Consider the following 69,618-nt stretch of genomic DNA (forward strand, 5'->3'; position numbering starts at 1 on the left):
GAGCTTCCAGCTCAACTCTCTCAGGCTGCCTCAACTCTGACCAGGCAGTGGTTGGGGGCCCAGATGGGGCTGGCGGCAGGCGCTAGGGGCCCGGGGCCCAGAGAGGAGACCCCTCCCCAGATCCTAGACTCCACTCTCCCTTTTCTTTCTCTCTCTCTCGTTCTATCTCTTTTCATGTTCTTATTCTCTCTCATGAGATACTTCTCTCTCACCTGTATCTCTCATTGTCTCTTTCTCTTCTTTCTCTCATTCTCTCTCTCTCATGTTTTCTTTCATTTCCTCTCATTCTTTCCTGTTCTCTGTCATGTTCTTTCTCTTTCTAAATTAAATCTCTCTCTCTCCCCTCCTTTATCCCTCTCTTGCTGTGCTTCTCCAGCAAATTACCCCGGGTTCAAATCCAGCCTACATCACACACTATTTTTGGAACCTTGGGCAAGTGACTGCACCCCGGTGAGCCTGTTTTCCAACCATAAAACTAGAGTGACCATTATGCCCCATTTCCCAGGTGGATTCAAAGAGGTCATTCAGGGAAAGGCACAGGGCACCAGGTGCATCGTAGGCTTGCGGTGAGTGGGAGAAGTAAAAAGCCTGGCTCAGTGAAAAGCAGCTGAGCGCCTACCACACTCCCAGCTCTGCAGCAGGTGCTGGGGCCACAGGAGGAACCATCAAAGCCCTCATCACTGGGGATCGCGTCCTACCAGGGGGCACAGATAATAAAGGAAAACTGCAGACCAGCATATGAGGTGGTGAGTCTTTGTGCTGTGTTGGGGAGTCTCAGAGAAGGGGAACATTTAAGCTGAGAACCCAGTGGAGAGGAGGAGGAGGGTCCACGCAGCAGGGGAGGTTGTGGGGTGCAGGGAAGAACTTGACTCCAGCCGGAGGAGGGCGGGGCGGGCAGGAGGGCAGACCAGGAACCCAGTCGGCCTGCAGGCCTCTGTCTCTCTGTCTGTCTCTGTCTCTCTGTCTGTGGCCCTGTTTACGTACCAGGGTTAAGGAATTTGGGTTTTACTTAAGTGCAATGGATTTTAAGCACGAGGATGGAGTGACATCATCTTATTTACTTTTTAAAAACTTCCAGGGTGGAGAGTGATGGTGGGGGTGGGGCGGGGGGCGGTGGCAACGGCCCAGGTGGGAGGCGACCCGGTCAAGGGAGAAGAGAGGTGAATGGACCCGGGGTCCCCTCTGCATGTGGAGTCAAGTTACTGCCCGATGGATGAAAAGTGGGGGGTCGGGAGCAGAGGAGCCAAGGACGGCGTGGAGGCTTGGTCCCTTGGCTTGCGCTCTACGGATCTTGTGGAGACGCACAGGTGCGGGAAGGGGTAGGGCGCGCGAGGGTGCGGTAGACCGCGGAGGGTGCCCAGAGGGGCAGACCGAGGTCAGGACTGCCGAGAAACAGTGGGGACTCATTAGGGGAGAGGTGGCGTTTACAGCCACGAGGCCGGATGAGATCACCCAAGGAGTGGGTGGGTGTAGACCGCAGCGCCGGCACGAGTGAGGGGCGGTGCCCGCAGATGACCGCGATGAGACAGAAATGTCTCTGTGTCTCTCCGTCTCTCCTAGGTCTCGTCTCTGTCTCTCTGACATTCATTCTTTCTCCTTCCTTCCTTCCTTCCCCCACACCCCACCGCGCGTCTCTGTCTCTCTTTCTCTCGGGCTCTCTTTTCCTCTGTCTCTCTGGTCCCATCTCTGTCTCTCTCCCCACCTTGTCTCTGTTCCTCTCACCTGCCAGGCTGGAAACTTCCCAAGTGAGACCCTCCCCCAACTCTGTCCTGGACCTGTGCGCCCCCAAATAACTCTGGGCAGGACAGGACATAGGCTGGGGCCACAGAATAGGAAGCCCTGGTTGGTCTCTGTCTCTCTTTTCCCCTGTCCCTGTCCCTTTCTCTCTCTGACCCCGTCTCTCTTGCTCTCCCTCTGACCTCTGTCTGTGACCCTCAATCTCTGTCTGTGTCTCTCCGCCCCTGTGTGTCTCTCTCTCCTCCTGTCTCTGTCTCACCTCGCCTTCTGTCTCTGTCTGTGGCTCCACACCTGCGTGTCTGTCCATCTTTCTCTGTGTCTCTCTCTCCTCCCGTCTCTGTCTCTCCTTGGCTGTCTCTGTCTCTCTGTCTGTGGCTCTGCACCTGTGTCTCTGTCCAACTTTCTGTCTCCCCTTTCGTCCTGTCTTCTCTCATGTCGCTCCGTCTTTGTTTTCCATGCGCGTCCAACACTTTTCCCTTCGCTGTCTTCATTCTGTCTCAACTCAGATGTTATTTCTTCAGAGGCCTTCCCTGAGCCCTTCCCCAGTCTGATTCAGGGTCTTCACTCCCCTGTTTGTTTTTTCGTCTTATAGCATCCTACACGCTCCTTTACAGCATTTGGTACAATGTATACACGTATCATTGTGTGTTTTTTTTTCTTGTTTGTTTGTTTGTTTGAGATGGAGTCTCACTGTGTTACCCAGGCTGGAGTACAGTGGTGTGTGCGATCTCAGCTCACTGCAACCTCCGCCCCCCGGGTTCAAGCGATTCTCCTGCCTCAGCCTCCTGAGTAACTGGGATTATAGGTGCCCGTCACCAGGTCTGGCTAATTTCTGTGTTTTTAGTAGAGATGGGATTTCACCGTGTTGGCCAGGCTGGTCTCAAACGCCTGATTTCAGGTGATCCACCCACCTTGGCCTCCCAAAGTGCTGGGATTACAGGTGTGAGCCACCGCACCCGGCTTGTGCGTTTTGTTTTTCTAGTAGCTGTTTCTTTCACTAGTGTGGGAGCCCCTTGGGGACAGGGCTGGTGTCTGCTGTGTTCACTGATGAGAGCTATTCACTGCAGATGTGTTGAGTGGATGGCTAAAGGGAGATACAAAGACAGAGAGACAGACAGGAGAGGGAGAGACAAAGGCTGATATATAGAGAGAAAATAACAACAGACAGTAATGGTAGCTTACTATTAATTAACCTTTAGAATATGTTAAATTAATTGTAAGGAGGTCAAGGACTTACCATATGTCTGGCCCTCTTTTAAGTATTTTAAATGCAATAACACATGTATTCCTCAAAAAAATATAAGTAGATGCTGCTATGAGCGTTGTTTGACAGATGAGGAAACTGAGGCACAGAGAGGGTAAGTAGTTTACCTCAGTCACAGAAAGACTGAGGCCAAAAGAGAAGAACAGACAGAGGCGGGTAGATGGAGAATAGGAGAGAGCTGGGAACACATTGAGAGATGTGGCCGAAAAGAGAGGAAGACACTGAAAGAGAGACACATTTCAGGAACTAGGAATAATCATCACTTTAAAAATAATAAAATATCGGGATGGGCGCAGTGGCTCACGCCTGCAATCCCAGCACTTTGGGAGGTCGAGGCGGGTGGATCACCTGAGATCAGGAGTTTGAGACCAGCCTGGCCAACATGGCAAAACCCCGTCTCTACTAAAAATACGAAAATTACCTGGGTGTGGTGGCGGGCCCTTGTAATCCCAGCTACTTTGGAGGCTGAGGCAGGAGAATTAATTGAACCTGGGAGGCAGAGGTTGCAGTGAGCAGAGATCGTGCCATTGCACTCCAGCCTAGGCAACAAGAGTGACACTCCAGCTCAGAAAACAAACAAATAATAATAATAATGATAAAATATCTAACATTTATATATCACCTATCTTCTAGTTGTCATGGTAATAGTTTTATACAAGTTAACTCATTTTAATTTTCATAACTCCCTGAAGTACTCATCTTTATTCCCAATGTGATGAAAGAGGAAATGAAGGCACAGAGAAGTCAAGCTACTTATTGGAGGTCACACAGCAAAGCAGCCATGTACCTGGGCTGCCTGATCCCAGAGCCCATATCTTGAACTCTCAGTATGCCACCTCTCTCTGTAAGTCAGGAAACAGAAGCTGAGGCCGAAGGACAGGTGGGCCTTCCTGAAGATACACAGGTCATGGGGGCCCACCCTGGCCCACTGTTTGTCACCTGAGTCATCTGAGTTCACCCCCACCTGCAGATGAGATGCAGTCTCAGCCAGAGAAGCCAGGGAGAATTGCTGGGGAGGGGAGGGAATGTGGCAGCAGACAGGGCCACCGGCCCTCCCAGAGAGCCCACTCTTACTGTGTAACTGGAAGAACAAGCCCCTTCTGCCTCCCATCCCCCTGAGGGCTGGCTGAGCCAGAAGAGGCATGAATCTCTGGCTGCAGTGGAGTTGCTGCACTAAGGCCCCAAGGCAGCCCCGGCCATCTCTGCTGGGGTGCCCAGTGCAGCCCTTAGGGACCTGACCCCTGAGTTTTCCTCGGTAACCTCAGGGAACTCCTGTAGGCTGGATCTGAACAAACCTCAAGGGTGGAAGGAAGGCATCACCCTTGCTTTTTTTTTTTTTTTTTTTTTTTGAGATGGGGTCTCGCTCTGTCACCCAGGCTGGAGTGCAGTGGCGTGACCTCGGCTCACTGCAACCTCCACCTCCTTGGTTCAAGCAATTCCCCTGCCTCAACCTCCCGAATAGTGGGGATTACAGGCACACGCCACCACGCCCGGCCCATCCTTGCCTTTTATTCAATAACATAAGGCTACCTTGGGGTAGATTATATTACACAAGAAAAGTCTTTTCTTTCCTTAGTATGGACAATGGGACATTCAGTAGGAAGAGAACTCACAGGTCCTGGTGTGAGTGACTCCTTTTCCTGCTCCTGTTTCGGAAGAGAGAGGTTGGGACTGAGTGGTGCAATCCTGGGGTCCCCTCCAGAAGTGGGGAGGATGGAGAGAGGGACTTTGGGAGAAGGAGAGATGGAGCTCACTCCAGCGTGAGGGAGGTGTGGGAAGACAGAGAGAACACAGCCTGTTTGCCAGCAAGATGGGAGGATGGCTGTGGGCTGGGGGGACCACTCTGGGGAGGATCTCCCAGCCTCTCTGCAGCAGAAAGTAGAAGAACCCCAGTAAATAATAAAGGAGGGCTGGGCACAGTGGTTCACGCCGGTAATCCCAGCACTTTGGGAGGCTGAAGCAGACGGATCACTTGAGCTCAGGAGTTCAAGGCCAGCCTAGGCAACATAGCAAGACCCCGTCACTACTAAAAATAAAAAAAAAATTAGCCAGGCATAGCGCGACACACCTGTAGTACCAGCAACTCGAGAGGTTAAGCCAGGAGGGGGATCACTTGAGCCTAGGAGTTCAAGGCTGCAGTGAGCCAAGATCACACCACTACACTCCAGCCTATGAGACCAAAAACAGACAAACAAGGCTGGGCGTAGTGGCTCACGCCTGTAACCCCAGCACTTTGGGAGGCCGAGGCAGATGGATCACCTGAGGTCAGGAGTTCGAGACCAGCCTGGTCAACATGTCAAAACCCCGTCTCTATTAAAAACACAAAAAATTAGCCAGGCGTGGTGGCGCACACCTGTAATCTCAGCTACTTGGGAGGCTGAGGCAGGGGAATCACTTGATCCTGGGAGGTGGAGATTGCAGTGAGCCGAGATCGTGCCACTGCACTCCAGCCTGGCGACAGAGTGAGACTCTGTCTCTCATATACACACTCACAAAAAAAAAAAAAAAAAAAAAAAAAATCTGCCCAAAACCCCACGAAAGCCAAAGGAGCAGAAGTTATTATAGTGACCTCATTGACCAAAGACCTGGGCATCCCCCATCTTTCTAGCACCAACCAAGCTGAGTCATCAGACGTCACTCTGTGGAGGATGGAGGATGGTGGGACCCCAAAGTAGCTGTGACATTTCTTGCCAGGCAGGTGGGGACGGGGCAGTGGACCTGGAGCAGACTGAAATCAATTAAGATCTGATTGTGCAGGCCATAGTGGGCAGGTGTCGTCAAAGGACTGGCTTTTAAATTTTATTGAGGTTTTTTTTTGTTTTTTTTTTTTTTGAGATGGAGTCTTCCTCTGTCGCCCAGGTTAGAGTGCAGTGGTGTGATCTCGGCTCACTGCAACCTCCACCTGCTGGATTCAAGAGATTCTCCTACCTCAGCCTCCCGAGTAGCTAGGAATACAGGCACACGCCAACCACGCCCGGCTAATTTTTTTTGTACTTTTAGTAGAGACAGGGTTTCGCCATGTTGGCCAGGCTGATCTCGAACTCCTGACCTCAAATGATCTGCCCACCTTGGCCTCCCACAGTGCTGGGATTACAGGCATGAGCCACCGTGCCTGGCCTTATTTAGTTTTAATTAATTTAAATGTAAACACCGACACTTGTTGCAGTTACTGGGAGAGTTTTAACTAAGTACGTTTGGAACAACCTGGGTGCGCGAATCATCTTTTTCAACTCTAAACTTTCTGAGCTCTGAATGCAGATCAAATATTTCTGAAAAAAACTTAGCATCCAAATTGCGGTGTGCTGTGTGCGTAAATATATACCCTGGATTTCGAAGAACTGGTGTGGAATAAATAATGTAAATTCTCTTACTGATTTTTTTACATTGGCGACGTGGAAATGACAAGTTTGGATATATCAAGTTTAATATGTTACTACGATTAATTTTACCTGTTTCTTTTTCCTTTTTAATTAATTTATTTTTTATTATTCTTACTTATTTATTTATTTATTTATTTATTTTATTTTTTGAGGCGGAGTCATCTGTATGAGGGTACGTGGCGGATAAGCTCACTGCAAGCTCCGCCTCCGGGTTCATGTTCTCACCACTCCAGCCTCCCGGTGGCGCGGGACCTGGGTGCCCATACCTCGCTGGCTAGGTGCACATGTTTTAATTGGTAGGGTTTCACCGTGTGGCAGGATGGTCTCGATCTCCTGACTTCGTGATCCACCCGTCTCGGCCTCCCAAAGTGCTGGGATTACAGGCTTGAGCCACCGCGCCCGGCCTATTCTTATTTATTTTTATAGAAACAGGGTCTCACTAGTTGCTTAGGTTGGTCTTGAACTCCTGAGCTTAAGTGATGTGGCTGCCTCAGCCTCCCAAAGTGCTGGGATTACAGGCATGAAGCACTGCACCTGGTCCAGGTTTCTTCTTAAATGTTCCCTCCTGACCCCCTGTCTAGAATGGCTCCGCCTTTTTACCCTGATTTTGTTGTTATCAAGTATATAAGTCTGTATTCATTTCCCATTACTGCTGTAGTAATTGTCACACACTTAGTGGCTTAAAACAAAAGTGATGCGTTCTCTTACAATTCCAGAGGTCATAAGTCCAAAGTGTCTAAAGTGGGCTAAAGTCAAAGTGTCAGTAGAACTGATTCCTTCTGGAGGCTTCAGAGGAGGCTCTGTTTCCCCCTTGTTTCCAGCTTTAAGATGTCACCTGCATGCCTTGGCTGGCGGCCGCATCCTCCATCTTCAAAGCCAACGGTCACATGCATCATCCTGACCTCCGCTTCGTGTACTCACCCTCCTTCTCTGACTGACTCTTCTGTCTCCCTTGTATGGGTGATCAAGGTGATCTTTGTGATCACCTGGAGCCCCCTCAGGTCACCCAGGATCATCTCTCCATCTCCAGATCCTCCACTTAATCACATCTGCAAAGTCTCTTCTGCCACGTGAGGTCACATATGCACGGGTTCTGGGGATTGGGACATGGACATCCTTGGAGAGGGGGCATTATTCTGTGTACTCAAAAATTGCGGCATATTCAGTGATTTGCTCGTTTATTGTGCCTGCCTCTCCTAGACAATAAGCTCCATGAGGAACAAAACATGACCCTCTCAGGGTCACCATTGTATCCCCAATGCCAAGGACGATGCCTGGCACATAGTAGTTGATCAGTAAACATTCACTGAGGACTGGTCAGGCACGGTGGCTCACGCCTGTAATCCCAGCACTTTGGGAAGCCGAGTCGGGCAGATCACGAGGTCAGGAGATCGAGACCAGCCTGGCTGACACGGTGAAACCCCATCTCTACTAAAAATACAAAAAATTAGTTGGGTGTGGTGGCGGGCACCTGTAGTCCCAGCTACTTGGGAGGCTGAGGCAGGAGAATGACATGAACCCAGGAGGTGGAGCTTGCAGTGAGCCGAGATCATGCCACGGCACTCTAGCCTGGGCAACAGAGTGAGACTCTGTCTCAAAAAACAAAACAAAACAAAACAAAACCATTTACTGAGGACAAATGTTCCAAGGACAGAAAAATTCATGCTCTTAATGAACAACTTATTTACAGTAACAGAAACCGTTTTGAAACCGCCATTGTGTTTTACACTGATTAGGAGACAGACTCTGGAAGGCACACCGTCATAGTTCAAATCTCTGCTCTGCCATTCACGAGCCGGGCAGCCTTAGGCAAATTGTACTGTCTGTGTGCCTCAATTTCTCATCTGTGAAATGGGGATAGTTACAGTACTTGTCTCATAGAATGTTAGAAGGATTAAATGAATTAGTACGTACAAGGCAGTTGGAACTCTGCCAGGTGCATAGGAAGTGCTTCAGAAGTGTTAGCTTTCATTGTCGTTATTAATATTATTCTGCAAATATCTGAAGTGATATTTAACAACACGTGATGCAAACCCAAGCACAGGAGATGCGTATGTAGTTCCAAAGAGATTAAACATCTCAGCAACACTTTGGAAGATTCTTATCGTCTCCACCTCGAGCCCAGCACGAACTCAAGCAGTGAGAAAATACAGTCCAGAGAACTTGTGAATCCTGAAACGATGAGACAGGTCTCGGATTTTTTAGAAAGTTTATTTTGGCAAGGTTGATGACGTGCGCCCATGACACAGACTCAGGAGGTTCTGACAACGTGTTCCCAAGGTCAGCAGAGCACAGTTCGGTTTTGTACATTTTAGGAAGACACGAGACATCAATCAACATATGTAAAATGAACATCGGTTTGGTCTGGAAAGGTGGGACAACTCGAGTGGGGAGGGGGCTTCCAGGTCAAAGGTAGATAAGAGACAAACGGTTACATTCTTTTGAGTTTCTGATTAGCCTCTCCAAAGGAGGCAGTCAGATATGCATTTATTTATTATTATTATTATTTGAGATGGAAACTTGCTCTGTCACCCAGGCTGGAGTGCAGGGGCGCGATCTCGGCTCACGGCAACCTCCACCTCCCGGGTTCAATCGATTCTCCTGCCTCAGCCTCCCGAGTAGCTGGGACTACAGGCGCCTGCCACCACGCCCGGCTAATTTTTTTTTGTATTTTTAGTAGAGACAGGGTTTCACCATGTTAGCCAGGATGGTCTCGATCTCCTGACCTCATGATCCGCCTGCCTCAGCCTCCCAAAGTGCTGGGATTACAGGCGTCAGCTACTGCACCCCGGCCAGATATGCATTTATCTCAGTGAGTAGAGAGTGGATTTGAATAGAATGGGAATCTGGCTGGCTCTAAGCAGTTCCCAGTTGGACTTTTCCCTTTAGCTTAGTCATTTTGGGGGCCCCAAGATTTATTTTTCTTTCAAAACTCATTTCAAAACTGAGTCTGGACTTCATTCTCCTAGCTTGACAAATTCAGCTGCATAATTGCTGATTAAAAGCAGATTTCCTTCTTAAAGAGGAAAGCTGTGGTTTCTTTCTGAAAGGAGAGGAAAGAGCCTTCTCATTTCTGTTTCATAAAAGGAGACTTTCATTAACTGCTTCCTGGCTCCTCTGGTTACGGAGTGAAATTCATAGCAGTTTCTTAGGATCTCTGCCCTGGCCACCCATAGAGGGTTCTTGAACAACGTGCAGGCTGCAGACACATCTGGCCTGTCTCGTAGAATTTGGACTTTTTTGTTTGCTTGTTTGTTTGTTTGAATGGATTACGAGCATTAAAAGGTCAGGAGATTGCAAGTTTCTCTGGAAAAGGCCACAGTATCAGTCAACATCACGCCTGCATTCCCATGTGGCCATAAGCCAGCATCAGCAGGTGCTGAGTGGCCACCCCAGGGGCACCCTGCGGGTTTCCTTGGCCCACACACAGTCAGCTTCCCTCATTCATACTTCCTGCCTGGCCCCAGGTGGTGGCTGAGTTTGTGACCTCGGTGGAGAAAAAAGTGGAGGCAGGGATACACAGAGACATGGATATAAAGAGATCAGAGGGAAAGAAAGTCACAAATAACAAAACACCACAACAAAAGGAGTCATCCATCATCCCCCGATCATCAACGTCATCATCATCACAGCCACTCTTGTAACGTACTCTTATCTTGTGCCAGCCATTACTCTGGGCTCTTTATACATGTGAACTCATTTAATCTCCTCAACATCCTATGAGGTAGGAACTATTAACTCTGCCAGGTGCAAAGCAAGTGCTTCAGAAGCATTAGCTTTCATTGGCATTATTAATATTATTCTGCAAATATCGGAAATGGTATTTAACAAAACGTGATGCAAACCCAAGCATAGGAGATTCGTATGTAGTTCCAAAGAGATTAAAAACCTCAGCAACACTTTGGAAGATTCCTATTGTGTCCACCTTGAGCTCAGCACAAACTCAAGGAGCGAGAAAATACGGTCCAGAGAACTTGTGAATCCTGAAACGATGAGACAGGTCTCGGATCTTTTAGAAAGTTTATTTTTTATAGATTCTTTATAGATTTAAAGAAAGAGTCACAGAGAAGCTCCGGGGTTGTTTGCAGAAAACTGAGGGGACAGGTGAGAGCGCTGGGCTCTGCAGTCCCCAAGCGCGGAGCAAGTGCGCCTACCACTGTGCAATACCGCCACCTAGTGGAGCCAGACAGACATACCGGGGAAGGACTAAAGGTTGTGGGTCCAGCGTTCTCTTGCGCCAGTCACCCTGGGCCACTGCATCCGGCTCTGGCTCCAGAAATCGGAGCAGAGGTGGCAGGAAGCAGGGCTGGCCGCCACCAGAGCTTTCCATCTGGGGACACCAAGTCCTGGTCCTGACTTTGGGTCTCTCAGATGTAAAGGGAGGGGCTCAAGCGTGACATCAGGCAAGGGTTATGTGTGTCTGGCCTCCGGGTCGGCCTTCCTCAGCTGAGGATAGCGACATCGCGTGGGTTTATGTGAAGTTTCAATGCGGACGTCCACACAACATGTTGGACACACAAGAGCCCAGCAAATGGTATCTTCAATTATTGCTATGAGTATGATGAAGTCACATGGTGACCTTGGATGTCCTTCGCCATCTCCTGCTCCTTTGTGCGCCCATATACTCAAATAACGACCATGCAGATAGTAATAATAATTAACCACTCACATATATTGAGTGGCTATAGTCATTTTAAAAAAATAGAGACAGGGTCTCACTACGTTGCCCAGGCTGGTCTTGAACTCCAGGCCTCGAGCAATTCTCCCACCTCCGCCTCCCAAAGTGCTGGGATCACAGGCGTGAGTCACTGCACCCAGCAGATTCTTTAACTTGAGTTATTGTACTTAATCTTATAGGGTAAAATCATAAGCCTGTCTTTAAACAAAGCAAAACAAAACAACAAAAGCCCAGCACGCTCACCTGCCACACGGTTGTCTGCAAACAGTTTCTGAATTGATTTCTTTCCCCATTTGAAAAGGAAATCAGCTTTTCTCAGTAAAATTCTCAGTGGCTGGATTTGTTAGGTTGGGGAAAGGTGAGAAGAAAGCAAATCTTTCTTTGGTTCCACACTGACTCAAGGGGGAGAACACTGCCTCTAATCGCTAACGCATGCTAAGTGTGTGCTCTGTAAAACAGTTGTAAGGGATTTGCAGGAATTAACTTGTTTATATTCCCTGCCATGCTGGGAGGTTGCTACTGTTTCTATCGCCACTATAAATAGGGGTAAATGGAGGCAAAGGGAGATTAAAGTCATTTTCTAAGCCAAGGTGCCATGGCTCACACCTTTAATCCCACCTTTAATCCTGGGAGGCCGAGGAGGGAGGTTTGCTTTAGTCCAGGAGTTCGAGGCCAGCTTGGGCAATATAGTGAGATTACTTCTCTATTTAAAAAAAATTGTTTAGGCCGGGCATGGTGGCTCACACCTGTAATCCCAGCACTTTGGGAGGCCAAGTCGGGCGGATCACAAGGTCAGGAGATCGAGACCAGCCTGGCAAACATGGTGAAACCCCGTCTCTACTAAAAATACAAAAAATTAGCCAGGCGTGGTGGCAGGTGCCTGTAGTCCCAGCTACTGGGGAGGCTGAGGCAGGAGAATGGCGTGAACCCGGGAGGCGGAGCTTGCAGTGAGCCGAGATGGCGGCACTGCACTCCAGCCTGGGCGACAGAGTGAGACACCGTCTCAAAAAAAAAAAAAAAAAAAAGTTTAAATCATTTTCCAAGGTCACACAGTAAGAAGCAACCAGGTTTGGGACTCCGGCACGTGTGTGTGTGTGTGTGTGTGTGTGTGTGTGTGTGTGTAACATCATTTCTATTTAATTTTTTGAATAGAAAATATTTTTGGCTGGGCGTGGCGGCTCACACCTGTAATCCCAGCAATTTGGGAGGCCGAGGTAGGCGGATCACTTGAGGCCAGGAGTTTGAAACCAGCCTGGCCAACATGGCAAAACCCTATGTCTACTAAAAATGCAAAAGTTAGCTAGGCATGGTGGTGCATGCCTGTAATCCCAGCTACTTGGGAGGCTGAGGCAAGAGAATTACTTGAACCTGGGAGGCGGAGGTTGCAGTGAGCTGAGATCGCGCTGTTGCACTCCAGCCTGGGCAACAAGAGCGAAACTCCATCTCAAAAAAAAAGAAAAAAATTTTTACGTGGAAAAAAACCAAAATATGTTTATAAAAAATACAGAGTGAAAAACCTCCATCTTTTGTTCCCTACCTATCCTGTCTTTACCCCTCTTCAAAACACAAAAACTAGAATATGTTTTTTTGGGTCATCTCCCAGGGTTTTGTGGCACATGTACAAACGCACACAAAGATGTGTTGTTGTTTTTTTTTTTTCTCTTGCCTTTAGCCACTTGGCTGGGTTCGGCACCAAGAAAGGCGTCTCCCAGAGCTTAGATCACTTGGTGAATTCTCTTTCCTGTTACGAGCACTGAAGACCTGTAATGCCTGGTTAGTGTCAAGGTTTGTGAAACACTGTTTGGATAACTACACAAGTTATAAAACAATAGCTGGTGTGAAAATTACAGATGATTCATAATTATACATATGGCTGTCAAGCTTTCTGCTAGAGAGTCTTTCAGCCTGGGAGCACTCAGTGGGAGGGACTTTTCTTTTTTCTTTTTTTTTTTTTTGAGATGGAGTCTCGCTCTGTCACCCAGGCTGGAGTGCAGCGGCCGGATCTCAGCTCACTGCAAGCTCCGCCTTCCGGGTTTACGCCATTCTCCTGCCTCAGCCTCCCGAGTAGCTGGGACTACAGGCGCCCGCCACCTCACCCAGCTAGTTTTTTGTATTTTTTTAGTAGAGATGGGGTTTCACCGTGTTAGCCAGGATGGTCTAGATCTCCTGACCTCGGGATCTGCCCGTCTCAGCCTCTCAAAGTGCTGGGATTACAGGCTTGAGCCACCGCCCCCGGCCAGGACTTTTCTTTTTTAAAGGGATCTCATTGCTTATTCTGCAATGATTAGAGCTGGCCATAAAATAGACACTGGCAATAAAGCAAATAAAATAGAAGGGAAAATGCAGTCAGAGAGATCTAGGGGGATGATAACATTTTTTACTGAGCACTTCCGATATGCCAGACACATTTTTATTATGACATTTTATTTTGAAATAGTTCAAAACACAAAAAGTTGCAAAAGACTGTGGAGAATGCCGGTGTACCCATCATCCAGATTCTCCCACTGGTAACACTTTTTATAAGGATCGTACACTGTCAAAACTAGGAAAATGACGTTGATACCATGCTGTTAACTCACATAGAGACCTTATTTGGATTTCATCATTTTTTACATCTCTCTCTGTCTCTCTGTCTCTCTCTCCACCCCTATCCCCACTGTCTGTTGGTCTCTGTTTATCTCTGTCTCTTTTTTCATGTATATAGTTCTCGTAGCTCTATAGATGAAGGTAACCATCACCACAGTTGGGATACAGAACTATTTCATCACCATAAAGAAATTTTCAGGCTGGGTGTGGTGGCTCACGCCTGTAATCCCAGCACTTTGGGAGGCTGAGGTGGGTGGATCACTTGAGGTCAGGAGTTCAAGACCAGCCTGGCCAGCATGGTGAAATCCCTTCTCTATTAAAAATACAAAAAATAGCTGGGTGTGGTGGCACACACCAGTAATCCCAGCTACTTGGGAGGCTGAAGCACAAGAATTATATGAGGTACCTAAAATAATCAAGTTCATAGAGACAGAAAGTAGAATGGTGGTTGCCAGGGGCTGCTGGGAGAAGAAAACGGGGAATTATTGAGTGAATACAGATTTTTCAGTTTTGCAAGATGAAAAGGTCCTGGAGATTGGTTGCATAACAATGTGAATACACTTAACAATACTGAAGTATACGCTTAAAAATGAATAAGGCTGGTGTGGTAGCTCACGCCTGTAATCCCAGCACTTTGGGAGGCCGAGGCGGGCAGATCATCTGAGGTCAGGAGTTCGAGACCAACCTGGCCAACATGGTGAAACCCCGTCTCTACTAAAAATACAAAAATTAGCCGGGCGTGGTGGCACACACCTGTGATCCCAGCTACTCAGGAGGCTGAGGCAGGAGAATTGCTTGAACCCGGGAGGTAGAGGTTGCAGTGAGCTGAGGTCATGTCACTGTAGTCCAGCCTGGGCAACAGAGCAAGACTCCATCCCTAAAAAATAAAATAAAATAAAATAAGAGAAATGTTTTTAAATTACAATTTTAAAGATATTTTAAGTTATGTGGACTCTATGGTTTCTGTTATCAACCAGTCAACTCTGCTTCATTGAACAACTCATACTCAATACGTAAATGAATAAGCATGACTATGTTCCAATAAAACTTTATCTACAAAAGCAAAACAAAACAAAAGACCGCCTCTGAGTTGGTTACAAACTTTGCGAAACATCATTTAGTCAGTTACGTAAGTTATACAACAGTGACTAAGTGTGAAAACTAGTGATGACTCCCTTAATTGTTATCAGTGGAGATAAATGATGCAGCCCTGGCTTATTTCTTAAGGTGCACGGTTTTAAAAAGCTACAAAAACTCAGGACAGTTTCCTAATTGTGAGGATGAACAATTTCACTCATCTTCGTCCACTGCCTTGCAGGGGTGTTTTGGTAGAGCGGTTTCTCGACAGTCTTTCTTGAAACCCAAATCCAAATCCAAAGCTTTGCTGAGTAACCCATTATCCTTGAAACAGCTCTGTGAGGTTGTACTATTATTCTTGCATTTTGGCTTGGAAGGCTGTGTGCCTAGCCGCTCTGCTATCCTGTCTCTGTGCAGCACGCGTACACACACACACACACACAAAACACACACACACACAAACACACACACACAAACACACACACACATACTGGCTAAACACACTCCACATTAAATATTAATAATAATACTAAACACATACTATATATATAATATATACATACATATACATATACACACATATACACACATACATATACATTACAGATACACACAAACACACGTGACACACAAAATATACACACAAATACACACACATACACACATACACAAACACACACATATACACACATATACACACACAAACACACACACACAAACATACACACACAAATACACACACAAACACACACACAAACACACACATATACACACATACACACACATAAAACATGCTATTACACATACTACACATAAAAATATTAATACATAAATACACATATATACATACATAAATATACATATACATTAATATAAAGCATACATAAATATTATTACATAAATATATTAAACACACACACACATACACACAAACACACCACACACACACACCACAAACACACACAGCACACACATATACACACACATACACACACACACACATGTACACACACATACACACACACACACACAAACACACACACACACAAATGTCAACATTGGTTTCCTTTGGTTGGTGACACCATGGGGTGTTTTTTCATTTTTGTTTTTTGAGACAGAGTCTCGCTCTGTCGCTCAGGCTGGAGTGCAGTGATGCGATCTTGGCTCACTGCAAACTTCGCCTCCCGAGTTCAAGTGATTGTCCTGCCTCAGCCTCCCCAGGAGCTGGAATTACAGTCTCCCGCCACCACACCTGGCTAATTTTTGCATTTTTGGTAGAGACAGGGTTTCACCGTGTTGGCCAGGCTGGTTTCGAACTCCCGGCCTCAAGAGATCCACCCGCCTCGGCCTCCCAAAGTGCTGGGATCAGCCCAGGCTGGGGTTTTTATTATCAGAAATGCTTTCCTGGAATTTAAACCCAGCTTTTACATGTAGAGGGAAGCGGGACGGGCGGTCGGCTACCCCATAAAGGGGAGGCCCCTGTCCAGGCTAGAATTCAGCCTCTGACCATGGTGCTGAGTGTGGGGCTTCTCTAACACAAGCTCACACACACACACACACACACAAGCACACGCTTACGTACTCCACCATGCTCACTCATGCACGTCTCACGCTCACATACAAAATCACAGACCTACATAAAACACACGCCTACAAGCCCACACTCACACTGTCACAGCACACTCACACGACCTCACACTCATACCCACGTACACACGTTCACACTACGTCACCGTGAAGACCCACGGCTTTCGGGGCCAAGATCAGAATCAACCTGCCTCTCTCTTCTGTACTATTTCCAGAGGTTCCTGGATGATCCCTGGGCTGAACTTTCTATTTTATTTTGGTCCTGAGGAAATGCAACGCTATAAGATCTAACTGCTACTTTAATCCAGGCTTAGTTGCAATGAAAGCAAACCTCAGGCCACATGCTAGGATGGGACATAATGAGGATGTTTAGGAGGGAAAAGGTCGATTAAGCGCCTTGGGAATATGGAGCTTGGGCGTCCTCCTTTGTTGAAAAGATAAGGTAGATGGTTGAAAAGTATATTCAAACCACTTATTAAGATTCAAAGAGAAACAACAGCAATAATAAAACAATTTCACCAGGTGGGATGAAGATCTTGGTTAGGCTGGATGTATTTATATTCAATGTTTTGCCATCACAAAATTAACTCCTGGATCGTTCATTTGTTTGAAGCTCCCTGGTGAGCGTAGGTTTATTATTATCTGCGAAATGTGAATGATCAATAATGATGGGGCCTGGCGTGCTGGCTCACCTCTGTAATCCCAGCACTTTGGGAGGCCGAAGCAGGCAGATCACTTGAGGCCAGGAGTTCAAGACCAGCCTGGCCAACATGGCAAACCCCATCTATACTAAAAGTACAAAAATTAGCCAGGTGTAGTGGCACACGCCTGTAATCTGAGCTACTTGGGAGGCTGAGGCAGGAGAATTGCTTGAACGTGGGAGGCGGAGGTTGCAGTGAGCCAAGATTGCGCCACTGCACTCTAGCCTGGGTGACAAGAGTGAAACTCCATCTAAAAAAAAAAAAAAGAACTTCAACATATCTTTTTGCGGGGGAAACACTTCGGGGGAAACCTATAACATTATGGATTCAGTAATTCAGTAGCCTGCCCTTTAAATAATATCCAGGCTCTAGGCTACATCTCAGATGCATCGGTGATGCTTCCCAAAAGTGGTAGTGTTACCATGCAACCAGTGGGCTCACAGCCCCATGTGCATAGAGGCCAACACCATGGCACCAGCTTTTGAGAAAAGAAAAGCTTAATTGCAAGTTGACCAGCAAAAGGCCACAGGAGGAAACACTTGAATCTCTCTCCCTGAGCTGGGGCTGGAGCAGGTTTTATAAGCATGGAGTAAGGAAGTGTGATCTGATTGGATCTTGCAATAAGGTGATGCTTGAGAAGCACAATCTGACTGGATCCTGCCATGGTGGGGTGACACCAAGACTCAAATCTGATTGGATCTTCGATCCTGCCGTACAGTGTCCGCTTCTTAATTCAGTCCCTGCTCCTCCATCTGAGCGCTTTGGTTCCCCCTATGGTTGCATGCATGGTTCATCTGGGTGTGCTCAGGTTATATGACCTGAAATACCATGGCAACTGAAAAACAACTCACAACTTTGTTACATAAAAGTGGAACCAGGCTGGGCATGGTGTCTTACGCCTATAATCCCAGCACTTTGGGAGGCCAAGGCAGGTGGATCACCTGAGGTGAGGAGTTTGAGACCAGCCTGGCCAACATGGTGAAACCCCTGTCTCACCAAAATATACAAAACTAGTCGGGAAGGTACGTCGTGTCCGGCACTTGGGAGGTGTCGAGACACGCAGGTCGAGATCGCGACCATCCTGGTTAACATGGTGAAACCCTCGTTTCATTAAAAATACAAATTGGCGTAGGCGGCTTCAGTCCCAGCTACCGGGAGGCTGAGGTAAGGAGAAGTGAACTCCGAGGAGCTTGCAGTGAGCCTGACGCCATCCCGCACCCAGCCTGTTACAGCGACTCGCTCAAAAAAAAAAATACAAAACTTATTAAGTATCACAGACCTGTAACCCCAGTTACTCAGGAGGCGGAGGCAGGAGAATCACTTAAACCTGGGAGGTGGAGGTTACAGTGAGCTGAGATCGTGCCACTGCACTCCAGCCTGGGCGACAAAAGCCGGGGCCTTGTCTGGGAAAAAAAAAAAAAAAGCTAAAACCAGATTGGTTCAGACAAGTCGGGGCAGGCACTGTGCTGAGGTGGCCATTCAGGTTACAGGTGAAGAATGTGACCTATGCACCATGGCTCAGAGAGGTCAAGGAACTTGCCCAAAACTCTACAGCCGGGAATGGCTCGCAGGATTGTAGGACTCCAAATTTCTTTTTCTTTCTTTTTTTCTTTTCTTTTTCTTTTTTTTTTTTTTTTTTTTTAATTTGAGACGGAGTCTCGCTCTGTCACCCAGGCTAGAGTGCAGCAGTGTGATCCTGGCTCACTGCAACCTCTGTCTGCCAGGTTCAAGTGATTCTCCTGCCTCAGCCTCACAAGTCACTGGGATTACAGGCGCCCACCACCACGCCCGGCTAATTTTTTGTATTTTTAATAAAGACAGGGTTTCGCCATGTTGGCCAGGCTGGTCTTGAACTCCTGACCTCAAGTGATCCACCGGCCTTGACCTCCCAAAATTCTGGGATTACAGGCGTGAGCCACCGCGCCCCGCCCTGGACTCCAAATTTCATGCCCTTCCCACAACTTTCCTCTGTCCCAGCTCAGTTCTTTCAAAGGCCTCCAGGTGGCGCGATAGAGCAAATGGTGGATTCCGCTAACTTGGGTTTGCAATTTCTTCCCGGGACTCTTGCAGGGTGGGGCCCTTGAACGTGCGCACGAAACACCAGAGGATCTTATGGAAATGCCTCTTCTGGTTCAGCTGGTCTGGTTCAGTTGGTCTGGAGTGGAACTGTGTTTTTTAATACGCTCCCAGGGCATGTTGCTTCAGCTTTGAGCAGCAAGAGCTTCATTCAGTGGGATCCACAGCCCTCGCCACACCTGTGCAGGCAGCCAACTCCAGAACAGTAACAATGATGTTCATCACAGGCACAGAAACAACCATTTCCACATGTCTATTCTGTGCCGGCCTCTGTGTTCTTGTCTTTGCCTTCCTGTGCATTCTCTCCTTTAATGCTCAAGGCAGTGTTAGGAAGTAGCATCATTTTACAGAATAGGAAACAGGTAGAATTGAACCAGTCTGTGTCAGTTGCACCCCTTCCCTTTTTCCTACAGAATAGATGCCATCCCTGGGGGACTCAGCCCAAGGCATGGGGGAAGAGAGGCCTGGGCTCTGGGGGATTGGCTGCAAGGCCAAGTGGTGGGACGAGGCCCCTTAGGCAGCGGGATTGTAGGGATTAGGAGGAAGGGTGAGATCAAGAATATGCAAAGGGCCGGGCGCAGTGGCTCACGCCTGTAATCCCAGCACTTTGGGAGGCCGAGGTGGGCAGATTGCTTGAGGTCAGGAGTTCGAGACCAGCCTGGCCAACATGGTGAAACCCCGTCTCTACTAAAAATACAAAAAAATTAGCTGGGCGTGGTGGTGAGCACCTGTAATCCCAGCTACTGGTTGCCGGGGGGGGGGGGGGGGGTAGTGCTGAGGCAGGAGAATTGATTGAACCCGGGAGGCGCAGGTTGCAGTGAGCTGGGATCGCGTCGCTGCACTCCAGCCTGGGCAACAGAGCCAGACTCCTCTCAAATAATAATAATAATAATAATAATAATAATAATAATAATAAATCTGCAAAGGAAGCCCAGATCCTGTACTACCTCCCTTACAACTCTCACCAAAAGAATCCCCTCTCTCTCTCTCTCTCTCTCTCATTTCTCCCTCTCTGTTTGCCCTTCTCTTTCCAGGTCTGTCTCTGGGTCTCTTTCTCTTCATCTCCCCTCCTCTCTCCCACCTTTCCTTCCTCAATCCCTCTTACTCTCCCTATGTCTTTCTTTCTTTACTTTCTGTATGATCAGTGTTTAGTTTCTCTCTGTCTCTTTGAATGTCTCCAAAGCTAGCTCTTCCTCTCTTTCTGAGTCTTTCTGTCCCCTCCCCGCCCCCAGTCTCTTTAAACTTGAGTCTTGCTAGTGCGGTGGTGTGAGCCTACAGTTCCAGCTACTCCAGAGGCTGGGGTGGGAGGATCCCTTGAGTCCAGGAGTTTGAGTCCAGCCTGGGCAACATAGCAAGATTCTTTCTCAAAAAAAAAAAAAATCTGAGTCTGTTTGTCTCTGTCTCCCCAAATTGCTCTCTTTAAGTCTCTCTGAGTCCATCTGCCTTAAATCTATTCCAGTATATCTCTGTGTTCCTCTCTTTCTTCCTTGTCCTCCCTTCCTCTCTCCCTCCTTCCTCTCCCCTCCAAATCTGTCTCTCTCCATCTCTCTCTGAGTCTGTCTTTACATCTCTTTGAGCCTTTCTTTCTTTCTCTCTCTCTTTCTCTCCTTCCTTCCTCCCTTCCTTCCTTCCTTCTTTCCTTCCTCCCTTCCTCCCTCCCTTCTTTCCTTCCTTCCTTCCTTCCTTCCTTCCTTCCTTCCTTCCTTCCGTCTTGCTCTGTTGCCTAGGCTGGAGTGCAATGGTGCAGTCTCAGCTCACTGTAACCTCTGCCTCCCAGATTCAAGTGATTCTCTGGCCTCAGCCCCCTGAGCAACTGGGATTACAGACACCCACCAACATGCTCGGCTAATTTTTGTATTTTTAGTAGAGACAGGGTTTCACCATGTTGGCCAGGCTGGTCTTGAACTCCTGATCTTAGGTGATCAGCTTGCCTCAGCCTCCCAAAGTGCTGGGATTACGGACATGAGTCACCGCACCTGGCGGAGTCTTTCTTTCTTTAAAGTTCTCAGAGTCTCCCTCCTTCCCCGCTTCCTACCCCTTCACCTCACATCCTTATGGCTTTGGCCCTATGTATCTATGTTTGCTTTCGCTGGCTCAATCTAGTGTTGTGGTTATGGGCACGGGCTCAGGACTCCTACACCCTTGACTCAGATTCCAGCTCTGCCAAGTACTAGCTGCAGAAATTGAGCCAAATTCACCAAACCTCCCTGCTCCTCAGCCTCCTGGCTGGCTGAGAGCCTCGCGCCTAAGGTTTCTGTCAGGACCAGGAGGAATAAGCATGCGATGAATGCAGTGAGGTGTCTGGCACTGGATGAATGGTAGCTGTTGTCATCATCCTCATTATTATTATTACTAATAAAAGGTAACCCACAGCCAGCCTCTCTGTAGCCAACAATTAGATGCTTATCTGGCATGTGGAATGCATGGGGGGAGGGCCCTCCCACCAATAAAATTGGGGCCACTCCCTGACCTCGGTTTCTCGCCAGGATCAACCACCCCAAGAGCGAGGACCGGGTGGAGAATGTGCCAGCTTTCTGAGCCACACCCGCTGACACTTTTCGCCCTCAGTCAAAGCCTCTCTGAGAACCTCAGCCAATTCTGTGCATTTCATTTTTTTTCTTTTTACAAAAGTTATTTATATCTCTTTTTATTTTAGAGAAAGGTCTTACTATGTTGCCCAGGTTGGCCTTAACTACTGGGCTCAAACGATCCTGCTGCCTTGACTTCCCAAAATGCTGGGATTACAGGTGTGAGCCACAGTTCTGTGCATTTCAGACACATATGTATTCAAGTGGGAATCAGCTACCGCTGGGTTACATTAAGTGTCTGGTTTAACAAGGCAGGGACATAAAACAGCATCCGAAGGTGGCCACAGTGAGCAGGAACCACAACACACACACACACACACACACACACACACACACACACACACACACTCTCTCTCTCTCTCTCTCTAGTCTCACAGGGGGCTCAGCCCCAGGTCAACATCCATGCAAGCTATGGCTTGACAATTTGACAAGCTACCTTTTACTCCCTTTATAGGTTAAGTGAAGAGGTTGAGTATTAAATGCATTATTATCATCACTGGTTCACATAGATTCCTTTCTTCATTTTCTTTCTTTTCCTTTTTTCCTTTTTTTTTTTTTTGAGATGGAGTTTTGCTCTTGTTGTCCAGGCTGGAGTGCAGTGGTGCAATCTCGGCTCACTGCAACCTCCGCCTCATGGGTTCAAGCGATTCTCCTACTCAGCCTTCCCGAGTAGCTGAGATTACAGGCATGCGTCACCACGCCTGGCTAATTTTTTGTGTTTTTAGTAAAGGGTGGGTTTCTCCATGTTGGTCATGCTGGTCTCGAACTCCCGATCTCAGGTGATCTGCCCACCTCGGCCTCCCAAAGTGCTGGAATTACAGGCGTGCCACCGCGCCCGGTCCCTTTCTTCATGTTCTCTCTCCCTTTCCCTGCCTTCTTTTCCTCCCTCCTACTCTCCCTCAGTCTTACAAAATGTGCAGTGTGGTTCTTATGTGTGTGTGGACTTTAATTTACGTCATTGGCATTGGATGATATTCTTACTCTATCCTAAGCCACTCTGCAAATCACGCTATGTTTTTAAGACCCACCTGTGTTGTTACATGTTCATACATGTGTTTGTTGCATCTGACTGTTGCATCGGAACTTCATGGTGGGGCGTCCACCATGTTTACACAATTCCCCTACTGATGGGTACTTGGTGACTTCCAGTTTCTGGCCACTGCAAAGAACACTGCAAAGCACAAGCTTGTACGTGTCCCCTTGTGGGTGTGTAAGAATTGCTTTGGGATGTATAGCCAGGAGAGAAATCGCTGAGTCATTGGGTGTGTGTATACTTGTTTGATGAAATAACGTCAGCTCCGTTTTCATAATTGGAGACACCACACTCAACCCAGTTGTACTTGAACATTCTAATGTCTGCACATCCCTGACAGCCCTTGACCTTGTCCGCCCTTTTCGTTTTCTCCAGACTACTTGATGGAAAGTCACATCACACTGTTGTTTCAGTATCTAAAAAGTTTGAACATCTCCCTCTCTCTCTCTCTTTGGAGACCAGGTCTCACTCTGCGATCACGGTTCACGGCAGCCTTCCAGGCTCAGGTGATCCTCCCACCTCAGCCTCAAAAGTAGCTGGGACCACAGGCTGACACCACCATACCTGGCTAACTTTTAATATTTTAGAGGCCGTGTTTCGCCCTGTTGCCCAGGGTGGTCTCAACCGGCTGAGCTCAAGTGATCCACTCGCCTCGGCCTCCCAAAGTGCGGGGATTACAGGCATGAGCCACCGTGCCCGGCCTTGAACATCTCTTTAAGCATGTTAGCTTTTGGAGTTCTGCTTCTGCAAATCACCTGTTTGTAGCTTTTATCCGTTTACCTATAAGGATATCCATCTTTTTTCTCATTAATTCACAGGTACTTCTTGCCTATTATAGGTTCTAGTTCTTTGTCCATTTTGAATATTACAAATAACTTCTCCCATTCTGATAAATGTTTACCAATGGTCCTTACCTTCCCTTAAACCAAAATGTTTAATTTTTAATTAATCAAACTAATCAATGTTTTGTCATACGATGTGTGTTTTTGTAGGTCTTAAGGAGTCATCCCCTATCACAGAGATTCAAAAATAGGCTGGGTGTGGTGGCTCATGCCTGTAATCCCAGCACTTCGGGACGCCAAAGTAGGCGGATCACTTAAGGTCAGTAGTTCGAGATCAGCTTCTGGCCAACATAGCAAAAACCCCATCTCTACCAAAAAATAGAAAAAGCAGCTGGACATGGTTGCATGTGCCTGTAGTTACAGCTACTTGGGAGGCTGAGGCATGAGAATCACTTGAACCTGGGAGGCAGAGGTTGCAGTGAGCCCAGATCATGCCACTGCACTGCAGCTTGGATGATAGAGTGAGACTGTCTTCAAACAAGATAAAATAAAATAAAATAAATATATATTCACCATGATTTTTTCTATTAATTTTATAATATTATCTTTCACACAGTGGTCTTTAACACAGCTGGAATGCACTTTCTTTTTTTTTTTTTTTTGAGACGGAGTCTTGCTCTGTCGCCCAGGCTGGAGTGCAGTGGCCGGATCTCAGTTCACTGCAAGCTCCTCCTCCCGAGTTTACGCCATTCTCCTGCCTAAGCCTCCCGAGTAGCTGGGACTACAGGCGCCCGCCACCTCGCCCGGCTAGTTTTTTGTATTTTTTAGTAGAGACGGGATTTCACCGGGTTAGCCAGGATGGTCTCGATCTCCTGACCTTGTGATCTGCCCGTCTCGGCCTCCCAAAGTGCTGGGATTACAGGCTTGAGCCACCGCGCCCGGCCTGGAATGCACTTTCATGTGTAGTAGTAGAAATCTAGATTTCTTTTTCTCTGCACAGCACACCAGCTTTTCTAATGCCGCTTACGAAATAAATATACCATCATTCTCCCATTAATTTGTGTTGCTATTTTATCTTATATTAACTCCCTAATATATGATATGATGATACATCAATTTCCTGTGATTCTCTCTCTGGGACCTCTCTCCTGCCTCTCTGGTCTACTTGTCTGTTCTTGCACTGATCCCACCCTTTTTAAAAAACATTAATTTTGTTTTGTAGCATGTCTTAATATCTAGTAGGGCAAGGAGTTTATTTCTTGCACCACAGCAGCCCTATTTTTCTCACCACTTACATCACCATGCAGGAAATACACTGATCTCCTCCACCCTTAATGGGAATGATTTACAGACATCTGTCCCCTCCTGGTTCTGGATCCAGCCTCCGTGTTAAAAAAAAAAAAGGCATCCTCATCCAGGAAAAGAAAATCAAGGCTGCCCAGGAAAATCTGCACAATGTCTTAGCTCATCTTTCAGTTTCTAGAAGCTTCATTTCCCATACCATCCTCTCTATGTTGGCACATAGAAAACCAACTACGGTAGCTCAGACACCCGAGATTGTATTCTGCCTGTTCCAAGCCCAGATGTAGGAAGTCCATGCATGGAGCTCTTAAGGAAATAATCAGAAATGTGAGCTGCTTTTTGTAATCCCGTCTTTATCCTGCGGCTCTTATTCTCATCATGCAAGGTGGCTGGTCTGCCTCCAGGCACCCATATTCCAGGTGAGAAGAGGTGGAAGGTCCAAAGGTCCAAACATTACTCTCTCTCTCTCTGTTATTTATTTATTTATGTAATTATTTTTATTTTTTATTTTTTTGAGACAGAGTCCTGCTCTGTTGCCCAGGCTGGAGTGCAGTGGTGTGATCTCGGCTCACTGCAACCTCTGCCTCCCGGGTTCAAGCAATTCTCCTGCCTCAGTCTCCCAAGTAGCTGGGATTACAGGCGCCCGCCACCACACCTGGCTAATTTTTGTATTTCTAGTAGAGATGGGATTTCATCATGTTGGCCAGGCTGGTCTCGAACTCCTGACCTCATGATCCGCCCACCTCAGCCTCCTAAAGAGCTGGGATTACAGGCGTGAGCCACTGTGCCCGGCCTTCTCTCTCTCTTTTATCAGCAAAACAAAAACTTCCCCAGAAACTCCAGCTTTGTTTTATTGCTTAGAACTGGATCACATAGCCACCCGGATGTATCCAGGTCATGTGCCAACCTGAGCAATACTTGGGCTTGCCGGCAAGGCAGTGGGAAGAATGATAAGTAGATCTCAGTTGCACCCAGCTTGCCCTGTGCCAAGTCAGACAAGTCACAAAACACCAACCTCTGCCTCTTAGTCCACACACGTCTCCCCTCTGTTCACTTGTTTGCCCTTGAGCCAGAACCTGATGGGAAAATGCATTCAGGCTCTGCCATTAGCAACAATCAGCGTGCGTAGGGATAGTGCTCGCATCTTTGGTGGGCAGAGAACGAAGCACACTGCTTCTCCTAAACTCTTTGTTTATTTTTCTTGAGACAGGGTCTGGCCATATTGCCCAGGCTGGTCTCAAGCTCCTGGGCTCAAGCAATACTCCTGCCTCAGCCTCTGAAGTAGTTGGGATTAGAGGTGTGAGCCACCATGCCCGGCCTCTCTTCTTTTCATCACGGTTTTAGCAATTGTTCCACCAGTGTATTACCTTTACAACTGTTAAAGAAACTAGAAACTACCCAAATGTCTCCTCACAGTTAAAAAAATGGATCAATAAACCAGAGTACGTTTACACAATGGTATACTGCGCAATGAGAATAAAATAATCGGGAATAAAACATTTACAACCATAAACAAAAACCTGGGTGAACCACACAATATGTAATATTGAGAAAAAGAAAAAAAGAAAAAAAAAAAAGGCCAAACGCAAAATAATATAGTGAGTTCTCACAAGATCTGATTATTTTTTATTTATATAAACATATTATATTTCTATCTATATAAATACACTTATATTTATATGTTGTTCATAAATGGGCAAAATTAATTTATGGTGATAGAAGTTACAAAAGTTGCTACACTCGGGGAGAAGTCATGAAAGTCGCTACCCTTGCAGGCGAGGGAGTTAGGTAGTAGTGGAACTGGCTACACTTGGCGGGGGAGGTAGTGACTGCAAGGACGACCCCACTGGTTTTTCTGGGGAGCTGCTTATGTTCCATGGCTCCTTCTGAATGCTGGTTACAAGGGTGTGCTCTGTTTTGTGAAAATTCACTGGCATTTATGATACTTCTGTGCTTGTTTCTTTTTTTTTTTTTTTGAAACAGTCTCATTCTGTCGTCTAGGCTGGAGTGCAATGGCAGGATCTTGGCTCACTGCAAGCTCCGCCTCCCAGGTTCAAGTGATTCTCTTGCCTCAGCCTCCCGAGTAGCTGGGATTATAGGCGCCCACCACCGAGCCCGGCTAATTTTTGTATTTTTGTTAGAGACAGGGTTTTGCTGCATTGGCCACACTAGTTTCGAACTCCTGACCTCAGGTAATCCGCCCGCCTCGGCCTCCCAAAGTGATGGGATTACAGGCGTGAGTCACTGTGCCTGGCCCTGTGCACGTTTCTGTATGCTCATTGTCTTTCAATAAAAGTTAATTTAAAACATTACTGCAAGGGCATCCATGGGGCAGACATCATTGGTTGCTCCTCCTCTCCTTTGATGACAGAATCCTGATTTCTCTCAAGGAGCAGCTCTACATGCTTTAGGGGAGGTCCTCCACTCCCCTGAAAAGAATAATCCTGTTTGGTTCAAATCAACCATGTTAACCTCTCCACCTCCCTCCCCGCCCTGTCCCACCAGTCTGTGACTGGTTTAGCAAAGGACATGTGACCCAATTCTGGCCAGTAAGAATAAGATAAAATTCTGCTGGGGTGGTTTCTGGAAAAGCATCATCCTTCTCAAAGACAGACCCACTACAGATGTTGATCTTAAGGATGATGACCCCCCACCGAGGAGAACCAAGAGAAGCAGAGAGAAACAGAGACACAGGGAGCCCTGACGCCCTGTGTCTGGAGCTGCCCTTACCTGGATTTCTTGATATGTGAAATTAGAAGTTTATTTACTATTGAAGACAGCATGAATCTTCTCTTACTTGTTCCTCAAAGCAGCTTAACCAGAAACATCATTTTGGAAAATGTGCTCAAGACTGCTCCTTAACTAGGATTCTGCTCCTATCTAGATTTTTTAAATATTAAAAAAAAATTGAGGTGCAGTGAGGTGGCTCACACCTGTAATCCCAGCACTTTGGGAGGCTGAGGTGGGTGGATCACCTGAGGTCAGGAGTTCAAGACCAGCCTGGCCAACATAGCGAAACCCTGTCTCTACTAAAAATATAAAAATTAGCCAGGCGTGGTGGTGTACACCTGTAGTCCCAGCTGCTTCGGAGGCTGAGGCACGGGAATGGCTTGAACCGGGAAGGCGGAGGTTGCAGCGAGTCGAGACTATGCCACTGCACTCCAGCCTGGGTGACAGAGTGAGACTCTGAAGAAAAAACAAAAAGAAACAAACAAAAATCATTGAATTACAACTGTCACCCAGTACTATCTGCCCCTATTTTCACACCACACCACACACCCTGGCACCCCAGCCTTTCTGGAATGTTCCCCTAAAAAGTTGTGAGGACTTGTAAATGACTGGACACAAAGGGGAAGATAACGGTGACAATTATGGTATCATTTTGATGTATGTGTCCTTCTCTCGCATCGTCGACTGTTCATCAGGTAGACACTTCTTGTCTCTTCTTCCTTGCTGCTAAGGAATAAGACGTGACAGAGAAATGTCAGAAACTCACTCTCCCAGCTTCTCTTGAAGCTAGAGTGTCAGCATTGGGACCTTCTCCAATGAGTGGCCACTGAGCTCAACCCAAGAACAGATCCAGGGGTGTGGGGGGACTCTGGAAAAGACTTTCTTTCCTACTGAAGAGAGCTCTGCCAGCAGAGTCTCTCCTTCCTGCCTTTTGTCATGGTGTGTGAGAATGTGATGCCTGGAGCTGTGGCAGTCATTTTACAGCCACGAGATTACAAGCCTGAAGGAGAAAGCTGACATATTTTCTTCTTCCTGCCAGAACATAAGCTTAAGGAAGGCAGGGGTTTGGTGTCTGCTTTATTAATCCATCTATCCCAAGTGTCTATAATATTGCTTGGCTCTCACAGGTGCTCATGAGCTGAATAAATGGATGAATGAATGAATGCAGAGGGCAGTAGAGAAGAAAGATGGGTCCCTAAGGACATAATGTAGGAATCACCAAACCACAGTACTTCCCTCTTTTGGGGCTTCTTATTATGTGAAATAATACACATTCTTATTTCTTCTTTCTTTTTATTTATTTTATTTTATTATTTTATTTTATTTTTGAGACTGAGTCTCACTCTGTCGCCCAGGTTGGAGTGCAGTGGCGCCATCTCGGCTCACTGCAAGCTCCGCCTCCCGGGTTCACGCCATTCTCCTTCCTCAGCCTCCCGAGTAGCTGGGACTACAGGCGCCCCCCACCACGCCCGGCTAATTTTTTGTATTTTTAGTAGAGACTGGGTTTCACCATGTTAACCAGGATGGTCTCGATCTCCTGACCTCGTGATCCACCCATCTCGGCCTCCCAAAATGCTGGGATTACAAGCGTGAGCCACCGCGCCCGGCCCACATGCTTATTTCTTAATCCACTTTGAGTTGGGCATTTTGTTACTGACAATATTTTCTAGTGTAATTCCTTTTCTAGAGTGTTCAATTTCCAAAGTATTCCCTGGAGTGACTTTCTATGACCACCCCTGAGTATCTTGAGGAATCTTAGAGCTGGATTGGCACGTGGAGATCATTACGTTTCAATCCTCCCATTTTACAGGCAGAAAAACTGAGGTCCAGTAAAAGTACAAATGACCTTTACACAGGTCACTCAGAAAGTGCTGAAGACTAAAATATCTGTTCGTTGATGTGTTGTCCATTTCAATGACTACCATGCCCACAACCTTCTTAGGGGCCCTGCCCTGCCCACTGCTATGCATGAAGGGGTGGCTGGGGGATCCAATGTTGCACTCTGGACCTGCTTTTCAGACTGGAGACAGAATCTGCATCTGACCCTAGGACAGCCAATCAAATTTTTTTTTTTCTCTAGGGGCTATGAACTAAGAAAACCAATAACTGCAGCCAGTTATGGGGGAGACAGGAGATGCTTTGATAGGCAACAGGCAGTCAATGTAATGAGAAAATAGAGGGGGGATGAGAAGAAAGAGACTGTAAAAGACACATAACTAGGGAAGAAGGGATAGAGATCCCACAGGCAGCTGCTTCTGCCCTGACATTTTCCAATTTAAATTCGTGAATATTCTTTCGATAACTGATATGGCCTGGCCCCGTGTCCCCACCCAAATCTCATCTTGGATTTTAACCTGAATCGTAGTCCCCACGTGCTGGGGGCGGGATCTCATGGAAGGTGACGGTCCCCTCATGTTATTCTTGTGACAGTAGTGAGTTCTCTCAAGATCCGATGGTTTTATAATTTGCCCCCTTCATGCTACCCTTCTCCTTTCTGCCGTGCTGTGAAGAAGGACATGTTTGGTTCCCCTTCTGCCATGATCATAAGTTTTCTGAGGCCTCCCCAGCCATGCTGAACTACGAGTCAATCAAACCTCTTTCCTTTATTAATTACCCAGTCTTGGGTAGTATCTTTGCAGCAACTTGAGAATGGACTAATACAATAACCCACCTCCCGTTTCTACCCTGGCCAACAAGCAGCTCCAGTTTGTTCTCCATAAAGAGCCAGAATGATCTCCTTTGTGCATGAACCAGATTTGGCTGAAAAATCTCCAATGACTCCCCAACTTCTCAGAGAAAACAAACAAGTGTCCAGTTCTATGGGTCTTCTTTCAGCTCCTGGAGAATGTCCAGCATGCTCCATGCTCCCATCTCAGCACTTGACACTTGACCTCCTTTCTGTCTGGAACACCAGTGCCCCAGATGTTCATGGGGCTGACCCCCCCCTTTTTTTTTGGAGATGGAGTCTCCCTCCATCACCCAGACTGGAGTGCAGTGGCGCCATCTTGGGTCACTGCATCACTGCAACTTCCGCTTCCCAGGTTCCAGTGATTCTCCTGCCTCAGCCTCCTGAGTAGCTGGGATTACAGGCGTGTGACATCACGTCCGGCTAATTTTTGTATTTTTAGTAGAGACAGGGTTTCGCCATGTTGGCCAGGCTGGTCTCGAACTCCTGACCTCAAATGATCCATTTGCCTCAGCCTCCCAAAGTGCTGGGGTTACAGGCGTGAGCCACTGCGCCCTGCTTGGGGCTGGCCACTCTTTATCCTCTCAGTCTGAAATGCCACCTCCTCAGCGAGGCCCTTTGTGTTTGTTACAGTGGCTGCTGTAACAAATCACTGAGGGTCTAGTTGCTTAAAACAACACAGATTTATTCTCTTGTAGTTTGGCAGGTCAGAAGTCCTAAAGATGTCACTGGGCAGAAATCAAGGTGGTCGGCAGGGCTGGTTCCTTCTGGAGGCTCTGGGGGGTCCATTCCCATGTCCTCCCGGCTTCCAGATGTTGCCCATATTCCTCGGCTCATATCCCTTCCTTTATCTTCATTATTATTATTATTGTTAGAGATGGGGTCTTGCTCTGTTGCTCAGGCCGGAGTGCAGTGGTACAATCATGGCTCACTACAGTCCTGAACTCCTGGGCTCTGGTGATCCTCCCACCTCAGTCTCCCGAGTAGCTGGGACCACAGGCACACACCACCACTCCCGGCAAATTTTTAAAAACTTTTCTTTTTCTTTTTTTTTTAGAGATGGGGTTTCCCTATGTTGCCCAGGCTGGTCTTGAACTCCTGGCCTCAAGCCATGCCCCTGCCTTGGCCTCCCAAAGTGCTGGGATTACAGGTGTGAGTCACCACGCTCATCTTCCTCTGTCTTCAAAGCCAGCAGCATATCATCTTCCAGTCTCTCATTCTGATCTTTCTGTCTCTCTTATAAGGACCCTACTGATCACGCTGGACCCACCCAGGTAATCCAGGATCATCTCCCCATCTCAAGACCCTTAATGACATCAGCAAAGCCCCCTTGCTATAGAAGGTAACATATTCACAAGCTCCAGAGGTTAAGATGGCATTTTGAAGTGGGAGGGAGGCATTATGCTGCCTCCCATTCCCTCCTTGATCATCCAATGCAGAGACTCCCCTACCCATGACATTTCTTCTCTTGCCTCATGCCCTGCTCTCATTGCGTTCATGTTACTTACATAACTGCTATGGCACCTCTCTCTCTCTCTCTTCTTTTTTTTTTTTTTTTTTTTGAGATGGAGTCTTACTCTGTTGCCAGGCTGGAGTGCAGTGGTGTGATCTCAGCTCACTGCAATCTTCGCCTCCCAGGTTCAAGCGATTCTCCTGCCTCAGTCTCCTGAGTAGCTGGGATTACAGGTACGCACCACCATGCCCAGCTAATTTTTCTATTTTTAGTAGAGAGGGGGTTTCACCATGTTGGCCAGGCTGGTCTCGATCTCCTGAACTTGTGATTCGCCCGCTTCGGCCTCCCAATCATCTCTCTCTTTATTGTCTGTCTTCCACTCCTGGAATGTGAGCTCCACAAGGCAGGAATTTTTTGGTCTGTTTTGCCCAGTGCCTTATCCCCAGCACCTAGAACCATTCCTGGTGCAAAATAGCCACTGGGGCCAGGGGTGGCGGCTCATGCCTATAATCCCAGCACTTTGGGAGGCTGAGGCGGGCAGATCACTTGAGGTCAGGAGTTTGAGACCAACCTGGCCAACATGGTGAAACCCTGTTTCTACTAAAAATATAAAAACTAGCTGAGCGTAGTGGTGCGCGCCTGTAATCCCAGATACTTGGGAGGCTGAGGCAGGAGAATCACTTGAACCTGGGAGGTGGAGGTTGCAGTGAGCTGAGATTGTGCCACTGCACTCCAGTGTGGTTGACAGAGTGAGACTCCATCGCAAGACAAAAATAAATAAATAAATATAAATAAAAAATAGCCACCTGGCCAATATTTATGAAGAAGGTGAAAAGTAGTCCGACCAGACCTCTGTTTCTCATAACGCAAGTGACCGCATAGGCAAAACACATGAGCCTGGAGAGGGAGATGTGACTTGTTCACAGCCACCCTGCACAGGGAGGAGACACACGCAGAGTCCACTTCTCAGTCAGTTTATTTCTGGGACTAAATTTGGGGCAGAGCTGCAGAGAAGGGATGGGCCCTGAGCTTCGGGATGAAAGCGCCCCAGGGAGATTGGGATGCAACCTCCACCCTGGGCAGTTGTGGAAATTGTTCCCAGGGTTCAGCTAGAGAAACAGGGTCAGCCCACCATGGGGGAAACGGACCCTGAGTCCAGGAGACACGGGGTCCGGGGCTGGAGAGATGAACATTTGCAACATCTCCGGGAAGGAATGAGGGTCTGAAAGGAGTGTCGGGGCTGTCCCTGCAGCGGGTGGGGACGCCGGTGTGCTCAGTCCTGGGATGACTCAAGAGTTGGCCTGGATGGTTTCCTGGATCCACTTGGTAAACTTGCAGAGGTTGGTGTAGACGCCCGGTCTGTTGGGCTTGGCACAAGGGTAATCTCCCCAGGACACGAGTCCCTGCAGGGAGCCGTTGCAGACCACCGGCCCCCCAGAATCACCCTGCGGGAGAGAAAGGGAGGCATGAGAGAGGCAGAGATGTGGCAAGGTGGGCAGAAGGAGACACGAGAGACCCAGAGATGCCCACAGATGGAGAAGATGGAGACAGACACACAGAGATGGAAAGTACAGAGATGAAGAGATGCAGAAAAAGACAGAGATGGAGACATAGGCAAAAAGAGAGAGAGGGAGAATGTTATTAACATTTCACCCCAAATCCAACTTTTCTTTTTTTTTGGGGGGGGGGGACAGAGTCTCGCTCTGTTGCCCAGGCTGGAGGGCAGTGACCCGACCTCAGCTCCCTGCAGCCTCCATCTCTTGGGTTCAAGCAATTCTCCCGCCCCAGCCTCCCAAGCAGCTGGAATTATAGGCGCCCACCACCACGCCTGGCTAATTTTTTGTATTTTTAGTAGAGACGGGGTTTCACCATGTTGGCCAGGCTGGTCTCGAACTCTTGACCTCAAGTGATTCGCCCACCTCAGCCTCCAAAGTGTTGGGATGACAGGCGTAGGCCACCACGCCCGGCCTCCAAGTTCAACCTTTAGACCCCATTGGTCAGTCTCCACTCACTCTTCCTCTTCCAGATTCCTCTTGTCCACACATCATTTCGGGGGGTCTGTGACCCTGCCTCTCCACATCTCGAGTCTTTGTCTCTACTTTCTGTTCCAGCCTGTCTCCCTCATCGTGTGTGTCTCCACCTCTCTTTCTCTCTGACTCTCCCCTCCGGCCTGTGCAGGCTTTATTTCTCTTACTGGACACACACCTTCCTTCCTCACTCTCCACCAATCCATCCTTATACCTCCCTTCCACAAAAATACAGTTCTCAGCCCCTGGATGAGGGCTTCTCGATCTGGGCACTGTGGGCATCTGAAGCTGGATAATGGTTTGTTGTGGAGGCCTGTCCTGTGCATCATAGCATGTTGAGCAGCACCCTTGGCCTCTACCCGCTAGATGCCAGTAATGACCCTCCACGCAGTTGTGACAACCAAATATGTCTCCTAGTATTGCCAATGTCTCCTAGGGGGCAGAATCACTCCCAGTAGAAATCCATTTGCTCGGACTAATTTGTGTTTCCTGTCCTCAATTCCCCATACCTCCCTATAATTACCCTCCTATAATAATACTCACTGCTCTTCAACAGTCATTTTTCCCTCCTTTCCTTCCTTCCTTCCTCTCTCTCTTTCTTTCTTCCTTTTTTCTCTCTTCTTCCTTCCTTCCTCTCTTTCTTCCTTTCTCTCTCTCCTTCCCTCCCTCCCTTCCTTCCTTCTTCCTTCCTTCCTCTCTTTCTTCCTTTCTTTCTCTCTCTCTCCCTTCCTTCCTTCCTTCCTTCCTCCCTTCCTCCCTTCCTTCCTTCCTTCCTCCCTTCCTCTCTCTCTTTCTTTCTCTTTGTGACAAAAACCTCTTGCTTTGTCATCCAGGCTGCTGTCTGGAGTGCAGTGGTGCAATCATGGCTCACTGCAGCCTCAAACTTTTGGGCTCAAGCAATTCTCCCACCTCAGCCTCCCAAGTAGCTGGAACTACAGGTGCAAGCCACCACACCCGGCTAATTAAAAAAAAATTAGTACATATTTATCTATCTCTTTATTGCCTGTCTCCTACTTGGGGAACATGAGGTCCATGTGGCAGGAACTTTATGGTCTGTTTGGCCCAATGCCATATCCATAGCACCTGGAACCATTCCTGGTGCAAAATAGCCACTTAGCTAATATTTATGAAGAAAATGAAAAGTAGCTTGAATGGATCTCTGTTTGAGTTAGAGAGAAATACCTATCTCCCAGCTGGGCACAGTGGCTCACACCTGTAATCCCAGCACTTCGGGAGGCTGAGGCAGGCAGATCACTTGAGGTTAGGAATTCAAGACAAGCCTGGTCAACATGGTGAAACCCCGTCTCTACGGAAAAAAAAAAAAAAAAAGCCGGGCATGGTGGTGGGTGCCTGTTATCCCAGCTATTTGGGAGGCTGAGGTGGAAGAAATGCGTGAACCCAGGAGGCGCAGGCTGCAGTGAGCTGAGATGGTGCCACTGCACTCCAGCCTGGGTGACAGAGCGAGACTCCATCTCAAAAAAAAAAAAAAGAAAAGAAAAGAAAAGAAATATCTATCTCTGTTAGAGATAAATAAATACGTACATACTACAATAATTATGTAAGTGGTATGAATAAAATCTACTAAAATAAAAACAATTCGTATTTTTATTTTTTAAATTAGTTGCCCAGGCAGGCTGGTCTTGAACTCCTGAGCTCAAGTGATTTTCCTACTTCAGTTTCCCAGAGTGCTGGGATTACAGGCATGTGCCATTGCACACGGCCTCATTTCTTATTTATATGCATGCAAAATGTGAATAATTAGGGAGTCCTGGAATCAATTATTAGGAACGCCAAGACTTGCCTTTTTCTCAGTAGCAGACACTCTTTCAAGGCAAACCAGCTTAGCTGCCTGGACCTCTAAATTTCAACTTTCTTGTGGTTTCATTTCTCTCATTATTTTTTAAATTTAACACCTGTGCAGAGTTTCTTTTGAAAGGCTATTAGTTAACTGCTCTGAGCCTTGGCTCCTTGTCTATAAAATAGGGCTCATAATAACAAGTGAATGAGTTTGTGAGTGGAGGCATGCAAACTACTTAAAACAGTGTCCAGCAATTAGCCAGATGCTATTGCTATTATTTTTATACTATTAGTATTAGTATTGTTGTAGTTGCTATTATTTCTTGCTTGCAGCTTTTAGTGGTCACACCCAGACCACACACCGGTATGAAAAAACAAACAAACAAACAAAAAAACACCTTGAGGTCTGGAAAAACAAGACAGTAACCTTGCCTACAGAAAGGCTAAATAGTTTTAAATGCTACCATTTGAATGAGATGTGGGTTTTTTTGTTGTTTTTTTTTTTTGTTTTTTTTGTTTTTTTTGAGACAAAGTGTCATTCATCGCCCAGGCTGGAGTGCAGTGGCGCAGTCTCGGCTCACTGCAAGCTCCGCCTCCCAGGTTCATACCATTCTCCTGCTTCAGTCTCCCCAGCAGCTGGGACTACAGGTGCCTGCCACCACACCCAGCTACTTTTTTTTTTTTTTTTAGTAGAGATGGGGTTTCACCATGTTAGCCAGGATAGTCTTGATCTCCTGACTTTGTGATCCGCCCACCTTGGCCTCCCAAAGTGCTAGGATTACAGGCGTGAGCCACCGCGCCTGGCCAAGATGTGCTTTCTTCTGTTAAAAGTCTCCCCCTTCGCCACCCACCCCTACACCCAGGGCACAGAGAAGAAACTGGGAGAGCTGGGAAGTTGTTGGCAATTGTCAGGTTTGTACAGTTTTGGGGGGAGCTTTTTGTAGCCATGGGACTGGAGTACTCCTGAATCCCCAGCTTCCTATCTACTGTTGAAATGCACACCCTGCTAATGAGAGCTTGTTAACTTACGTCCCTCTAGATCCCTTGGGAGCCTGGATACAAAGGAGGGTGTTGGTTGATGTAACAGTTTGATTTTAAATTCTGTCTTCCTCAGCAGATACAGCTTCCATTAGAACATAGGGAAGCTCTGTGTTGGTGACCAGTAAATACTGGTAGAACATTCGCCCCTGCCTACCCTTCCAGCCTCACTTCCTACGGCTCCCCCGACTTTTGTTCTCCATTTTCACTGGTTTCCTTTTCTTCTTTGAATCAGTCAAACTCCTTTCTGCCTCAGGGCCTTTGCATATGCCTTTTCTTTCCCCTTAAACTTCACAAGTTTAGCTTCTTTGTGTCATCCATTCTCTGCTCAAATGCCACTTCTCCAAGGAGGCTCCCCTGACCACCTTTTTGAATATTTGCCCTTATTGTTTACTATCCTAAAACCATGTTTTATTTTGGGGTTAACCCTTACTGCTCTCTGAATATGCCCTATTTATGCAGATTCTTGACCACGGAGTTTTTTATTTTATTTTTTAACCTTGTTGTTCCTCCAGTCCTTCCAGCAGCTTTGTAATAAATCCCTTGTATTAAATAGTCTCTTGTAAAAATACCTACCAGATTTCTCTTTTTCCTCCTCAAGATATTTTACCAGCACTTGCTGGAAAACTGTCATATGACAGATTTTGTTGAAACAAGACACTTCACTACCACATGCCTGAAAACTGCCAAAACTGATGTCTGTAACATGGAGTGCCCCCATTAGATGTGGTATCTTTATGCAGTGCACAACCTGCTCAATCGTACAAAACAGCCTTGATCTTTCCCTCTAGACCCGTGCTATCCAATACAGTAACTGCTGGCCACATGTGGCTACTGAGCACCTGAAATGTAGCTAGTCCAAATTGAGATGTGCTGTCAGTATAAAATACATACTCGCTTTCAAAGACTTGATATGAAAACAAGAAAAGAACATAAAGTATCTCATTCATAATTGTTTTATATTAATTAAACTTTGAAATGATTGTATTTGGGATACACTGGGTTATTAAATAACTTCATCTCTTTCTTTCTTTCCTTCTTTTTTTTTTTTTTTTTTTTTTGAGACAAGGTGTCACTCTGTCTCCCAGGTTGGAGTGCAATGGCGCGATCTCAGCTCACTGCAACCTCCACCTCCTGGGTTTAAGTGATTCTCGTGTCTCAGCCTCCTGAGTAGCTGAGATTACAGGTGCCCACCACCAGGCCCGGCTAATTTTTGTATTTTTTTTTTTTTTGTAGAGACAGAGTTTTGCCATGTTGGTCAGGCTGGTCTTGAACTTCTGACCACAGGTGATCCACCCGCCTCAGCCTCCCAAAGTGCTGGGATTACAGGCCTGAGCCACCACGCCTGGCCTTTTCTTCTTGTTTTAATGTGGCTACTAGAAAATTGGAAATGACATAAGCAGCTCAGCATTATTTCTACTAAATACCACTACTCTAGGGTTTGAGCTCTGTGAGAACAGGGGTCCTGACTGTCTTGGCAATGGCTGGATTCTCAGAACTTGGCAAAGTTCATGTTATCGAGCTGGCACTCAGTGTGCATCTGCTGAATAAAGAGAGAGGTGTCCTCACCTGGCAGGAGTCTCTACCCGCCTCGTCACCGGCGCAGAACATGGTGTCATCTATCTGTCTCGGGTAGGCATCCTCGCACCTTTTCTGACTTAGCACGCTGATATTCAAGCACTGGAGGACCTTAGGGAAGTGCACTGTCAAACAGGAACACAATGAGAGGTGGAGAAAGATGGAAGGTGGCAGAGATGGGTCGGTATCGAGAAGAACCTGGACACTCACCTTGGGGACTTCTGGTTGTCCCCCAGCCAGATACCAAGCACTTTGTCCCAGCAGAGGGACAATGAGAGGAGACGTTGATGGGTCTGACATCTTTAGTGGAATGAATTCTTCTGTTCAGTTTGATGAGCATGAGGTCATTAGAGTGGCCAGGGTGGGAGTAGCCAGGGTGGGGGATGGATTTGATCCCCTGGAACATCTGCTGCCCAGATTCATAAACTGGTGACAGGGAGTAGTGGCCGAGACGGACTCTGAAAACTCTGAGGAAGACGGGGCAGGTCACCACCAGCCCTGATCTCTATCTCCATGTCCAACGCCAATCCCAACCCCACACCCAGCCCCAGCCCCAGTCCCACCCTCACCCCCAGTCCCCAAACCATCCTCAACTCTATCTTGGTCTCCAATTCCATGCCTGTCCCCATCCCAATCACAATTCCAAACCCATCCCATTCCCAACCCTAATCCTTTCCCTACCCAGAAGCCATCACACACGCATTCTCGAGCCCAAATCCAACCATCCCCAACCCCAACCCAAATTCCAATCCCCACACTTAATTCTATATCTGTTCCCAATCCCAACACTATCTCCATTCCATCTTCATTTCCACCCCAGCACGATTTTCACTCACCCCCAATTCTAAAGCCAATCCCAGTTCCACCTCCATCCCAAACCATTCGACCAATATACGCTCCTAACCCCAATTCCACCTCCATCCCAAACCATTCAACAATTACACTCTCTTAACCCCGAATCCAACCCATCCTGAGCTCCTTCCTGTTCCCTACCACAACACTCGCCCCTCTGCAACCTCATCCTCCCACCCTACTCTCCCGCAAAACTCCATCCTTAGTCCTATCCCCAACTCGACCTCCTGCTGCTCCCACATCCCCAACCCATCCCCACCAGCCCTCACCTCCATGCCCCCCAACCCCACTTCCCCCTCCCCACCAGCCCTCCTCTTGGAACTCCCACTCACTTCTTCCTGCAGTGGGCGGCCGTGAGCAGCCACTGTGGATGCACCAGCACCCCCCCGCAGTAGAGCTGGTTGGGCCCTAGCAACAGCGCCGCCTGCCACGGCTGGGTGTGCTCATCGCAGTCGGACCCGTTGATGATGCGACTGCTGCTGTCATCCGACCGGGCATCGTCCCCAGCTCCCACGTCCCGGTTGCTCGCAGAGGGCACGGTGTTAGAGGGATTGTCACAGGAAACATCATCGTTGGCGAGAACATGCTCTGAGGACGGAAAATGGGTTGGGCGGGGCTCAGAGGCGGGGCTTGGGCTCGGGGTGGGTCTCAGACTCAAGAGGCCAGACCTGCTAGAGGGTGGGTGTCTGACCCGCTGAGGGGGCGGGGCCAGGGGTTAGGGGCGGGGCCTGGAGAATAAGAGTGGCACCGCTCAAGACCAGGCTCAAGCTCAAGGACAGAGCCCAGGCTCAGGTAGGGTTACTGGACTCTAACTGGACCTCACGGATTCCTGGAATTGGCTAGAACTAAATGGGAGGATAAAATTGGGTACAGGATTCCTGGACAAGCTCAGGGGTAGAGCCAAGGCTGTAGGGGCTGGAGCCTGGGGATGGGAGGGAGACCAAGGCTTTAGGGATGGAACTGGTCTCAGGAAGTGGGGTCAGGCCTCAGTGAGTGGGGTCAGGGCTGGAGGCAGGAAAGGGTTTGGAATCGACTTGGTCAGGGCCGAGGTCAGGGTTACATGTTATAGTCTCCTATAAAGAGCTCTGACTTTGGGCAGGGTGCACTGGCTCACACCTGTAACCCCAGCACTCTGGGAGGCCGAGGCGGGCGGATCACCTGAGGTCGGGAGTCCGAGACCAGCCTGGCCAACAAGGTGAAACCCCGTCTCCACTAAAAACACAAAAATTAGCCAGGCGTGGTGGTACGCGCCTGTAATTCCAGTTACTCAGGAGGTGGAGGCACGAGAATCACTTGAACCCGAGAGGCAGAGGTTGAAGTGAGCCGAGATCACACCACTGCACTCCAGCCTGGGAGAAAGAGCAAGGCTCTGTCTCCAAAAAACCTAAAAAAACAAAAAAAAAACTTCTGACTTCTGACTCTGACTTTGAAGGGAGTTCTAGAATGTGCCCACAGAATAGGGACTGGAGCCTGGCTCAAAGGGTTGCGGCCTGAGGCGGGGTCAACTACAGTCTGGCCTAGGGGCGTGGTTGAGGAAAGGAGGTGGGGTCAGAGCTCATGGGCGGAGCTGGGGTTCCCAAAGCTAGACCAGGAAAGAAGGGCTCAGCTTAGGGGGCCACGTGGAGGGGAAGAGCAGGCATAGGTTTCTCAATTCTTGCCTCCCGGATCCTGTCAATCCCCTCCTCTCATATACAGACCTACAGACTACATACATGCCCCACTCCATCATCAGTCCTCCCATGCCCATTCACTGGTTCTTACTCCTTTCTTTCTTTTTCTTTTCTTTTTCTTTTGAGACGGAGTTTTGCTCTTGTTGCCCAGGCTGGAGTGCAATGGGGCGATCTCGGCTCACCGCAACCTCCACCTCCCGGGTTCAAGCGATTTTCCTGCCTCAGTCTCCCGAGTGGCTGGGATTACAGGCATGTGCCACAACACCAGCTAATTTATTGTATTTTTAGTTGAGACGGGGTTTCACCATGTTGGCCAGGCTGGTCTCCAACTCCCAACCTCAGGTGATCCGCCCTCCCTGGCCTCCCAAAGTGCTGGGATTACAGGCGTGAGCCACCGCGCCCAGCCTGGTTCTTACCCTTGCTAATGGCCCTGGCACCACCATAACTCACGAACTCACCCGGAGAACCACGCACACAACAGCAGTAACCTCCAAGCGTGCACGCGGTTCTGCAGACAGGCACGCATTGCCTCCACAGGCGCAGCTGACAGTACAGCTCTATCTCCAGGTACACACGCTCACCAGGTACATACGCTCCTGGGCAGCCTTGTGGGATCGCACACCCTCATCCACAGTGTCTCAGTGCACGCAAAGATGCCGTGTTTGCATAGATGTTCAGACTGCCACATACTGTTCTGCACACAGGCACACACCTCAAGTCGGTCACCTAGCACCCATCTCCCAGAGACAGTCATCCCTGCACCCTCTATCCCTCCAGGCAGACAGAAACTCCAGACACACAGCTGCACCATCACACATACCATAGTATTTACACCGCCTCACACAGACACACACAGTCACGTACAGTCACCCCTACATAGAGCTTCAGGTAGTCACAAGGTCACAAATACAAGCACCCATAATGTTGCACTCAGCCACAATCACATAATCGCCTGCAAGCACACAGTCATACATTTCCATGGTGATGACCGCTTTTGTTGCACGAAATCCCGGGACCTCAGGGACAGGAACTGCAGATCCCTGCAGTCATACACAAAGCCAAGTCACCACACACAGCCAAACACACAGTAAACACCCCCAGTGCCACATGCATTCACCCACATCACTGTAGAGCCACACACAATCTTAAATGCACACACAATCACAAAACCACACATACAGCCTCCAAGGGTCAGTGCCACCTGCCGCACAGTCACTTGATATGGGAAAAGGCATCCCCCTCCCCGACACACACCGTGGCAGTCACAGGGCCACATACAATCGCACAACCACAAATACAGACCGAGACTCACATTCACCCAGTCCCGGAGTCACGCCCAGGCTCACACAGTTCCCCAGGGGACAGGCACTCTAGTGACGCAGAGGCAGTCCTCCCTATCCCATGCCCCCCCACCCCAGAGTTCTGGTTACCTGTGACCCCCAGAAGCAAGGCTGTGATCAGAGCACAGAGCGCCCACATCCAGGGGGTTCTTGCTGTAGCCATGGCCGCTGCACCTGGATGGGGGATGTCAGACGGTTGGGAGGCCCAGGCGATCCCAGGAGCCCTTAACTCACTTCCCCTTCCTCCCCTACCTTATTTCCCCAGGTAGAGAGGAAGCACAAGGACGCTGTGCCACCATCAGCACTGTGCTGAGACCCAGGCGGTATGGAATTCAGAAGATAGGAGTCTAGCAACCTCCAGACGGGGCGAGGAGGGAAGACAGAGAAAGATGTGGGTGCAGGATGCACAGACACCTCTCCTTCCCTGCCTGCTGAGCCACCCTCCCCAGGTCTCACCTGCCCTGTCCCCCAGGTAGGGGGTGGGGGATTCGCTTCCAGTTCAGCCACGGATTTCTCAGGCCTGCACCTTCCTGGCCACCGCCTCCTCCTGGGCTCTGGGCACCAGGCCTGAGTTATAACCACCCACTGCTCCCTGGGGCACATTCCCGGGCCATGAGGTGCCTATTGGGCCTTAGCAATCGCTCCTCCTGCTCCCCCCATCTCCACCCCCAGAGCACCCCCCACCCTGTCCCGAATACCACTCCCTACCTCCCTGGCTCGGAGGATGGGGAGGGGTCTCCGGAAGCCAGACCAGCCCCTTCCCTGCCTCCCCCAGCCTTAGGGATCTGGCTTCTCACCAACTCTGTGTCACTGTTCCTGGTGCCTGGATTGCTTGCTTTCTTCTCTGCGTTTTGCTCATTCCACCACTGTCTGTTCCCGCTCGATACTCCTCTTTCCATCTTTGTCTCTGTTTTTTTCTTTTTTCTTTTTTTTTTTCAGAGTCTTCTTCCATCGCTCTGTGGTTCTCCCAGGGCTGTCTTTTTGAGTCTCTCTCAATATCTCGTGTCTCTCTCTACCCCTCCCCTCCTTCTCTCTCTCCCTCTCACCTCTCTGTCTCTCTGTCTCTCTGTCTCTGTCTGGCTGTCTCTCTGTCTAGTGCGCTCTCTCTCTCTCTCTCTCTCTCTCCTGTCTTAGGAGCCTTGTTTCTCTCTCCTTGGGCCACAAGTGGTGCTGTCTCCCCATTCCTCGCTCTCTGTCTCTCTATGCCTCTGTGATTCTCTCTTTTTTAAAGGTTCTGAGTGATTTGTCAAATATACCTTAGAGTTCTCAGCCTGTTTATTTTCCTTTATTTCACTTCTGCTCTATCTGTTGACAGCATTTTTTTTTTTTTTAGGTATAGCTAAGGTATAACAAACTGGTTGTTTGTTTATTTATTTATTTGAGACAGAGTCTTGCTGTGTCACCCAGGCTGGAGGGCAGTGGTGTGATCTCGGCCCACTGCAACCTCTGCCTCCTGTGTGTTCAAGCGACTCTCATGCCTCAGCCTCTGGAGTAGCTGGGATTACAGGTGCCCCACGATGCCCGGCTGATTTTTTTTTTTTTTTTTTTTTTTTTTTTAGTAGAGATGGGGTTTCACCATGTTGGCCAGGCTGGTCTTGAACTCCTGGCCTCAAGTGATTCACCCACCTCTGCCTCCCAAAGTGCTGGAATTACAGGCATGAGCCACCATGCCTGGCCCAAACTGCATATTTAAAGGGTGGAGTCTGATGGCTTTAGGTACCTGTCACACCATCACCATAATCAAGAGGATGATCATAGACACCACCCTGAAAACCGTGCTCCTGCCCCTTTGCGTGTATCTGGGACTCTCTGTTAATCTCTCTTTCTTTACACCTCTGTGTCTCCCTTTGTATCTTTCTGTATCTTCTCTTTTCTCTCTGACTTTGTGTGCCCCTGTGTCCCAGGCTCTCTGTGTGTTTTCTCTGTGTTTCTGTATTTGTATTATTCTGTCTCTCTCTCTTCCCCACCCCTTCCTCCTTCCCTGTCTTTCTGCCTCCCTCTCCCTGCATTTTGGGCAGGGAAGACCCAAGCCACTTTGCACAGGGAGCCCTCAACTCCTTCTTTTGCCTTCACTCTGGGCCCAGAAAGAGGCAGGGACCCAGTCTGGGAACCCACAGGTGCCGTGGCTCGGCTGGTGTGGCCAGGCACGGGTGAGAACATTGGGCAGGGCTACTTGTTGATGGGAAAATAGATCAAGAGGCCAGGAAAGGGGTAGATGGCTTGGTAAATGGGTATTGGGTGGGGAACCCGAAAGGTGGCTTCTCCCTCTCCACTCCTAGGCCATCTGAGGCCGCCTCTCCTGACCTTGTCTCTACGCCAGTTTTTCTTTCCGTCTGCTGCCAGCTCTTTGCATCTGTCTTCATGTTGCATCTGTCTTCATGTCTCCTTGTCTCTGTCCTCACTAGGAAGTAAGAACTAACTAAACATTCATCTGTGATGTGCCAGACACAGGTGTCCGTGAACAATCAGACTCAGGTGTCCGTGAACAAGATGACAAAGACCTCTGAACATGCTGTCCTCTTTGAGCCCTCATTCCTTGAGGGTAAAAAACAAACGAAGCTGTGTTGCTCACATCTGTAATTCTGTTAAAGGGGAGATTTTAGAGCACTCAAGACTGGTTTTAGTGCACAGCAAAAAAAACCCCGAAAAAACAAAAAAAACCCCAAAATAACAAAAACCTATTCTGAGGTCTATTTTGATTACGAGAATTAATATTTCATTCATTAAAGTGACAAAACCATGGCCGGGTGTGGTGGCTCACGTCTGTAATCCCAGCACTTTGGGAGGCCAAGGTGGGTGGATCACCTGAGGTCAGGAGTTTGAGACCAGCCTGGCCAACATGGCGAAACCCCATCTCTACTAAAAACACAAAAATTAGCCGGGCATGGTGGCGCATGCCTGTAATCCCAGCTCCTCAGGAGGCTGAGGCAGGAGAATCGCTTGAACTTGGGAGGTGGAGGTTGCAGTGAGCTGAGATCACGCCATTGCACTCCAGCCTGGGAGACAAGAGTGAAACTCCATCTCAAAATTAATTAATTAATTAATTAAGTGACAAAACCAGTGAGCTACTTCTTCCTTAGTCTTTTAAGTTGTTTACAACCCATTTTGGTCTAGATAAATCTTTTTTTTTCTTACTTTTAGACATCTGTTGCATTTATTTATTTATTTATTTATTTATTTATTTATTTTTTGAGACAGAGTCTCGCTCTGTTGCCAAGGCTGGAGTGCAGTGGCGCAATCTCGGCTCAATATAACCTTTGCCTCCTGGGTTCAAACGATTCTCCTGTCTCAGTCTCCCGCGTAACTGGGACTACAGGAGGCATACTGGCTAATAATTTTTTTGTATTTTAGTAGAGACGGGGTTTCGCCATGTTAGCCAGGATGGTCTCGATCTCCTGACCTCATGATCCGCCCACCTCGGCCTCCCAAAGTGCTGGGATTACAGGCGTGAGCCACCGCGCCTGGCCTATGGGGTCTTTATGATAATGTTTGGTCCTATTTACAAACTAAGTTAACTAAACACCTTCAGACATTTTAAACTACATTTCTAAAACCAACACGTTCAATCTCTTCTGGAAGTCCCTTGATTTTTAGGCAACACTTCCAAAGCATTGAAATGAGTTTGTACATCTGAGTGTACAGATGTACTCATAAATACGATCCATGTTGCATTCTTTCAGATATCCCAATGCTGGATATTAACTTGGTGTAACGCCATCTTAAAAATCACAGCTCAATTATTACACGTTTAAAGGTGAAGCCACAAGGCTTTCCTTATAACAGGTGAAATTCTCTTAGACACACAATCACCTAAAATACCGAAAGTATAGAGATTCTGCTTCAAAAAATAAAATAAAATTCATACGAAGGGTTGGATGTCTAAACCTTTTAATGCTCAGTTCCAAAACATATCAGAATTACAAGAAGACTTCAGTACAGAAGAGTGGTTAGAAGGCCAAACTGTGGCACCAGCCCCTAGCATTTAAATTCTGGTGCGGCCACCTACTAGCTGTGAGACTTTGGTCACACCATGGACCCACTCTGTGCCTTGGTTTCCCTGTCTGTAAAATGGGAACAATAATGGTATCCACCTCACAGGCTTGCAATGAGGATCAAATTAGTTAATATATGTAAGGCACAAATTAGTTAATATATGTACCTGGCAAGTGCTGATAAGTGTATTTTAAATTATTATTATTATTATTGTTGTCATGACTATCATTATTCTTATTATCCATTCAGAGAGCCAGTTTCAAGCAGGCACAGTGACTCACGCCTGCCGTCCCAACACTTTGTGAGTCCGAGATGCATGGATCACTTGAGGTCAGGAGTCTGAGACCAGCCTGGTCAACATGGCAAAACCCTGTCTTTCCTAACAAAGAAAAAAAAAAAAAAAAAAAATTAGCTGGGTGTGGTGACACACGCCTGTAATCCCAGCTACTCAGGAGGCTGAGGCAGGAGAACTGCTTGAGCCCGGGAGGCAGAGGCTGCAGTGAGCTGAGATTGTGCCATTGCACTCCAGCCTGGGTGACAGAGTGAAACTCTGAGACTCCGTTAAAAAAAAAAAAAAACAAAGAAAGCCAATTTTCTCTCAATTAACTGCAGCTGATTTTGGTCTTGACCGTCATTGACTGGGTTCCTCTTGGTAACCCTGGTGAATTTCACGGCTCGTCCAGAGAAGGTTGGTCAAGGGGGGCCCAGGCCATTCACATGACTTCATAATTCCATCAGCTCACAAATCAGCCACTTCCTTCCATCACATCCCCATGATAAAATGTTGCATTTCTTTGATTCTTCACGTCCCCATGATAAAATGTTGCATTTCTTTGATTCTTAAGACAAAGATTATAGGGTCTTTCTAAAGCCCAGATCTGACCGCGTCCTTCCTTTTCTCCAGGCCCTCGGGATCGGGTCCAGATTCTTCTGCCTGGCTCTCAGTGACATCATCTTCCGCTGACCTACATTTCCGGCCACGTCATTCATTTCTCCCACCTCAAACTCCAGCCTCCACCATCTAGGACATTTCACAGGTGTCCTCACACCCCCAGGTTTTCCTACGTGTTGTTCCTTCTGTGAGAATGTCACCCACCCAAACTTCTCCAAAGGGTGAACTCATATCCAGCCTTCCTTTCCAGCCCTCCCAGGCCCAGCCCCACCTCAACCCTCATCTTCTCTCCCTGCATCACCACCTCGACCTCCTCCCCAACCTCAGCCTCCAGTGTCTCCCTTCTGGATCATCCTGCACATAGCCCCAGGGCTGTCCTGGCTCACAGACTTTCCATGGCTCCCCAGTGCCCTCAGAAGGTCCCAGCCTCTCACGCTGGCATCTGAGGTTCTTGGAGACCTGACCCTTGCCCTCCTCTTCCATCACCCTTAACCATGCACGGTGGTCTTCCTACCCTCCAACCTTCCTGGTTTTGCTGTGACAAAAGTTTAAGCTGGGTACGGTGGCTCACGCCTGTAATCCCAGCACTTTGGGAGGCCGAGGTGGGCAGATCATGAGGTCAGGAGTTCGAGACTAACCTGGCCAACATGGTGACACCCTGTCACTACTAAAAATACAAAACTTAGCCGGGCGTGGTGGCACGTGCCTGTAATCCCAGCTACTCGGGAGGCTGAGGAAGGAGAATTGCTTGAACCCGGGAGGCGGAGGTTGCAGTGAACCGAGATGGTGCTGTTGCACTCCAGCCTGGGTGACAGAGCAAGACTCCGTCTTGGGGAGGAAAAAGAAAAGTTTAGGGGCAAGAGCCATCTTTGAGGTGGCACAAGGTGGAGGCATCAAGGGTGCCTTCCTGGAGGGGAGGAAAAATCAAATAGGGCTGTACAGGAGAACTGAAAATATCTAGATTTCAGAAAGGTGGAAGTCAAATCAAAGCAAAAAGCTCCACTCATAATAAAATTCATTCTTTACTGAGTGCATGGCGGGCCAGGCGCTGTTCTGTGTATGTCATGGGTGTGAAACCTTAAATCTTCCCCACAGCCACTGCCTTATGGAGACTGTGTCATCCTTAGCTTCATTTTACAGAAATCTACAGTGAAGGAAGGCACATCCCAAGGGGACACAGATAGTAAGCGGCAGAGCTGGGATTCCAGACACGTGGCCGGGCCTCTGCAGGAAGAAATCAAATGTGTGGAATGGTCGGGGAGAGGAGATGCTTAGAAGGGATTTTCCTGTATTCTCTTAGCAGTGGGGGTCAGACCTAGGCCCAAGTTCTCACTCATCAAGTCCTCCCCAGTGATGCAAGGATGGAGCTGGGGTAAAACCAGGGAGAATCAGGGCCCTCACGTCGCTGCGTTTATTAAGCATCAGGGTGAGAGCTGGGCAGGAGGGGAGGGGAGGCAAGGTCTTGGTGAGAGTCGTTCTGGAACCAGCCAGTGGGGTGGTAGGTCGGGAGGTGGATGTCACATGTTAGGGTCACTTGGCCTGAATGGTTTTTTGGATCCAGTTCGTGTATCTGCAGACATTGGTGTAGACTCCTGGCTTCTCCTTTGATCCACAGGGGATATTACCCCATGACACAAGGCCTCGGAGGTGGTCTCCACATACAAGCGGACCCCCAGAATCACCCTGCAGGAAAGAGGGAGAAAGTCAGATACAGATAGAAACCCAGAGACTGAGAGAGAGACAGAGAGAGAGAAAGGGACAGAGATACTCAAAGATGGAGAGAAAGACTCAAGGACAGAGAGAGAGAGAGAGAGACAGTAAGACACACAAAGGCACAGAGAGAGGATGGTAGATAAAATAAAGGACACTCAAAGACACGGAGACAGAAACACCAAGATGCAGAGGAACATGGAGAGCAAGAAAGAGAAACAATTTAAGAATGGAGATTGAGAGGTGTGGAGAGAGGCAGAGGTGTAGAGGCAGATGGAGAGACAGAGAAAAGAAGAAGATGAAGATGAAGACAAAGGAGGAGGAGGAGGAAGGGGAGGAGAGGGAGGAAGGGGAGGAGAGGGAGGAGGGGGAAGGGGGAGGGGGTCAGGGAGAGGGAGGAGGAGAAAGAGGAGGAGGAGAAGAGGGAGTGGAAGAGGAAGGGGAAGAAGGAGGGGGGAGGAGGGGAAGGAGAGGGAGGAGGGGGAGGGGGAGAGGGAGAGGGAGGAGGAGGAAGAGGAGGAGAAGAGGGAGTGGAAGAGGAAGAGGAAGAAGGAGGAGGAGGAAGAAAAGAAGATGAATAAGAGGAGGAGGAAGAAGAGGAGGAAGAGGAGGAAGGGGAAGAGGAGGAAGGGGAGGAGGAGGAAGAGAAGGAGGAAGGGGAGGAGGAGGAGGAGGAGAGAGAGGGGGAGGAGACTATAAGACCCAGGTGGGAGAGGTAGGGAAGGCCCAGGGAGAGATATGCCTGGCACTATTCTGTCCAGGGACACCTCTCCACCTTGTGTCTTGAGGACAGTCTTGCCCGCCTGCCCTTTCTTTGCGTCCAAGTTGCTATGTATCGCTTTCCCTGTCTCTGTCTCTGTTTCTGCCTCAGTCTCCCTCTTGGTTGGTCTCTGCACATCCCTCAATGCATTAGTCATTCTGGCACAAAGAGGAGAGCCTGGATGGATGACAATGGAGGGAACCCAAGTTAAAGTATTCAGGAGGGAGTCCCCTTTCCCCAACTAGCGTCTCCCTCCTCCAGAGCCTGGTCGTTTCTTTTTTTTTTTTTTTTGAGACGGAGTCTCGCTCTGTCGCCCAGGCTGGAGTGCAGTGGCGCGATCGGCTCACTGCAAGCTCCGCCTCCCAGGTTCACGCCATTCTCCTGCCTCAGCCTCCCGAGTAGCTGGGACTACAGGCGCCGCCACCTCGCCCGGCTAATGATTTTTTTGTATTTTTAGTAGAGACGAGGTTTCACCGTGTTAGCCAGGATGGTCTCGATCTCCTGACCTCGTGATCCGCCCGTCTCGGCCTCCCAAAGTGCTGGGATTACAGGCTTGAGCCACCGCGCCTGGCCGAGCCTGGTCGTTTCTGAGCAGAACTCATGGGGGCTGTGTTTGAGGAAGGACAGTCCCCTCACACCATCTGCCTCCTTACTGCCTCTCTTTGGTTCTTTTTGCTTTTAGTTAGAGTCTGGCTCTGTCCCCAGGCTGGAATGCAGTGGCGCGATCTCAGCTCATTGCAGCCTCCGCCTCCTGGGTTTAAACAATTCTCCAGCCTCAGCCTCCCAAGTAGCTGGGACTACAGGTGTGTGCCACCACACTTGGGTAATTTTTGTATTTTTTTTTTTGAGACAGAGTCTTGCTCTGTCACCCAGGCAGGAGTGCAGTGGCGCGATCTCGGCTCACTGCAACAACCTCCGCCTCTGGTTTCAAGTGATTCTCCTGCCACAGTCTCCTGAGTAGCTGGGACTATAGGCGCCCACCACCACACCCAGCTAATTTTTGTATTTTTAGTAGAGATGAAGTTTCACCATATTGGCCAGGATGGTCTCAATCTCTTGACTGGTGATTCACCCACCTCAGCCTCCCAAGGTGCTGGGATTACAGGCATGAGCCACTGTGCCCGGCCTAATTTTTGTATTTTTAGTAGAGATAGGGTTTCACCATGTTGGTCAGGCTGGTCTCGAACTCCTGACCCCAGGTGATCCTCCCACCTTGGCCTCCCAAAGTGCTAGGATTGCAGGCGTGAGCCACCACGCCTGTTCTCTCTGATTCTTGACTCCTCCACCTCCATCCTTATCTCTGCACTTCCTATCTCTGCCAGCTGTGTCTTTATATCTCTGCATGTCCCCGACTGTGTCTCTGTGTGTCTCTGGGAGGCTGAGGTGGGCATATCATGAGGCCAGGAGTTCGAGACCAGCCTGTCCAACATGGTGACACCCCATCTTTACTAAGTCTCTCCTTCTTTTCAGGGCTTGGGTTCTCCCTCAGCCTGTCTCTGTCTCTGTAAAGCTCTCTTTTAACCCGTGTCTTTCTCTTCCTGTGTCTGGCCATGTTTTTGTGTCTTTGTCCTGTGTAACTGGCAAGTCCTGGTCACCTCACCTGGCAGGAATCCTTCCCGTACTTCTCATCCCCGGCACACAACATGTTCTGGGTGATCTGGCCAGGGTAGGCATGCTCACACTCCTCACGGGGCACCAGGTGGATGTATGCACACTGGATGGTGTCAGGGAAATCACCTGTAAGGAGAGAGATGGGCCATACTCAGCCCAGGCCTTGCACTCCCCACATCCTCCCCAGCCAGCCATCCCCCAATCCCTATAAGTCCTCCACCCCCTACTGGTCCCTCTTTTCCATTGGTTCTCCTCTTCCTGTTTGTCTCTCATTCTTACAGCCCATTTCCATCATACCTGCCTCCTAATTGGTCCCTCTTTCTATCATTCTTCCCTCCCATTGGCGGTCTTCCTCATTAATAGTCTCTTCTCCAGGAGTCCTCATTTCCTATTGGTTTTCCTTTTCTCTTAGGTCCCTCCTCCACTTTTCTCTCTTCCACTGGTCCCACCTTCTTCAGTAGTTTCAGTTGACCTGGAGGTCTCTGCCTCTATTAGGTCCTCCTCTACTGTACCCCTCCTGCTCAGTAGTCCATTCTTCATTGGACACTTCTTGCTCATTGATTCATCTTGATGGGCCACTCTATAACCATTGGTCTTTTCCTAAGTAGCCACGCCCTCTCCCAAGGTTCTTCCTTTCTATTGGTTCTTCATCCAATGGTCCACCTCCATCATTGGTCCTTTTCTAACTGTCTCCACCCTCCCTCATGGGTCCTCCCTTTCTACTGGCCCTTCATCCAATGGTCTACCTTCCTCATTGATCCTTTCCTAACTAGCCCTGCCCTCCCTCATTGGGTCTCTCTTCCTATTGGTCTGCCTCCCTCCTTGGTCCTTTTCTAACTGGCCTCACCATCCTCCATTGGTTCTCCCTTCCTATTAGCCCTTCATCCAATGGTCCACCTCCCTCATTGGTCCTTTTCTAACTTGCCCCATCCCCCACCCCACTGGCTCTCCCTTCCCATTGGCCCTTCATCCAGTGGTTCACCTTTCTTATTGGCCCTTCACACACAGGCCCACCTTCATGGTTCCTGCTGATCTATTGCACCTGTTTTTTCCTCTAGTGACTCCTCTGGACCATTGACCCTTTCCTCCTAGTCCCTCTTCCATCAGCTCTACCCCCATTTACTGTCTCAATTCACGTCCTTCAGTCTGCTCTTGTGCTTTATTGGTTTCTCTTCTATCAGTTTCTTCTCCACTATTCCTTCCTGCTCTTCAGTGAATCCTAATCAGTCCTCTTTGACCTCTGGCCTCCTTCCTGATTAGAGTTTCCCCACTGACCTTCCCTATTCATTGAACCTTCATCTTATGTTCCATCTCTCCCATGCTCTTCACCCATTGGTCTACATTTTCCATTGGCTATTCACTTATTGGCCCAGCTCCCAAATTCACCCTCCCTCCCCCTTGACCTTTCTCCATTGAAACCTTGTCCCGTTGGTCCTTACCATTAGCCCATCTTCCCATGGCCCCTCACCAGCTGTCCCACCCTCTATCTTTTGGCTCACTTCCCCCAGTAGCCAGTAGCCTGCTCCCCACCAGCCTCCCACTACTGACCATCTGCTGTCTTGCCCCAGCCCAGGATGTGGCAGCTGGTGGTGTTGGCTGAGCAGTCCCTCTCCAGGGGAAGGGGCTGGATGAGTTCAGAGAGCTTGGCTGGGCGTGCCAGGCGCAACAGCATGATGTCCTGGTCGTGGGTGGCAGCATCGTAGCCAGGGTGGATCACAGCCCGGACAACAGAACTCTGCTCCTGGGAACTCTCCCTTTGCCGAAGGTTATGCTTCCCCAGGAAGACCTGAAGATTCCTGGGAAGGAAGAGGGCTGGGTCTCACCTGGAGCCCTTGGGCTACAGCTGAGGCTTCGGAGAGGGCTGAGAAGTCATGAATCAGCTGGCCTGCTCCTCCCACAGTCTTCCCCAGCTGAGTAAATGGCAATTCCATCCTTTCAGAATAATCTTAGGGGCTATTCTTCACTCTCTTTATCTCATGCCCTATGTCCAAGCTGTCCAGAAATGCTTTTGCCCCTCTGAAAGCATATCCAGAATCAGACCACATCTCACCTTTCCCATGGCTACCATTTTGATTTGAGCTGCCTTTTCACTTCTGACCTGAGCTAGAGCAGTAGCCTCCTCACTGGGCTCCCTGCTCTGTCTCTGGCCCCCCACAGTCCATCCTCCACAAAGCAACCAGAAATATTTTAACAACATAAGTTGGTCCCATGCCTCCTCTGCTCAGCCGCTCCTATGACTCCCATCTCACTCAGAATCAAAGCCAAAGTTCTCAACGTGGTGCACCAGGCCTTGCAAGCATTGTCCCATCATCTCTCAGACGTCTTCTTCTTCCACTCTCCCCTTCCCTCCCTCTGCTCCAGCCAAACACCAGCTTCCCCGTCTTGCCTTGAACACAATAGTGGTCTTCCCACCCCAGGGCCTTTGCACTGCTGTTCCCTCTGCCAGCAAGTCTGTCCTCCAAGTGTCTGCATACCTCACTCCCTCACTGCCTTTAAATGTCGCCTCTCAGGGAAGCCTTCCTTAGTGGCCCAATTAAAATACAAATACCTATTCCAGTAGGCAATTCCTATCTCCCTACCCTGCTTTCTGTTCCACCAGAGAACCTATCACAATCATCTGACATGCTATATCTTTATCGTTAAATATTTACTCAATGTATTGTTTCTCCTCCTTGCAGAGCAATGGTGTCCACTAAATGCTACAATGCCATGTTCTTTATCTGCACTGTCCAGAGGTGGCTGGGGGAGCCACAAGCTGCAGGTGACTGCTGAGTATTTGAAATGTGGCTTGTGGATTTTCCATTTCATTCATTTCAATATAATTTGCTGTATGTGACTGATGGCTACCACATTAGACAGTGCAGCTCTAGGATGTCAAGATGGGGATTTTTGTTCTATTCAGATATAGTATCTCCAGTGCCTTGATCAGCACCTGGCACATGATAGGTGTTTGATACATATTCCTGAAACAGAGAGTCACTCCCTTGCTCAAATGTCTCCCATGGCTCCCCATTGTCCTAAGAATAAAGCCTGGACTCCTCCACTTGGCACTGGAGACTCTGTGTGGATCTGGCTGTAGTCACTTTCCAACCTTATCTCCCTGCACCTTCTGCCCCCCAGTGAACAGGAAACTTTCTTTTCTGAGAATACTCAAGACCGTTCTCATGTCAGGGGCGTTATCACTGCCTTTCCTCTGCCCTGAACACTCTTTTCCCATCTTCCTGCCTCCACTTGGATTTTATGTCATCAGAAAGTCCTTCCTGATCCTCCTCCATCTAAAGTAGACACCCTTATTCTTTTCCTCCATAATTTGTAATTGTATGGGGTTTTGAAGGGTTTGCTTCTTTGTTTGTTTTTTTGAGACAGGGTCTTGCTCTGTCGCCCAGGCTGGATCTGCAGTGTGGCTCTGTAGATCACAGCTCACTGCAGCTTTGAACCTCTGGGCTCAACTGATCCACCCGCCTCGGCCTCCCAAAGTGCTGGGATTACAGGCATGAGCCACCACGGCCAGCCCAATTTGCTGCTTCTTTCTTTCCTTTTTTTTTTTTTTTTAGACAGAATCTTGCTCTGTCGTTCAGGCTGGAGTGCAGTGGCACCATCTCGGCTCACTGCAACCTCTGCCTCCCAGGTTCAAGCGATTCTCCTGCCTTAGCCTCCCAAGTGGCTGGGATTACAGGAGCCCACCAGCACGCCTGGCTAATTTTTTGTATTTTCAGTAGAGACAGGGTTTCGCCATGTTGGCCGGGCTGGTCTCAAACTCCTGACCTCAGGTGATCCACCCACCTCGGCCTCCCAAAGGGCTGGGATTCCAGGCGTGAGCCGCCGTGCCCGGCCCCCACTTTGCTTCTGAAATAACTGCTTGTCTGCCCCTTTCTGTCCTTGTGCTCCCGAGGGCAGGCATGTTGATGTCTCATCCATTGCTGAATCTCCACTGCCCAACTCGAACGTGGGACTTAGCGGGGCCCTTAGTCAATATGCATCTAAAGAATGAATGTTGGTGGTGAGAGTCATCCCAGGTCTCCTTGGGGTTGGGGGAACCATCCCAGGGATTGTCACTTGCCATTTCGCTGCACCTCAGTTTCCTCATTTGCAAAATGGTGCCAAGAGTCCCTTGTGGTGGGCATTCTGGGAAAGGTGTGTAAATGGCTTCACTCAGCACCTGATTGGTAGTTAGCATTAAACAAGTGGCAGCTTTTGTAAATCTAACTCGTGAGAATCAGCACCTGGGGTTTTCGTCCTGGGCCCTCCAGCTGCTCCAACTATGCCAGCTTTTTGGATGATCTCATCTCGTGCCATAGCTTTAAATATACCTGTTTGCTGACGCTGCCTTCATTTTAACCTCCAGCCCTGACCTCTCCTCTGAGCTCCAGAGGCCGCCCCGGCCTCCCTGCTGGGACATCTCCCAGGCATCTCACACTCACCAGGGCTACAGCAAAATGTCAGACGCTCCCCTGCCCACACCCAGCCTGTTTCTCTTTCCCTGTCCCCCAGCTCAGAGAAAGATGTGGCAAAACACCCAGTTGTTCAGGACAAATACCCAGAATCCAGCCCTGCTTCTTTCCTCTCCCTCCTGTTCCTTGTTGCCAAATTCTGCTGGCTCAGTCACAAAATTCCACATCCCAAGATATTCAACATCCCTCCATCCCCACTGCCACCGCCTGGGTTCAAGCCACCCTCTCATGTCGCCGGATGAAACAGCCCCCACGTGGGCCTCCCTCCCTCTTCTCTTGCCCAGTCCACGTTCCACGTGGTAGCTTGTAAAAATGTAAATCAGGCCGGGTATGGTGGCTCACACCTGTAATCCCAGCACTTTGGGAGGCTGAGGTGGGCAGATCACCTGAGGTCAGGAGTTTGAGACCACCCTGGCCAACGTGGTGAAACCCCGTCTCTACCAAAAACACAAAAATTAGCCAGGCAAGGTGGTGCACACCTGTAATCCCAGCTACTTGGGGTGCTGAGGCAGGAGAATCACTGGAACCTAGGAGGCGGAGGTTTCAGTGAGCTGAGATCATGCCACTACACTCCAGCCTAGGTGACAGAGCAACACTGTGTCTCAAAAAACAAACAACAAAAACAAACTGCCCAGTGGCTTCCTACTGTGCTCAGAATTAAATCCAAATGCCCATCATGCCTTGCAGGTTCCCAAATGATCCGATTCCCCCATTAGAAGGTAAGTTCATGAAGACAGCAATTTTGCTTGTTTTTTTTTCTTTTCCACTGCTATGCCCGCAGGGCCTGGCACACATTAAGTACTCAATTAAGCAATGGCCGAATGCACCTGGCTATCAGATGGCCTCGTGCTGGGATGGGGGGATGCCTGTATCACCTCCTGCCTGACATCTACAAGACACAAGACACCCTCGGGGTTCAGTCGCATCCGCTGTTCATTTATGGCGTAGACTCACGGTTTTTTGCAGTGGGCAGCTGTGAGGACCCACAGTGGATGGATAAGGACCCCGCCACACAGCAAGTGACCGGAGGTGTAGAGAGCAGCTTGGTAGGGGTGAGATGTCTTGTCGCAGGGTCCGCCATGCACCAACTTATTCTGCTCCTCTGCCCAGGCTGAGGGAGAGAGGATCTGAGTCAGAGAGGAGTTCTGGAGAAACCAAGCGCATCCCCCTCAAGATGAACTCCAGTCAAGACTGGTCAGGTGCAGTGGCTTCTGCCTGCCTGTAATCCCAGCTGAGGCAGGAGAACTGCTTGAGCCCAGGAGTTTGAGACCAGCCTGGGTAACACATTGAGACCTCGTCTCCACAAATAAAATAAAAATAAAAATAAATAAAAATTAGCAGAGTATAGTGGCATACACCTGTAGTCCCAGCTACTCGGGAGGCTGAGGTGGGAGAGTCACTTGAAACCCAAGAGTTCAAGTCAGCAGTGAACTATGGATCGTATGGATCGTGCCACTACACTCCAGCCTGGGTGACAGAGTGAGACCCTGTCTCCAAAAAAAAAAAAAAAAAGAAAAGAAAAAGGAAAAAAAGCTTCTCTGTATTTCCATTCCCAAACTTACCCCATTCCCATTGCAAACCCAACTGTCTCCCCTATCCCCGGGCTTTCTCCAACTTTCCAACCTACCTCCTACCTCTTCTCCATTTAGATCCCCATCCCTCAAGCCAACCCCACCCCAAACCCTCATATCTTCAAGCCCACCTCCCACCACCCTCCCCATCTGTATTCCCCACCCTTAGCCTAATCCCCAACGTCTTCCTCATTTCAAAGCCCCCCAACCCCAACCCTGTGCATATCCCCATCCCCAATACCAGCCTCTTCTCCATCAACAAGCCCAGTCCTGTCTGTAAGCCTCCCCCATCCAAATGCCCTTTCCCCACCTGCAGCGATCAGGCTCAGCACCACCATCAGCTTCTTCATGGTCACTCCTGAGAGGGGAAGCCACATGGTCCATCAGTCACTGCCTCGACCCTCCCCACATCCCTCTGTCTGCGCCCTCCGCATCCTCTCCTTCCTCCCTGGCCTGCTACGCTCTCCTGCCTTGACCTCTGTCCTTCTCGTCTAGCCTGCTGATTTCTTCTTCCCCAGCCCATGTCTTCCATCAGAGGAGCCCACGATAACAGTGCCAAAGAGAATTCAGACCTCTGTCCACTGGTCCAGTGACTCATGGGGAGATTCTGATTAAATCTTTCTACTTTACTGGGCGTTGATTTGCCTTCCTGTAGACAGGAGAGGGTTACCCTAGGGGGCCCTAGCGTTCTTCCTCTGTATTCAGAGGAAGATTTTCCTCTGAACCCGGCTCTGTGCTCAGCGGTCACCCACCCCGCCCGCCCGGCAGGTTCTGTGGTGCCTGTGATCTTACCTGCTGCAGGCCTCCGGGCCTCTGGGGATTCTTGAGTGCGGGGAAGGAACAGCTTCGAGGCGAGGAGGCAGAAAGAGTTAGAAACGCGGGGAGCCGTGGGGAGAGAAGACGCTCAGATGCAGTGGCAGAGCTAAGCGGAGCACGCAGGGGCCGCGGAGCCCAGGGCTGCAGAGACTGCCAGACACACACCCCCAGCTCCCAGGCCTCCCTGGAAGAGGCTGGTTCTGTCCCCAGATGCTTCTGGAACGTCCTTTTAACCCCTGTCTCTCAGGTCCCTGAGCAAGGAGACTGGCTACACCCTTTTCCTCCTTACCCAGGCCTCCCACACACATTCCTCCCGCCCCCATGCTCTGCTCCTGGTGACCCCTGACCAGGCCTCCAGGGAGGGGAGCACTGGTCCCTGAGTGCAGTGGGGGCCTGGACTCCTGGGTCTCAGGGAGGAGGGGCTGGGGGCCTGGACCCTTGGGTCTGAGGGAGGAGGGGCTGGGAGCCTGGACTCCTGGGTCTGAGGGGCTGAGGACGGGACTCCTGGGTCTGATGGAGGAGAGACTGGGGGCCTGGACTCCTGGGTCTGAGGGAGGAAGTGGGAACTTGGATTCCTGGGTCTGAGGGAGGAAGGGCTGGGGGCCTGGACTCCTGGGCCTGTGGGGTTTGAGGGAGAAGGGGCTGGGGGCCTGGAATCCTGGGTCTAAGGGGCTGATGCCTGGACTCCTGGGTCTGAGGGAGGAGGGGCTGGGACCTAAACTCCTGGGTCTGAGGGAGGAGGGGCTGGGACCTAAACTCCTGGGTCTGAGGGAGGAGGGGCTGGGGCCTGAATCTGAGGCAGAGGAAGTTCTAATCGGCTCAGTCCTTAGACCTCCAGGTCTTGGAGAAAGCAAGTGTCTGAAGACAAATTCCGGCCTCTGGGGCAAGCAGATGGTGCTCCAGGCCTCCCTGCACCCCCAGCACTCTCTGTGCCACCCAGGGACCTGCAGGCCCTCACTCCGGGCTCCAGAGCCCTCGGGCACTGGGAACCAGCCTGCCCAGGTTCAGTGGGGTTGGGGTGACTCACACACCTGCCCGTAGGTCCCTGTGTGTGCTGCCTGCCGACCTCCGTGTCCCCAGGAGAGAGCGAGCCAGCCCGGCAGGGAGACAGCGTGTGTCACCACACTGGCCCCCGCCCCTGCCCCGGGCTGGGGAGCCGGCCAAGGCGCTATGGGGAAAGGGCCCAGGAACAATTGGGCTTTGTCCGCCCCCAGCACCCCAGTGCCATGCTCCCAGCAGCTCCGCGCCTCAACCTCTCTTCCGGCGGGCAGGCGGGAGGGCGGTTACATCAATGGCTTCCTTTTGTCCCTGTCTGACAGTCCTCCTTTGCAGTCTCTGACTGCCCACCCGGCCCTGACTGGAGATTTCGGCACTCTGCATCCTCCTGGTCCCGCTCCTCCAAGCCTGCCCACCCCTGAGGTCTCTCGCTGCATCTGTCTCGCTGGCCGTGGAGGGGAGGGGCTTCCATTTCTCTCTCTCTCCCATCTCAGTCTCTGTATTTGTGTCTCTCTACTTTTTTCTCCACTTTATTTTGTCCCTGTCTCCCTCTCTCTTTTTTCTCTCCCTTCATCTCTCTTTCCTTCCTTCCTTCTTTTTTCTTTTTTCTTTTTTTTTTTTTTTGATGGAGTCTTGCTCTGTTGCCCAGGCTGGAGCGCAGTGGTGTGACCTCGGCTCACTGCAGCCTCTGCCTCCTGAGTTCAAGCAATTCTTCTGCCTCAGCCTCCTCCCGAGTAGCTGGGATTACAGGCACCCACCACCATGCCTGGCTAAACGTTTTTTTGTATATTTAGTAGAGAAGAGGTTTCGCCATATTGGCCAGGCTGGTCTCAAACTCCTGACCTCAGGTGATCCACCCACCTTGGCCTCCCAAAGTGCTGGATTACAGGTGTGAGCCACTGTGCCCGGCCTCTCTCCCTTTCTTTCCCCTTGATTCTCTGACTCTCCATGTGTATCTTCTCCTGGGTCTCTTCTTAGATTTCCCTGGGGGAAGCACTGTGTGTGCCCAGAAGGGAGTCAGGTTCCCCAGGAACTAGCGGGGATGATTCCCGAGCGATGAGGAGGCTAGCAGGATGCAGGAGGACTTGAGGACTTATTGATGAGATGCAGACACACAGTGAGGAGCGTGGACTTAAGCGGAAATTGGAGAGCACTTGGGAACGACGCGGGGCTGTGATGAGATGGTAGTGCCGGGCAGCGGCGGAGGAATCCGGGAAGACTTAGGGAGGTGCCTTTGAACTTGGGCCTAGAAAGCTGAGCCAGGCGTAGGTCAGGAGGAGAGGCTGTGAAAATGCCTGGCCTGGGTGCACATGGGAAACCTCAGGCAGTGGTTGGGGTGGTTGGTATGGGCTGGAGGGTGAGGGGGTGTGTGTGGCAGAGTGGAGGGAAATGAGGAGGGGGACGTCACTGGGTAATAAGGACAGTGATAGGAATGAGTCTGGCTCAGCACCTGCTTGGCCTGGGCATTACAGGTCACTTTTTAAAAAATTATTTCTTCTTTTGAGACAACGTCTTGTTCTGTTGCCCAGGCTGGAGTGCAGTGGCACAATCCTTGCTCACGGCAGCCTCAACCCTCCTGGGCTCAAGCAACTCTCCCACCTCAGTCGCCCCAAGAGCTGGGAACACAGGCATGAGCCCCTGCTTCCAGCCAACCCTTTCATTTCTCTTGCATTGAATCTAATTGTCATCTTGCGTTGCCCAGCCCCCATCACTCCAGGGAAGAAGACTACTTTGGTGCTCAGTATCCTCTCTGGGTGCTCCCTCTCACACTTGGTCCCCACTGACCTCAGCATCTTCTTCTCAAGACCTGCCATCCTCACAGACAGCAGGTCTGATGTTGCACAGCCCAGTGGCCAGGCCCTATCCCTCTGCCTCCTCTCTCTGGGGGCATCGCTTCCTCTCTGTCCCCACACCCCCAACCCCAGCTCAGAGCTGCACCCTCTCCCTCTTGGACCAGGAGCCCTCTGTTCTCTGTATCCCTCGCCTGACCCCAGAGAGGCCTTCCTGTGCCTCGTGCTGACCTTCCCTCTCCTCTCACAGCCCTGCCCTGGGTCCCCACCAATTTTGGGACCAAGTCCCAGCCCCCCAGCCTGGCGTTTGAGGACCTTTAGCATCCAGAGAAGCCCTGGCCAATGAAATGTGATGCCAAGCACGCATGCACATTTATGTTTTCCAATCACCACACCTTTTTTTTTTTTTAAGTCAGAAGATTTTTTAAGTGTCCTTACCACAAAAACTAAGGGTGTAAAATAATGCATATGTTAAATAGCTTGGTTTAGCCATTCTGCAATGTATACATACATATATCAAACATGCTGTTATACACCAGAAATATATACAATTTTTACTTGTCGATTAAAAAATAAATTTAAGGCCAAGCATGGTGGCTCATGTCTGTAATCCCAGCACTTTGAGAGGCCAAGGTGGGTAGATGGCTTGAGTCTGGGAGTTCATGACCAGCCTGGGCAACATAGTGAGAAACCATCTCTGCAAAAAGCAAAAAAATTAGGCAGATGTGGTGGTGCACACTTGTAGTCCCAGCTACTCAGGAGGCTGAGGTGGGAGAATTGTTGAGCCTGGGAGGTCGAGGCTACAGTGAGCTGTGACTGTGCCACTGTGCCCCAGCCTGGGCAACAGAGCGAGACCCCTGACTCAATAATAATAATAGATAAATTTAAAAGAAAGTAAAAATTAAAAAGAAACAGGAGCGGCTAATTCTAACAGTTTGTGGAATTCAATATATCCAAAATATTATCATATTAAATAAAAATAAGAAAATTAGTAAAGGGATTATTTGCCCTTCTTCCTTTTTGGCACCCTGAGTGTTTGGAATCTGTTGTGTCATATATATTTACAGATGTCTCAGTTGGAGCTCATTTTAAGCCATCAAGAGCCCTGGACATGGCTGGACAAGGTGGCTCATACCTGTAATCCAAGCACTTTGGGAAGCGGAGGTGGGAAGATCACTTGAGCCTAGGAGTTCAAGATCAGCCTGGGCAACATAGTGAGACCCTATCTCTCTTAAATAAATAAATAAATAAATAAATAAATAAATAAATAAATTATCTAGGTGTGGTGGCACACATCTGTGGTACCAGCTATACAGGAGGCTGACGTGGGATAGTTCCTTGAGCCTGAAGGCCCAGGTTGCAGTAAGCCATAGTCATGCCACTGCACTCCAGTGTGACAGAGCCAAATCCTGTCAAAAAATTTTTTAAAAAGAGTCCTGACTGGTGAGTGGCTCTCACACTGCATGACACAGCTATACTTACATCTCCGTGTGGCTCCAGCTTTCTAGAACACATCAAGCTTCCCTGACCCATGCCATGCCCTCTGGCCTCTGGGCCTTCACTGAATGCTATTCCCTCTACTTCTTGAGATGGACTCTCATTCTGTCGCCTAGGCTGGAGTGAAGTGGCGTGATCTCTACTCACTACAACCTTTGCCTCCTGGGTGCAGGCAATTCTCCTGCCTCAGCCTCCCAAGCAGATGGGATTACAGGCACATACCACCATGCCTGTATTTTTAGTAGAGATGGGGTTTCACCATGTTGGCCAGGCTGGTCATGAACTCCTGACCTCAGGTGATCTGTCCACCTCGGTCTCCCAAAGTGTTGGGATTACAGGTGTGAGCCACCGCACCCGGCCTATTCTCTCTTCTTAGCATGTTTTCCCCACCTTTTCCTGGCAATAACCTGTCCTTCAAGTCTTTGCTTGGACATTACCTCCTTCAGGAAACCTTCCCTGAACACCACCCAACTTCCACCTACTCATTCTCTCACGTAGGTTCCCACAGCAGGTGTCTCCCTCAACTCACCCTGGACGGGGGCCACCTGGATTACATTCATCGTCTCTTCCACTGGACCATGAGCTCCTTGAGGGCAGGTATGGGACTGACTCATCCCTGGGTCCCAAGCAACCACACAGGACCTGGCCCAGAATCAGCCTTAGGAAAGGCTGATCAAATGACTAAATGACTTTATCACACCCACTCCCATTTTACAGATAAGAAAACTGAGGCTCAGAACAGGAAGTTCATTGCTCAACATCAAATATCCAGGAAATGGTGGAGCCTGAATGGGAACTCAACTTCCGACACGGCAGTGGATGTGGCCCATCCCTCGGTGGTCTGGCTAGGTCTATCTTATGACTGTACGAGGTGAGTGAACATGGGAGGAATTGTTGAGAGCTGGGTGGGGAAAGAAGAGAGGTGTTAGGCTGTGGGGAGTGGAGGGACTTTGAAGGGAAAGAAATTCCTAACTCTACCACTTCTCTGGTGACCTTCATGGTTTGCCATCTCTGCATACTTTGAATGCTTATTTACTGGATTATTTTGTTCCAGATTGACTTGCTCTGCAAAAATCTTCAATAAATAAATTCTTTTGTCTGGGTGCAGTGGTTCACACCTGTAATCCCAGCACTTTGGATGGCTGAAGTGGGAGGATTACTTGAGCTTAGGAATTAGAGACCAGCCTGGACAACATAGTGAGACCCCATCTCTACTAAAAAAAAAAAAAAATCAGCCAGGCGTGGTTCCAGCTACTCAAAAGGCTGAGGCAAAAGGATTGTTTGAGCCCAGGAGATTGAGGCTGCAGTGAGCTATGATCATGCCACCACACTCTAGCCTGGATGATACAGCAAGACCCTATATCAAAAAAAAGAAAAAAAAATTTATAAGGAAACTTCATGAGACTGTAAGCAGAAAAAAGTGCCAGAAGTCATAAACAATAAAAACCAATGCCTAGGCCAGGCGCGGTGGCTCACGCCTGTAATCCCAGCACTTCGGGAGGTCGAGGCGGGCGTTTGAGACCAGTCTGACCAACATGGTGAAACCCCATCTCTACTAAAAATACAAAAATTAGCCAGGCATGATGGCAGTCGCCTGTAATACCAGCTACTTGGGAGGCTGAGGCAGGAGAATCACTTGAACCTGGGAGGCGGAGGTTGCAGTGAGCTGAGATCGCGCCATTGCACTCCAGCCTGGATAACAAGAGCAAGACTTTGTCTCAAAAACAAAACAAAACAAAACAAAACAAACAAAAACTAAAACCAATGCCCATTGAAGGCTTACCCTGTGCCATAAAATGTTTGAGCGCTTTCTGTATATTAACTTATTGAATCTCTGTAATAACCCTAGAAATAGGTGCTTTTTCTCCCACTTCAAGGATGAAGGAACAGGGATGGGGGAACTAATGAGCTTAAAGGAAAATAGCTTGTAGGGGCTAGAACTGGGATTTGAACCGCCTAAAACCAGGATTAGGAGCTAATCCATAACTACCACTATACTCACTTTTAAAGAAAAATTAATTACTTTAAAAAAAAAATCAACATTAGTACCATCTCAATCATTAAAAACCAATCTACCTGTACCTTGCATATAGGAGAGCAGAGGGCCAGGGCCGGGGACCTCCGGGCTGACTTAGTGCAAAGGCAATGTTTTGTTACTTTTAAAAATTCTAGACTGAATATTGGAGTGGTTTGCAGAAGAGAGAGAAAATGTTGATAAAACTTCAGGAGAATGAGTGGTCGAAAATTTTTGACATTCTTTAAACTTGACAGGCCCAGAAACAGAAGGGGCTGGGGTCTGGACTCCTGGGTCTGAGGGAGGGGGCTGGGGGCCTGAACTCCTGGGTCTGAGGGGAGGGAGGGGCGGGGGCCTGGGCTCCTGGGTCTGAGGGAAGAGGGGCTGGGGTCTGGACTCCTGGGTCTGGGGAGGGAGGGGGCTGGGGGTCTGGACTCCTGGGGTCTGAGGAGGAGGGCTGGGGACCTGGACTCCTGGGTCTGAGGGGAGGAGGGGCGGGGGCCACGGGCTCCTGCTGAGGAGGAGGAGTTCAGGAGTCTGAACTCCTGGGTCTGAGAGGGCGGGGGCCTGGATCCCTGGGTCTGAGGGAGGGGCGGGGCCTGGACTCTCCTGAGTCTGGAGGAGGGGCGAGGGCCTGGGCTCCTGGGTCTGAGGGGAAAGAGGGGCTGGGGTCTGGACTCTGGGTCTGAGGAGGAGGGCTGGGGACCTGGACTCCTGGGTCTGAGGAGGAGGGCTGGGGACCTGGACTCTGGGTCTGAGGAGGAGGGTTAGGGGGTCTGGGCTCCTGGGTCTGAGGAGGGGCCGGGGGCCTGGACTCCTGGGTCTGAGGAGGGAGGGCCAGGGCCTGGGCTCCTGGGTCTGAGGGAAGAGGGCTGGGAGTCTGGACTCCTGGGTCTGAGGAAGGGAGGAGGGGCTTGCAGGGGTCTGGTCCTGCTGGGTCTGAGGGAGGGAGGGGGAGGCTGGGGGTGGACTCCTGGGTCTGAGGGAGGAGGGCTGCAGGGCCTGTACTCTCTCCTGGAGTCTACGAGGAGGAGGGACGCTGGGGACCTGGACTCCTGCATGGGAGTCCTGAGGGGAAGGGAGGGAGGGACTGGGGACCCTGGACTCTGGGTCTGAGAGGTGAGACCTGGGCTGGGGTCTGAGGGAGGGAGAGCTGGGGTCTGGCTCCTGGGTCTGAGGGAGGGAGGGAGGCTGGGGTCTGGTCTCCTGGGTGCAAGGGAGGGAGAGGAGGCAAGGAGGGGCCTGGACTCCTGGGTCTGAGGAGGAGGGGCTGGGGACCTGGACCTGGGTCTGAGGGAGGGAGGAGCTGGGGGGCCTGGACTCCTGGAGTGCGGGGAGGGAGGGCTGGGGGTCTGGTCTGGGGTCACGAGGGAGGGAGGGGCTGGGGGTCTGGTGGGTCTGAGGGAGGGAGGGGCAGGGTCTGGTCTCCTGGAGTCTGGGGGGCTGAAAGGGACCTGGACTCCTGGGTCTGAGGAGGAGGGCTGAGGGAGGAGGTCCCTGCTCTGGTCTGAGGGGAGGAGGGCTGAGGAGGAGTCTGCCTCTCCTGGGTCACGAGGGAGGAGGAGCTGGGGATCTGGGTCGGTCTGAGGGAGGAGGGGCTGGGGAGTCACAGACTCCTGGGTCTGAGGAGGAGGGGCTGAGGAGACCTGGACCCCTTGGGTCACAAGGGAGGGAGGGAGCTGGGGAGGAGGTCTGGACTCCTGGGTCTGAGGGAGGAGGGGCTGGGGAGGAGGTCTGGACTCCTGGGTCTGAGGGAGGAGGGGCTGAGGAGGAGGTCTGGACTCCTGGGTCTGAGGGAGGAGGGGCTGGGGGAGTCTGGACTCCTGGGTCTGAGGAAGGAGGGGCTGAGAGGGGACCTGGACCCCTGGGTCTGAGGGAGGAGGGGCTGGGGACCTTGACTCCTGGGTCTGAGGGAGGAGGGGCTGGGGGGCCTGGACTTCTGGGTCTGAGGGAGGAGGGGCTGGGATCTTGGACTCCTGTGTTTTGTGTGTTAGCCTCCTACATGGGAGAATCAGAATTAGTGGCTGCAGAATTTTTGCAATATGACAGGGCTGGGGTACCTGGGTTGGGAGAGACTCAGAGGGAGATGAGATAAGGAGAGGAAGGATCTGGAGGATGTTGGTGGCGGCAGAATTCTGGGAGAGAAACAGGAAGAACAGATAGGAGGGGCGCGTCCTGGGCTAGAGTGGCTCCTCGGTCAGCAGCGTCTGAGGTGTGACGGCACAGAGGATCTTTGATGTTAGAAGGCTGGGGGTGTGGCCAGGCTCTGAGTCACAGAGGACTCCTCCCTCATCCTACCCGCTTCCCGAGGTTCCTTTCCCTCCCTTCTTGGGGAGCAGGTGCCACCGTCTTCCTCCAGCACTGTTTGCTCACTTCTGGCAGACCCCTGTGGGACCCCTGTGTCCTGTCTACCGCCATCCCAATCCCTCTGAAACCCGCCTGGCTTCCTCCTCACTTGTCACTCGTGAGATATTCAGAAACAATTTCACACCCCTTCCCACGGTGATGAAGTCTGAAGTGGGCCTGTTCTCTCCTCCCTCCTCCCCTCCTTCTTCCTCTTTCCATCCTTTCTTCTCTCTCCCGTGTTACAGGAAGGAAAAACTGAGATCTGGGAAACGGAACTATACCCTTGAACAGGGCGGGCAGGACCAGGGCTCAAAACCGGTCACAGTTTTCTTTCTAGGCTCCCTTCCTGAAAGGTCTCCTCTCTCCAACCGCAGATCTTCAGACTTTTTTTCCCGCTTTTATTTTTCATGTTATAAAAGCACACATTCAACGAAAAGTACACAGAAGGAAGGAGCGACCTCATGACCACCCCAGTATGCAGTCTGGGACATGTGTTTTCAGATTTGATTCTGTGAATATTTTATTTTTTATGGTTAAGTTCACATACATATATATTTTTGTCTCTTCCTTTTGTCATTTAGCATCATATAGCCTAAACATTCTTGCATAATACTAACAATTCTAAGAATCATTTTTAATAGGTTTATAATATCATTGTGAGCTAGGCGTGGTGGCTCACGCCTGTAATCCCAGCACTTTGGGAGGTCAAGGTGGGTGGGTCATCTGAGGTCAGGCGTTCGAGACCACGCTGGCCAACATGGTGAAACCCTGTCTCTAGTAAAAATACACAAAAAATTAGCCTGGTGTGGTGGTGCACACCTGTAATCCCAGGTACTTGGGAGGCTGAGGCATGAGAATCACTTGAATCCAGGAGGCAGAGGTTGCAGTGAGCCAAGATTGCATCACTGCACTGCAGCCCTGGCAACAGAGTGAGACTCTGTCTCAAAGAAAAAAAAAAATCATTGTGCCAAGCCAGACTATTATTTAAGCCATCCAGTACTTTTGGAACATGTTTGATGTTTTCACTTTATTTCTGTGATAAATAATATTACGATAAATTCAAGTCTTGTTCTACAGTTTGGATTTTTTTTTTAATAGGTTCTTCCTAAGACTAGCGTTACTGGATCAAAGATGGTGAATAAGGGTCTCGGTGTACGTTGACCAGCTGTCTTCCATCAAGATTGTAGAACGTCCACTTCCAGTGTTTGAGAGTGACGGTCTCACTGAGTCTCCTCCAGCACTGAGGGTTTTGTTTCCTTACTTGTTTTGGTTTTAGGTCTTTACCAATTTGATTGGTTTACAAACAGGGCATGAGGTTTAAGTATATCTCTGAGGAAAGGTAAAGTCAAATATGACTTTATGGGTCATCAGCGTCCTTACTCCTGTGCATTTTCTGTTCGAAGCACACAGTTATTTAACTCTTGGTGGGGTGTTAGCGATGCTTTTTCATGGTGTCATTTATCCACTTGGTGAACTTGCAGACTTGAGTGTAGACTCCTGGGTCGTTGGGTTGGCCGCAAGGGAAAGTTCCCCAGGACACCAGACCTTGCAGGGTACCTCTGCACACCAACGGTCCCCCTGAGTCACCCTAGAGGGAATACAGCCGGAGATTAACTTTGGCTTCAGATCAAAACCCAACTCATTATCATACATTCCTCAGTTATCGGTCTTTGTCTTGTAGATTATGGACTTCCACCACAGCCAATGAGAAGAGACTCATTGTCTCTGGGGACCAACGGGAGAGCTAGTGCTAGGAACACACTAGGTCCTTTGAAGACACTGATTTGACCCTTGGCCAATGAGAGCAATTGCAGAGAAGGGGTGGGGTTTCCGGATCAGAGCACTCTTTATTTTCCAATGTTAAGGACCCTGCTCCAAGCTAGTGGAAGAAACATCATCTCCAAGGGGTGGATGCATGCCGTCTTGCACGGGAAAGGGGGACACGATGGTCTCGGAAACCAGGGTCAAGACCAATTACATAATTTACAGAGCTTGGTGTCAAATGAAAACGCAGGGCTCTTTGTTCAAAAATTATTAAGAATTTCAAGACAACAACAGGAATGCATTAGACTAAGTTTGAGACCCTTCTGAGTGTGGGGCTCTGTGGCAGTGCAGAGCTTGCACATTCATGGAACTGGCCCTTACCAGGGGAGAAGGGGAACACCCTGTTCTCTAGGACAGCCATCTCTCTGCCATCACCTCTATCCCTAACACTCACTATCCCACATCCCCTGAGAGCTAAAGGTGCAGATGTGAGCAAGGAGGATGGGTGTGGAGAGACAGAGAGAGTTGGAGGTGGAGAAGAAAGAGGGAAAAGAGAGAGACAGAGAGATGGGGAAGAGGGAAAGGGTATGGGGAGAGAAAGAGACAGATGGGGGTGGAGAAGAAGGAAGGAGAAGAGAGAGAGATAAAGGGATGAGGGAAGAGGAGGAGGGTGTGGGAAGAAGAGAGAGATGGGGTGGAGAAGAAAGAGGGAGAAAAGAGAGACAGAGAAGGGAGAGGGAGAAGGTGTGGGGAGAGAGATGGGCTGCGGGTGGGGAGAGGAGAGAGAGACTGGAAGAGAGGAGGAGAATAAAGAGAGAGAAAAAGACAGAGATGGGGGAGCAGGTGGGGAGGGGAGAGATAGAAAAGAGAGAGAGAGAGACAGAGTAGAAAGGAGAGGGCAAGGAGAGAAGAGGGAGAGAGATGAAGAGAGACAAAGAAGTAGGGGAGAGAGAGAGAGGAGAGGGCCAGAGAAGAGACAGAGAGACAGGAAAAAAGAGAGAGGAGGGGGGCAGGGAGAGGAGAGAGAGGCAGGGGAGGGGAGAGAGAGAAGCGAGAGAAAGAGGGAGAAGAGAGAGCAGAGAGGAGTGTGTGGAGAGACAGCAAGGGAGAGAGAGCAAGCTAGCTCAACACAGAGAAAGAACAAAGAGGAAAAGGATGAAATGAAATTATGTCACAAAGAGAGATGGGGGAAGACCGTTCAGAAACAGAGAGGGGATGACAAAAGGTCAGGAAGAGGGAACAGGGAGGAGGTGGAGGGAAACAGTGTTTTCCCCGGGACCAGGGCCAGGGTCAGTTGAGTGAGTCATCAGCTTCAGGCACAAAATCTCAGTAACTGTAATACATAATACTTCAATGCAGCATTTAACAAAATCAAAGGTAATACATAAAACTGCATGATGGACATCGTATCCACATTTGAAATGAAGACAGCGCCAGTACAGCGC

At 49.4% G+C, this 69,618-nt stretch overlaps 4 protein-coding genes across 6 annotated transcripts in view; all 4 read right to left on the reverse strand.

Moving 5' to 3' along the window:
- Positions 1 to 206, reverse strand: part of KLK4 (kallikrein related peptidase 4) — a 5,317-nt gene extending 5,111 nt beyond the window's left edge. The window contains exon 1 of the mRNA XM_003915977.5: positions 1 to 206. This exon is cut by the window's left edge and continues 827 nt beyond it. The gene's annotated coding sequence lies outside the window, so the exon portion shown is untranslated.
- Positions 207 to 32,614: 32,408 nt separating this feature from the next.
- Positions 32,615 to 42,535, reverse strand: KLK5 (kallikrein related peptidase 5). Its single transcript, XM_021931358.2, has 5 exons — positions 42,053 to 42,535; positions 39,285 to 39,540; positions 38,311 to 38,567; positions 38,092 to 38,225; positions 32,615 to 33,105 (listed from the first exon to the last, which is right to left on the reverse strand). The coding sequence occupies exons 1-5, from the start codon at positions 42,123 to 42,125 to the stop codon at positions 32,950 to 32,952; spliced, it is 876 nt and encodes a 291-aa protein (XP_021787050.1). The 5' UTR covers positions 42,126 to 42,535; the 3' UTR covers positions 32,615 to 32,949.
- A 5,315-nt stretch (positions 42,536 to 47,850) lies between these two features.
- Positions 47,851 to 58,970, reverse strand: KLK6 (kallikrein related peptidase 6). 3 transcript variants are annotated; one of them, XM_031659212.1, is made up of 7 exons: positions 58,798 to 58,970; positions 57,743 to 57,794; positions 57,261 to 57,308; positions 56,334 to 56,490; positions 52,477 to 52,724; positions 50,918 to 51,054; positions 47,851 to 48,530 (listed from the first exon to the last, which is right to left on the reverse strand). In XM_031659212.1, exons 3-7 carry the CDS (start codon positions 57,298 to 57,300, stop codon positions 48,378 to 48,380), a joined length of 735 nt encoding a protein of 244 aa, XP_031515072.1. In that variant the 5' UTR covers positions 57,301 to 57,308; positions 57,743 to 57,794; positions 58,798 to 58,970; the 3' UTR covers positions 47,851 to 48,377. The 3 variants fall into 3 exon arrangements, with proteins under 3 accessions (XP_031515072.1, XP_031515075.1, XP_031515074.1); XM_031659214.1 differs by lacking the exon at positions 47,851 to 48,530 and adding an exon at positions 49,292 to 49,494 and having other exon boundaries at positions 58,798 to 58,911; XM_031659215.1 differs by lacking the exons at positions 57,261 to 57,308; positions 57,743 to 57,794; positions 58,798 to 58,970 and adding an exon at positions 56,738 to 56,852.
- Positions 58,971 to 66,790: 7,820 nt separating this feature from the next.
- Positions 66,791 to 69,618, reverse strand: part of KLK7 (kallikrein related peptidase 7) — a 6,393-nt gene continuing 3,565 nt past the window's right edge. Inside the window, exon 6 of the mRNA XM_031659216.1 lies at positions 66,791 to 67,997. Within this exon, the coding sequence (XP_031515076.1) occupies positions 67,842 to 67,997 (156 nt within the window). The 3' untranslated portion in view covers positions 66,791 to 67,841. The remainder of the gene's footprint in view (positions 67,998 to 69,618) is intronic.

This window comes from Papio anubis, chromosome 20 (genome assembly GCF_008728515.1).
Source record: "Papio anubis isolate 15944 chromosome 20, Panubis1.0, whole genome shotgun sequence".
In the NCBI taxonomy this organism is placed as follows: domain Eukaryota; kingdom Metazoa; phylum Chordata; class Mammalia; order Primates; family Cercopithecidae; genus Papio; species Papio anubis.

Bases quoted from the DNA above. Each gene is read 5' to 3' on its own strand.
- KLK5 (XM_021931358.2), bottom strand. From the start codon at position 42,125: ATGGCTACAGCAAGAACCCCCTGGATGTGGGCGCTCTGTGCTCTGATC. The intron at 39,541-42,052 runs GTAACCAGAACT...TTCCGTCCTCAG, and splicing joins CTTGCTTCTGGGGGTCACAG to AGCATGTTCTCGCCAACGAT. The intron at 38,226-38,310 runs GTGAGTGTCCAG...CCTGTTTGACAG, and splicing joins GACAACCAGAAGTCCCCAAG to TGCACTTCCCTAAGGTCCTC.
- KLK6 (XM_031659212.1), bottom strand. From the start codon at position 57,300: ATGAAGAAGCTGATGGTGGTGCTGAGCCTGATCGCTGCAG. The intron at 52,725-56,333 runs GTGAGTCTACGC...CTTCCTTCCCAG, and splicing joins GCTGCCCACTGCAAAAAACC to GAATCTTCAGGTCTTCCTGG. The intron at 51,055-52,476 runs GTCAGTAGTGGG...CTCTCCTTACAG, and splicing joins CTGGGGCAAGACAGCAGATG to GTGATTTCCCTGACACCATC.